This window comes from Lathamus discolor, unplaced genomic scaffold, assembly GCF_037157495.1.
Source record: "Lathamus discolor isolate bLatDis1 unplaced genomic scaffold, bLatDis1.hap1 Scaffold_104, whole genome shotgun sequence".
NCBI lineage: Eukaryota > Metazoa > Chordata > Aves > Psittaciformes > Psittacidae > Lathamus > Lathamus discolor.
Genome location: NW_027069122.1, coordinates 90,679 through 160,773, shown reverse-complemented (window position 1 = coordinate 160,773; position 70,095 = coordinate 90,679). Strand labels below are relative to the sequence as shown.

At 51.7% G+C, this 70,095-nt stretch overlaps 2 protein-coding genes and 1 pseudogene across 3 annotated transcripts; 2 read left to right on the top strand and 1 right to left on the bottom strand.

Annotated features, from left to right (window-relative positions):
* The first annotated feature begins 13,110 nt into the window (after window positions 1-13,110).
* On the top strand, window positions 13,111-14,148 carry LOC136006236 (olfactory receptor 14A16-like). The gene has a single exon (XM_065664286.1). The coding sequence runs from the start codon at window positions 13,168-13,170 to the stop codon at window positions 14,143-14,145; it is 978 nt and encodes a 325-aa protein (XP_065520358.1). The 5' UTR covers window positions 13,111-13,167; the 3' UTR covers window positions 14,146-14,148.
* Window positions 14,149-32,123: 17,975 nt separating this feature from the next.
* Window positions 32,124-41,665, bottom strand: LOC136006234 (olfactory receptor 14A16-like; annotated as a pseudogene).
* Window positions 41,666-46,046: 4,381 nt separating this feature from the next.
* Window positions 46,047-55,676, top strand: LOC136006237 (uncharacterized). Of its 2 annotated transcripts, XM_065664288.1 has the most exons (20): window positions 46,047-46,066; window positions 46,548-46,599; window positions 47,997-48,076; window positions 48,198-48,323; window positions 48,428-48,507; window positions 48,585-48,705; window positions 48,812-48,901; window positions 50,086-50,190; window positions 51,470-51,647; window positions 52,210-52,283; window positions 52,378-52,527; window positions 52,673-52,827; window positions 53,275-53,389; window positions 53,468-53,578; window positions 53,835-54,011; window positions 54,126-54,281; window positions 54,371-54,472; window positions 54,610-54,712; window positions 54,817-54,876; window positions 54,950-55,676. In XM_065664288.1, exons 2-20 carry the CDS (start codon window positions 46,581-46,583, stop codon window positions 55,096-55,098), a joined length of 2,151 nt encoding a protein of 716 aa, XP_065520360.1. In that variant the 5' UTR covers window positions 46,047-46,066; window positions 46,548-46,580; the 3' UTR covers window positions 55,099-55,676. The 2 variants fall into 2 exon arrangements, with proteins under 2 accessions (XP_065520360.1, XP_065520359.1); XM_065664287.1 differs by lacking the exon at window positions 46,047-46,066 and having other exon boundaries at window positions 46,469-46,599.
* Window positions 55,677-70,095: the final 14,419 nt, after the last annotated feature.

The following is a 70,095-nucleotide window of genomic DNA, read 5'->3' as shown; positions in this document are numbered from 1 at the left end:
TTCCCCTCACTGCACCCCTTCTCTGCTCCCCTTCTCACTCCCAATTTGCCCTTCTGCCCTCTGAGGTCAGTACGAAGCAGTGGGCAGGTGGGTTTGGGAGCCTCAGACCCACAGTGTCCGTGCACTGTGTGGTGTGTAGCCAGACGTGCGTCTCTGTTATCATCCACTCCCATTCCTTCTTCTGCTTTGTTACACTCCCATTCCTTCTTTCTCTTTGTTAATCAAGACTTCCCTTTGGTTGTTTTTTACAATGTGATTTCCAGTTCCTATCCACAAATGTCCCTCCATCTCTACGATAGCTGGAGAATAGTACAGCTGCTGAGACTGCAATTTGGCACGTCCTGGCTACGTTGAGGAGTTTCTCATAAAAATACAGGCCAAAAGAGACATACCGCATCCTACTGGGAAAGCAGGAGTGTTTGTGGCAGTAGGCCAGGAGGCCCCTCTGAACAAGTCCCTCTGGTCCCTGAAAGTGGAGGTGTGGGATGCGCTCGTCGTGCCTTCCCTGCTGCCATTGTCAGGGCTTTCTGACGTCCGGAAAGTAAGCACTGTGAAAGGCTTACCCAGGACTATGGTTTTCCTGCGTCTCTAAGGCTTTAGTGTGAGAAGTTTTCCTGGGAAAGTGGTCGCAGTCTCTGTGTTTTGAGTCTTGTGCTTGGAGCAAGCATTCAGAGCAGTCTCACTGAGGAGTAGTCATGAGCACTGTGAAGAAGCTGTTGAAGAGCGCTGACATTTCAGTCCAAAAGTTTACTCTGTGGATTTGAAGAAATCACAGCTAATGTTAGTGAAACCGGTTTTGGCAGGATGCGTGGTTTGTTACCAGTGCACCGTAGAACGGACCCTGGTGAAAACAGTTTGACCTTGTAAAATGTCAGGCAGTTGAGCTAACCCCAGTTTTAAAGGGAACTTGACTGTGCAGTGAAATTCCTGAAGCTGTCAAGTGTGAGGATCTTGGGTGCAAAGTCCTCAGGCTGTCCCTACTTTCCATCACAGGAGGTTTGTCAGGGTTAGGAGCAGATGCTATTATTATGGTTCTGTTTCCTGGCCAGCTGCTTTAAGGTTTCAGCCGTAAAGAGCTTTTGGTTGATTTTGGTGCCTCCTTCTGACCAGGCAGAAACAGGCAGCTTTCACAGTGTAGCATTTGCCCATAGTGATTTTGCCCGCAGTGCACACGCAGTGTGTTCAGTGCAAGCAGGGGAGCCCCAGAGTTTTTGCGGGGGTGTTTTACAGACCTCACTTCTCAGAGGCAGGGCTACAGATGCCTGTAACAGTGCCTGGGTTGTTTCAGCTTAAAAGCGTTCTGTGAAAACACCTTCTCAAAAGTTAGCAGTCTTTAGCTCACATACTTCTTTAGACCAAATGCTTCTGGTTTTGGAGATGTCTTGGCATGAAAGACCCAGGGTCTGCTTGGGATTTGTTTGGGTTTGTTTTTGTTTGTTTGTTTTGTGTGGGCAGTATCACCAATCACAATGGTAGAATTTAAATATCAATCCATGCTGTCAGGTTTTGAATGGTAGGATGTACAAGCACCCTTAATCATAACATTACTTAGGTCCACTTCCATAGGAACAAGACCATTTTGTTTCACTTCAGCATTCTGGAATGTGCCAGCCCCGTAGTGTTAATAAACCTACAGTGCCCTATAAGACAGGTGAGTGAAATACCGAGATTGCCTTTTAATCATGGTGCTTAAGAGGTAGACATACGTTTGTTTGTTTTAAAAATTCATATCCTTCAAAATGCACTCGCAAGTGCATTGTGTCCCTTCCCAAATGCTGCAGTAAGCATTACTGAAGGCAATTCCATAAAAGAGGGCAGTTTTGCAGGTGGCCTTTTCTCTTGCTTTTTGATTGCGCTGACTTTCCTTACTCTTCTCTACCCCCAGTGTCCCTTCTTTTCTTGCAGCTTTGTGTCTCAAAGTGCCCAGGCAGGTTTGTGACCTACACTGATGTTCAGGCTTCCTACAGATACAAACGCGATCAGTGGAATTACTTGAGGCAGTTCTGCAGACCTGGTTTTAGGGGTCCTCACAAGGTCTGCGTGTATCAGGAGGTGATGGAATACATGTGTTTTCATCAAGCAATGTGTAATACGCATGATTTTCCTGAGCTACAGCAAAGCTTTGAATTATTCTGATTTCACCATATAAGGAGTTGTCCCATACATATGTTTTCAGTGATTTGGTAAGGGATGAAGGTCTTGTATGCACATCAGATCCCTAACTCTTTCAGTGATTACTATTTGCTTAAAGAGAATCTGCAGCTACCCATGTGGTTGCGGTATTGTGGCAAGTATCCTTTAGTACTTAAGTGCTCCACAGCAGTCGAGTAGTGTCTCAAACCAGTTCTTAAGGCTCCTGTGTTATGTAGAGCTCCTCAGTAATTTAGCTGGGAAAAGAAGTCTGTCTTTCGTGGAACTGATTTTGGACTCAAATGTACTGTGTTATTTCTCCCATCTCTAAACCACCCTGCAATTCAGCTATGTTAGTTGTGTTAAATTCTTACTCTCTAAGAGAAAAGTAAGGGCGAGGCAAGGAGCAATCACCCAGTCATTACTGCCTTATCTGCCGATGCAAAGTGAAGAGGTCTTTCTTTTTTGTCACTAGAAAAGTTAAGAATAGTCTTTTCCCAAATCACACTGAGAGGCTGGATTCTCACATCATGACTGTGTCTTGCAGGTCCACCAGTCAAGTTTGGGGAGGAGGCTACAGAGTCCAGTTTGGGGCATTTTCTCAGAGTGTGTGGGAAACAAAACCCACATAGTTAATTCTGCTACGTATTCAGCGTTCCCGGTTTTCCTCTTTTTAGTCTGTTGGTCAAGCCCTACGTGATGACGATTGTCCTTCGATGATCATTCCAAGCAGGCCTTGTGAGTGGTTCTATTTCTTACACACACCTTAGCAGATTGTAAGCATTCCCGTGAAATCACAACCCCAGTCTGAAAAGTGTTCTGTGGCAAGATCGCAAGGTGCTGGCTCTTACCTGGCAGTGGCATCCATTCAGTTTTAAACAGTTTGAAAGTATAAAGATTTATCCTTGATAAGAAATGCTTTACAGTGCAAACTGTGCCTTCCAAAACCTGTGAGCACCCAACCCAGCCCAAGCTGTTGACATGAAGGAAATGCCACGACTGCAGAAAGGCTCATCTGGGCAGCTGTTGAAGTTCTTGTGGTACTTGAGCCCAGTTACAGGGCACCTTGCTTTTCAGTGCTGCACATAGTGCTGCCTGTGCAGGGCGGCAGAGGAATTAAGAGGACAAAAAGCTGGTTTTGTCACTGTGGTCAGCAGGGGCCTTTGAGTAGACAAGCACAGGTCTCAGAGCTCAAGAGTATCTGTCACTGACCTAGAAGCTCATGCAAATGAGGAACTGGTGTTTATTTTGCCATGCTTTAAAATAGAGATCGTGTAAGGCAGGCACAGGCTGTCAAAAAGAGAAAATAATGGATGAAATGATGTACTGACGCAAAAGGCAGTAATTCATTTGCAAAGAAGCTCTTACCCTCTTGTAGACTCCAGCCACAGGTGAAGATCAGAGACGAAGGAAAAGAGACATGCAACTGATGCTACGTGGAGTAAATGGTCTGCACTAATTACACAACGCGCTCGAATCGGAAATCCCAGTCGTCCAGGCATTCTAGAAGTCATCATGGAGTGGCCAGAGGGCAAAGATTTCGGAATGTCAGCAGAGGAGGAGGCGATGCGTGCTGAAGAGCCCCCACCATATAATGAACTGTCAGAAAGTGAAAAACAGTATGCCTTGTTTACTGATGGGTCCTGCCGTATTGTGGGAAAGCATCGGAGATGGAAGGCAGCCGTATGGAGTCCTCGGCGACAAGTTGCAGGAACTGCTGAAGGAGAGGGCGAATCGAGTCAGTTTGCCGAGGTGAAAGCCACCCAGCTGGCCCTGAGCATCGCTGAACGAGAAAAGTGGCCAGTACTTTATCTCTGTACTGACTCATGGAGGGTTTGGGGTGGTTTTGTGTGTTTTGGGTGTTGTTTTGGGCTGTTTCGGGTCCACTTTGGTGCTGTTTTGGGCGTCTAACCCTGTATCCCATAGGAGAAGCAGGGCAAGGTGGTTTTGGGGCGGTTTGCGGTGTTTTGAGGTCATTTTGGGGTGGTTTGGTGGAGGTTTTGGGGTGCTTTGTAGTGTTTTTTCGTTGTTTTGGGACTGTTTTGGCTCTCTGACAATGCATCCCATAATAGAAGCAGGACAAGGTGGTTTTGGGGTGTTTTGCGGTATTTTAGGGTGGTTTGGTGGTGGTTTTGAACTGTTTTGTGCTGTTTTAGGGTTGTTTTGGGGTGTTTTAGAGCTCTGAGCCTGCATCCCATAGGAGAAGCAGGACAAGGTGGTTTTGGGTTGGTTTTGGTGTGTTTTGGGGTTCTTTTGGGGTGTTTTGGGGTGTTTAGTGTGTTTTGCGGCTGTTTTGTGGCTGGTTTTGGGCTCTGACCCTCTATCCCATAGGAGAAGCAGGAAAAGGCGGTTTTGGGGAGGGTTTGGGGTGTTGCGGGGGTGTATTTGGGCTGGATTTGGTCTGTTTTCAGGCTCTGACCCTGTATCCCATACGAGAAGCAGGACAAGGTGGTATTGGGTTGGGCTTGGATTGGTTTTTGGGGTTGTTTTTGCCTCTAACCCTGTATCCTATAGGTGAAGAAGGACAAGGTGCTTTGGGGCTTTTTTTTTTTTGGCATGTTTTGGCGCTGTTTTGGTTCTCTGACCCTGTATCCCATAGCAGGAGCAGGACAAGATGGTTTTGGGGTGTTTTGTGGTTTTTTGGGGTGTTATGTGCTGTTTTGGGGCTCTGACACTGTGCCCCATATTAAAAGCAGGAGAAGGTGGTTTTAGGGTGTGGTTTTGGTCTGTTTTGGGACTGTTTTGGGGCTATGACCTGTATTCCATAGGGGAAGCAGGTCAAGGTGGTTTTGGGGTGTTTTGAGGATTTTTTTTGGGTCTTTTTTTTGTGGTGTTTTGAAACAGTTTTGGGCTCTGACCCTGTATTCTGTAGGAGAAGCTGATCAAGGTCATTTTGGGGTGGTTTAGGGTGTTTTTGGACTTGTTTTGGGTTGGTTTGGGACAGTTTTTGGGCTCTGCCCCTGTATTCCAAAGGAGAAGAAGGAGAAGGAGCTTCTATTGAGTTTTAGGGTGGTTTTGGGGTGTTTTGGTGGAGGTTTTGTACTCTGACCTTGCATCCCATAGGAGAAGCAGGACAAGGTGGTTTTGGGGTGTTGTGGGGTGTTTCGGGGCTGTTTTGGTTCTCTGACCCTGTGTCCTATAGGAGAAACAGGACAAGGTGTTTTGGGGGAGTTTTGGGTTGTTTTTGTGGTGCTTTTGGGGTTTTTTTTGGGTGTTTGGGAGCTGTTTTGGGGCTCTGTGCCAGTATCTCATAGGAGAAGCAGGAGAAGTTAGTTTTGGGGTGGTTTAGGTTGTTTTTTGGGGGGGTTTTGGGTGAGTTTGGGCTCTGAACCTGTATGCCATAGGAGAAGCAGAACACAGTGGTTTTGGGCTGGTTTTGGGGTGGTTTTGGGCTGTTTTGTCAATGTTTTAGGGCTCTGACCCTGTATGCCATTGGAGAAGCAGAAGGTGATTTTGGGGTGGTTTGGGGTTGTTTTGAGCAGTTTTGGGGTGTTTTGGGTCTGCTTTGGGGCTCTGACCCTTTATCCCATAGGAGAAGCAGGACAAGGTAGTTCTGGTGTGTTTTAGGGTGTTTTTCATGTTGATTTGGCGTGGTTTTGGGGTTTATTTTGAGCTATTTTGGGCTGGTTTGGGTCACTTTTGCAGCTCTGACCCTGTATCCTATAGGAGAAGCAGAACAAGGTAGTTTGGGGTTTTTTTTTTTTGCCGTGCTTTGGGGTGTTTGTGTGTGTTTTTGGTCTGTTTTGAGCTGGTTTGGGGCTATGAGCCTGTATCCCATAGGAGAAGCAGGACAAGTTAGTTTTGGTGTGGTTTAGGGTGTTTTTGGTGTGGTTTTCACATAGTTTTGTGGTCTGACCCTGTATCCCATAGGAGAAGCAGGACAAGGTGGTTTTGGGGTGGTTTTGGGGTGGGTTTGGGCTGTTTCAGTAATGTTTTGGGGCTCTGACTCTGTATGCCATAGCATAAGCAGGGGAATGTGATTTTGGGGTGGTCTGGGGTTGGTTTTTAGGTGTTTTGGGGCTCTTACCCTGTATCCTGTAGGAGAAGCAGGACAAGGTGGTTTTTTGAGGTGTTTCAGGATGGTTTGGGGTGGGTTTGGGTTTGTTTGGGGTTGTTTGGGGATCTTTTGGGCTGTTGTGGGGCTGTTTTGGGGCTCTGACCCTGTATTCCATAGGAGAAGGAGAACTACAGGATTTTGGTGTGTTTTGGGGTGTGTCGGGGCTTTTTTGGTCCGCTGAAAGTGTGTCCCATGGAAGAAGAAGATTAAGATGGTTTTGAGGTGGTTTGGGGTTTTTTGAGGCTCTGAAGCTGTATCCCATAGGAGAAGCAGGCCAAGGTGAATTTGGGGTGTTTTGGGGTGTTTTGAGCATTTTTTGGGGCTTTTTTTTTGTGGTGTTTTGAAACAGTTTTGGTCTCTGACCCTCTATTCCATAGGAGAAGCAGGACAAGGTGGTTTTGGGGTGTTTTAGGGAGTTTTTGGGCTGGTATTGGGTAGGTTTGGGGCTGGGTTTGGGCTCTGAACCTTTATCCCATAGGAGAAGCAAGACATGGTAGTTTTGGGGTGGTTTTGGGGTGATTTAGGGTGTTCTGGGGGTATTTATGGGGTGTTTTGGTACTCTGAACCTGTATTCCATAGGAGAAGAAGGAGAAGAGGATTTTGGGGTGGTTTTGGGGTGTTCTTGGGATGGTTTCTGGGTTTTTTGGAGGTGTTTTGGGGCTGTTTGGGGGCTCTGATCCTGCATCCCATAGGACAAGCAGGAGAATGTGGTTTTGGGGTGGTTTAGTGTGTTTTAGGGTGGTTTTGGGGTGTTTTGGGTTTGGTTTTGAGCTGTTTTGGGCTGTTTTGCAGCAGTTTTGGGGCTGTTTTGGGGCTCTGACACTGTATCCCATAGGAGAAGCAGGACAAGGTGGTTTTGCGGTGGTTTTGCATGGAGTTTGGGGTGATTTGGGGTGTTTATGGGGTGTTTTGGGCTCTGACCCTGTATCCCGTAGGAGAAGCAGGACAAGGCAGTTTTGAGGTGTTTTCGGGTGGTTTTGGGGTGTTTTTTGATTGTTTTGGAGGTGTTTTGGGGCTCTGATTCTGTATCCCATAGGAGAAGCAGGAGAATGTGTTTTTGGGGTGTTTTAGTGTGTTTTAGGGTGTTGTAGGGTGGGTTTGGGGTGTTTTGGATTTGGTTTTGAGCTGTTTCGGGCTGTTTTGCAGCATCTTGGGGCAGTTTTGGGGCTCTGACCCTGTATCCCATAGGAGAAGCAGGACAAGGTGGGTTTGCAGTGGTTTGGGGTGTTTTTCTGGTGGGTTTGGGATGTCTTGGGGGTGTTTTGGGGCTTTTTGAATGCTGTTTTTGTGCTGTTTTTTGGCTCAGACCCTTTATGCCATAGGAGAAGCCTGACAAGTTGTTCTGGGGGTGTTTTCGGGTTGGTTTTGGGATGGTATTGTGCTGTTTTGGGGCTCCGACACTGTATCCCATAGGAGAAGAAGGACAAGGTGGTTTTGAAGTGCTTTTGGGGTGGTTTTGGGGTTGTTTGAAGGTGTTTTTATGCTCTTTTGGGGTGTTTTGAGGCTCTGGCTATGCATCCCATAGGAGAAGCAGGACAAGGTGGTTTTGGGGTGTTTTTGGAGTGGTGTTGGCATGTTTTGGGGGTTTCTTGTGTCGTTTTAGGGTGTTTTTGACCTGTTTTGTGTCTGGTTCTGGGGCTCTTACCCTGTATCCCGTACGAGAAGCAAGACAAGGTGGTTTTGGTGTGGTTTTGGTGTGTTTTGGCGTGTTTGGGGGGTCTTTTGGGGCCGTTTTGGGGCTCTGACCCTGTATCCCCTATGAGAAGCAGCACAAGGTGGTTTTGGGTTGTTTTGGGATGTTTTAGTGTGGTTTTGGTGTGTTTATGGGGTGTTACGTGGCTCTGACCCTGTATCCCATAGGAGAAACATGAGAAGGTGGTTCGGGGTGGTTTTATGTGTTTTGGCTATTGTTTTGGGCTGTTTTGACTCTTTTTTGGTGCTGTTTTGGTGTCTAACCCTGTATCCCATAGGAGAAGCAGGACAAGGTTGTTTTGGAGTGGTTTGCAGTGTTTTGGGGTCATTTGGTGGAGGTTTTGAGCTGTTTTGTGCTGCTTTGGGGCTGTTTTGGGGTCTGACCCTGTATCCCATGGGAGAAGCAGGACAAGGTGGTTTTGGTTTTGGTTTGGGGTGGTTTTGGGCTGGTTTGTGGTGTTTGTTTTGTGGCTGTTTTGGGGCTTGTTTAGGGCTCTTACCCTCTATACCGTAGGAGAAGCAGAAGAAGGTGGTTTTGGGGTTTTTTTTGGTGTGTTTTGATGCTGTTTTGGGGCTCTGCCCTGTATGCCATAAGAGAAGCAGGACAAGGTAGTTTTGGGGTGTTTTTGGGGTGTTCTGTGCTGTTTTGGGGCTCTGACACTGTATCCTGTAGGAGAAGCAGGAGAAGGTGGTTTTGGTGTGGTTTTGATGTGTTTTGGGACTGTATTTGGGTTATGACCTGTATTCCATAGCAGAAGCAGGACAAGGTGGTTTGGGGGTTTTTCGGGGTGTTTTGGGGCTGGTTTGGGTTCGGTTTGGGGCCGATTTTGGACTCTGGGACTTCATTCCATAAAAGAAGCAGGACAAAGTGGTTTAGGGGTGTTTTAGGGTGTTTTTTGGGTGATTTTATGCTCCGACACTGTATCCCATAGGAGAAACAGGACAAGGTGGTTTTGGTGTGTTTTGTGGTGGTTTTGGGATGTTTTGGGGGTGTTTGAGGGCTGTCTTTGTGCTGTTTCAGCACTGTTTTGGGGCTCTGACCCTGTATGTCATAGGAGAAGCCGGACAAGCTGGTTTTGGGGTGTTTTTGTTGTTGTTTTCTCGGTGGCTTTGAGATGCTTTGGGGATGATTTTTTTTTGCTGTTTTGGGTTGTTTTGGGACTGGTTTGGGGCTGGTTTGAGGCTCTGACCCTGTATCCCATAGGAGAATAGGGACAAGGTGGTTTTGGGGTGTTTTGGGGTTGTTTTGGGGCTCTTTTTGGGGTGTTTAGGGGCTCTGACCCTGTATCCCATAGGAGAAGCAGGGCAAAGTGGGTTTGGGGTGTTTTGGGGGTTCTTGGGCCTGGTTTTGTTCTCTTTTGTGGCTCTGACCATGTATCTCATGTGAGAAGCAGGACAAGGTGTTTTCAGTGTTGTTTTGGTGTGGTTTTGGTCTGTTTTGGGTGAAAGTCACCCAACTGGCCCTGAGCATTGCTGAACGAGAAAAGTGGCCAGTATTTTATCTCTGTACTGACTCATAGAGGGCTTGGGGTGGGTTTGTGTGTTTTGGGTGTTGTTTTGGGCTGTTTTGGGTCCATTTTGGTGCTGTTTTGGGCGTCTAACCCTGTATCCCATAGGAGAAGCAGGGCAAGGTGGTTTTGGGGTGTTGTGGGGTGTTTCGGGGCTGTTTTGGTTCTCTGACCCTGTATCCTATAGGAGAAGCAGGACAAGGTGTTTTTGGGGTGTTTTGGGGCTTCTTTGGTGCACTGAAATTGTGTCCCATGGGAGAATCAGGTCAAGATGGTTTTGGGTTGGTTTTGGCATGTTTTTGGGGTGTTTTGGGTCTGTTTTGGAGCTCTGACCCTTTATTCCATAGGAGAAGCAGGACAAGGTGGATTTTTGTGGAGTTTCAGGATGTTTTTGGGTGGTTTTGGGGTGGTTTGGGGTTTGTTTTGAGCTATTTTGGGCTGTTTTGGGGCACTTTTGAGGCTCTGACCCTGCATCCCATAGAAGAAGCAGAACAAGGTCGTTTGGAGGGATTTTTGCTGTGTTTTGGGCTGTTTGGGTGTGTTTGAGGTGCTGCCCTTCGGTCTCCGGAGCTCCTTTTTTTTTCCGGGTTTGTCTTCGCCATCCTTTTCCCTAAGGAAAACTGCGCCATTCCCAGCAGCAGAGCGCCTGCAGGCGGCGTCCCAGGCTCCGCCGCTCTGGTGCGCTGCTGAGGATGAGCACGGCCTGTGCCGCCAGAGAACGGAGGCCGCGATCGCCCTCATGCAGCAGCGGTTCCAGGGCTGTGATACAAAGAGACCGGGATGAGCCCCCTCATAGCCTCCAGCATCCGCCCAGCCCGTGTGGGGGATGAGCAGGAGCACCTGTGGTAGGGACTGGGAGCACTGGGAGGGACTGGGAGCACCTGCAGCAGGTAGTGGCAGCACTGGGAGGGATTGGGAGTTGAGCACAGCTGCAAACAGGAAGACCTGCGGCAGGGTCTATTGAACCCCCAGCAGTATCTGGGGCCATAGTGGCCTATATTGGTCTGTACTGGTTCAAACTGGTGCATGCTACTCCCTACTGGGATGTGTAAATTTGTGGCCAACACCCAGCTGGGTGGGAGCATTGATCTGCTGCTTTCTGCTTGGTTTCTGACATTACCCAGGTGGAACTTTGACATCGTGTAGTGCTTCCCACAGTGCTGTTGCTGCTTCCCATGCCTCTGTGGGGCAATCTCCTCTGGTTAAGACCTCATCTATACAGTGGTACAATTTCACCTTCGGAGGAAGTGAGACCTCATGTGGGTTTGTGGTGTTCATGGGAGGGAGCTGAGACCCCTTCCAGTCTCAGGGCTACAATCCCAGGATGAGATGCCTCAGCATCTCATTCAGCAGGGGTAAAGGAGATGCCATCGTGGACTGGCCTGGCTGTGCTGTCTGATGATGGAACAAGAAACAGGCTGCCCGCACAAGTGGTTGTGTCACCATCCCTGGAGGTATATAAAAGACCTCTTAGGTATATAAAAAGACCTTTTATATACATGGAGGTATTTAAAAGACATGTAGGTGTAGCACTTAAAGACATGGCTCAGTGGTGCACTTGACAGTGTTTGGTTATTGGTTGGATTCAATGTTCTTAAGAGTCTTTTCCAATCTAAATGATTCTGTAATTCTAAGAAAAGCTGATGTTCAGACCAAACTCTGTCTCTCATCACAGAAACGGCACTGCAGGAAGGCAGTGTGTCTCCAGCTGACAGAGGGAGCATCAGTGCTTGCTTCAGGCTCTTTCCCATAGGGTTCCCCTGGAGCCCCAGGGAGGCCTGGATGAACCTCAGAGGGGCAGAGGCAGAGCCACCTTGGGCTGGGCCTCTGCTGCTGAGCTGGGCCGGGCTCCTGGGACGCAGACAGATGCTGGCAAGCAGGCAGCGCTGCAGAGAAACAGCTCTGCCCAGGAGCAGGGCTGGGGCACTGCCTGCAGGCACCCAGGGGAGACCTGGGAGCCTCAGAGAGCTTAAAGGCACTTGGCAGTGGAGGATGCTGAGAGCTCCCTGCAGGAGAAACCCTCCCAGCCCTGTGCATGGTAAGGCTCTGGGTGCAGGGCAATGCAGCTGCGGTTCCTGAAGGGATCTCCTCAAGCTGCTGCCTCGGACAGTCCATGGGATCTGTCAGGAGCACTCTCTTGGTTTCTCTGTGTAGATAAGGAGGATGTGCTGCAGAGCAGGGCTTCCCTCTGCGCCCTGCGAGGGCCAGGACAAGGCAGGTCCCTTGTCCCCGGGCTGGCTGCAGGGTGTGAATGTGGGTGTGCAGCCAGGGGTGCCCAGTGCTGCCCTTGCGAGCAGGGTCCCTGTGTGCTGGGCAGGGACTCTGCTGCCTGCCAGGGCAAGCACTCAGCCTGCCCGGGAGCTCACCACGGCGCTGGGGGAGAAGCTGGGGGAGAAGGAACAACCCCTGTCAGGAAAGGAAAAGTATTTGTGTGCACTGGAGAGGGTGCTGGGTGGGTCAGGGCTGCTCAGAGCTCCACATTGCTCTGAGCACGTTTGCAGAGGGTCCTTCTGAAAGACACTGAGGCACCGTCTGCCTTAGAAGGAAGGATCCTGAGCTCTGATGTTTTTCCCTCTTGGTGGGCAGGCTGGGCAGTGGGAGCTGGGAATTTACTTCTCTGCTTTGGAGGAGGCAGCGAGCGTCTTGTCAGGACTTGTGTGAGCTGCTCCTGAGCCCCTGCCCAGGCAGAGATGCCCCTGGGCAGAGCCCTGCTGCCGGGAGGGGTGTGCAGGGCACAGCTGAGCACACAGCCCATGGGATGGGCTCTGGGAGCCCTGAGAGGGAGCAGAGCTGGGCACAGAGCAGCAGCTGCTGGCAGGGACAGCTCCAGGCAGCAGAGACATGGGCAGGGAGTGGGGGGAAAGTGCAGCCCGGCCCTGGCGAGGGTGCGTTCAGGCAGCTCTCTTGGTGGCTGGCACTGGAGGTGGCTGCTGGCCATGCTGTGCTGGGCAAGGAGCTGACTGTCTCACTAGAACATCTCCTCTGCAGTTCCCTGTCTGCTCTGCCTGTCCTGCTGGGCTTGCGACCTGCCCCCAGACAGGCACAGGTCTCCCATAGGGTCCTTGGGAGCACAAAGCCTTCCCTTGGGGTCGGCACTCTGCCCTCAGAGTCCTTGGCTTCCTGCTCTGTTTATCACAGCTGCACCAAGGGCTGGGAGTGTGAAGTTCTGCCCTTTGAGTCAGCAGGGCTCCCTACCAGTTGTTCTTTATCTCATTCTTTCTCCTTTTCTCTATTTATCTGTGTGCGCAGTAATAGGACAAGTGCAGGGCAGCTGGGAACAAGAGTGATGGACTCTGCAGCTCTCCAGACTATGCACTAATCCACGGTCTGCTGAGCCCTTTCATCTGTCCTGTCCTAATACTGACCACATGGGCAGTTACAAAAAATAGGATTTCTACACCTAAAATAGCACTTGTCAGATGAGAAACTTCTGAGAAATTCCTAACAAAGTCACGCTGAGGCTCTGCTCTGCAGCCAGCATCTTCATAGTTGTGAGTGCAGGCACTGAACCTCTGATACATCTGACATCCCTCGTGGGTATAGGAGCTTTCACAAAGCAGCTTTGTAAAATCCCTGCAGCGGCACAGAGCTGAGTCCTTGAAGCCACAGTGCTTCTGCCAGGACACTCAGCCACCAGCACCAGGAATGGGGAAATGCATTTGAACTTGAGGGGATTGTAGAAATCTTATGGGAAATGAACTGGTTTTATCCTGAGCAGTCTCCTGTAACCTGTCACTGCCTGTTTCTCCTCTGACAGTGCCCCATGCCCAGAAGCACCAGATGTCCAACGGCAGCTCCATCACCCATTTCTTCCTCCTGCCATTCGCAGATAGGCGGGAGCTGCAGCTCTGGCACTTCTGGCTCTTCCTGGGCATCTCCCTGGCTGCGCTCCTGGGCAACGGCCTCATCATCACCAGCACAGCCTGCGACCAGCACCTCCACACCCCCATGTACTTCTTCCTCCTCAACCTCTCCCTGCTGGACCTGGGCTGCTTCTCCACCACTGTCCCCAAATCCATGGCCAATTCCCTCTGGAACACCAGGGCCATCTCCTACACAGGTTGTGCTGCACAGGTCTTTTTCTTTCTCTTATTCATTTCAGCAGAGTATTTTCTCCTCACTGCCATGTCCTATGACCGCTACGTGGCCATCTGCAAGCCCCTGCACTATGGGACCCTGCTGGGCAGCAGAGCTTGTGTGCACATGGCAGCAGCTGCCTGGGGCACTGGGTTTCTCTGTGCTCTTTTGCACACAGCCAATACATTTTCACTACCCCTCTGCCGAGGCAATGCTGTGGAGCAGTTCTTCTGTGAAATTCCCCAGATCCTCAAGCTCTCCTGCTCACATTCCTACCTCAGGGAAGTTGGGCTCCTTGTGCTAAGTGTCTGTTTGGTACTTGGCTGTTTTGTGTTCATTGTGGTGTCCTATGTGCAGATCTTCAGGGCTGTGCTGAGGATCCCCTCTGAGCAGGGACGCCACAAAGCCTTTTCCACGTGCCTCCCTCACCTCGCTGTGGTCTCCCTGCTTGTCAGCACTGGCACGTTTGCCTACCTGAAGTCCCCTTCCATCTCCTCCCCTTCCCTGGATCTGGTGGTGTCAGTGCTGTACTCACTGGTGCCTCCAGTATTGAACCCCCTCATCTACAGCCTGAGGAACCAGGCGCTCAAGGATGCTGTGAGGAAGCTGGTGACTGGATGTGTTTCAGCAGCCACACACTGCCTGCTGTCCTCTGCAAAGGGCTCCCAGTGTAGTTCATGAGAAGCCAAGTCTGTCTTTGCTGCTTTACATTTGTTTTCCTGATTCAATTTGTGATGATGTTGTCTTCATAGAAATGTCAGTTTCCATCTGTTCCTGCTTAAGTAGCCACTCGTGTTGTGTGAGCCACACACTTTGTGTCAGTGGTGGTCTCTCACTTTATTTAAGGGGAATAAATGATCCTGAAGAAACTTCTTCTCTTGATACGTCCTCACATGGCAGGAATGAAGGGGAATGAAATCAGCTTTCTGGCTGCTCCAGCTCTGAATACAGAGCCAGGCTCCTGTCCATGGTGCCTGGTGGGAGGACTAAAGGTGATGGGGGATAGTGACAGAGGAGAGGTTCAGCCAGGACAGAAGGAAACCTTGTTCCCATCGGCTCAGGCAAGTGCTGCATCAGGTCACCCAGAGAGGCTGTGCAGTCTCTGGCCTTGGGGATTTCCAGCTCGGCCTGAATCAAGCCTTGAACCACTTGCTCTGAGCCTTTTTCTGACAGGTTGGACTTGAGACCTCCTGGGGTCCCTTCCAGCCTCTGTTCTCTTCTGATCCTACAATGATGGGATTATGAAGGGCCACAAAGGTGCTCTGAGGGCTGGAGCAGGTCTCTGGGGAAGACAAGCTGAAAGAGCTGAGGGTGTTGAGCCTGGAGAAGTTTCCAGGGAGACGTTTTAGCAATCTGCCCATATCTAAACAGGGCCTACAAGAAATCGGGTGAGGGGCTTTTTACAATGGTGTGCAGTGACAGGACAAGGGGGAATAGCTTTAAGCTGAGAAAAGGGAGATTTAGGTTGGACATTTGGAGGAAGTTGTTCCCTTTGAGGGTGGTGGGACACTGGCACAGGGTACCCGGAGAAGCTGTGGCTGTCCTATCGCTGGCTGTGTTCAAGGCCGGGTTGGAAGGCACTTGGAGCAACGTGCTCTAGTGGACCACTCTAAAACACCACCATAACACCCAGAAATACCCCTGAGAGACCTAAATAAAACCTCCAAACCACCTGCACAACACCTAATGGACACCCTAAAACATCCCCAGAGCCCCCAAAACACCACTGGCATCCCCCAAGCACCTCATGTCCTTGTCCTCCCCCTGCTGTGATGCTGTGGCCTGAAACAAACCCTAAACCCTAACCCTAAACCCTGACGTAAACCCCTGTTCCTGACCCTAATCCTCACTTGTTTTTATAATGTTATAATATTATAATAGAATGTAATGAAAATTATGCTGAAATAAAATAAAAAATGAAGTGTCCTGGGTTCAGCAGTAGCAGTCATTTTTCTCCTTCTTAGTAGCTGGTGCAGTGCTGTGTTTTGACTTTCAGCCTGAGAACAGCACTGATAACACCGATGTTTTTAGTTGCTGCTCAGTAATGTTTACTCTGACCCATGCCCTGGGATTAAGAGTCCCATGCTCTACTGACTGAGCTTGCCAGGCCCCACGTTGGGCACCAAAAAGCACTGTCGTGGTTTAAGCTCAGTCAGCCATGCAGCTGCTCTCTCACATCCCCCCCTTCTTCCTCCCCAGTCCCGGAGGGATGGGGAAAAGAATGGAAAGAATGTAACTCCCACGGGTTGAGATAAGAACAGCCCAGTAACTACGGTACAACACAAACCACTACTGCTACCACCAGTAATGCTAATGATAAGGTGAGTAACAAGGGAAGAGTATACCACCCGCTGACCGATACCCAGCCCAGCACGAGCAGTGATCTAACCTTCTGGGTAACTGCCCCCAGTTTATATTGTGGGCATGACGTGCTGTGGTATGGAATACCTCTTTGGCTAGTTTGGGTCAGGTGTCCTGTCTCTGCTTCCTCCTGGCTTCCCCTCCTCCCTGGCAGAGCATGAGACTCAGAAAGTCCTTGGTCAGAGTAAACATCACTGAGCAGCAACTAAAAACATTGGTGTTGTCAGCTCTGTTCCCAGGCTGAAGGTCAAAACACAGCACTGCACCAGCTACTAAGGAGAAAAATGACTGCTGCTGCTGAACCCAGGACATAAATTCAAAAAAAACACAGATTCAGTAAAAAGAAAGAAACCTGCCTTTTTGCTCTTCCTTCTTCCTCTGTCTATTCCGTCTCTCCAAAGAAAAGATTCATTGAATCCTGGAATAACTCAGTTTGGAAAAGACCCCTGAACATTGTCTTGTCTGCCTACCCTGCTCAAGGCAGGGTTAACCGGGTGAGATCATTCAAAGGCTCTTCCTTTCCTGCTGTCATCCACCAAGCAGCTGAAAAGGCACTCCATCATATTAGACAGGGAGCTAATAAAGACAATCAACAGTGTTGGCCCAGCTGCTTGCACTGAGGGGTGTCACTGGTAAGTGGCTGCCAGGAGGAATCTACCACTGGTGACATTTGGGCTTGATCCACCAGCCCGCTTCCCACTCACTCCATCATTCGTTTCTTCAGCCCAGAGATCACCAACTGGCTATAAAGAGATTATTAATGATCCAGGTACAAAACATGCCCTTTTTTCCCCTACCCACACAGGTTTGGCAATCGCTTTCTTGTCCTACAAGCACCTAGAAGTGGCTGCAGGTGTATTTGGTCCATCACCTTCCAAGGGACTGGGCTGAATTGCCCAGCCTGGGATTACCAGGAGCCTCCTTCTTGCCCTTTGTGAGGAAAGGTTTGATGTCCGCCTTTTCCAAGGACCCCAGAAGCTCTCTGATGGCTCTGACACGTTTGAGGGCGCAATCCAGAAAGGATGATGTGAGCGTTCGCCATGGGCCTGCCCAAGGCATGTGAGAAAAATCCCGCTGGGACACTGGGGGCTGTTCCTGGGGTCACACCCAGCAATGGCAGGGCCCTGGTGTCCACATCCGAGCTGTCCTCATGCACTCCTGTCATGGTTTAAGCCCAGCCTCATACACTCAGGGCTGTTCAGGGACACGAGTCCTCCCTGTGCACACACAGAGCCCTGCACTGCAGCAGCAGTGTCTCTCTGGCCTCCTGCTGCCACTGCCAGAGGCTGGAGGCACCTCAGCCCTGCGCTGTTGCCGCCCTGCTCTGCACTCACCTGGGGGCCCAGCAGCACAAGGAATGGGCACGGGGACCTTGGCTCGAGGAAGCACATCCCAGTGCTGCATTCAGGTAGGTTCCCAAGGCACGTTGCTATCACAGGGAAGTGACCTCAAGACACTGTCTGCCCCACTGGCCTTCATGGAACCCCAAGGAACAGCTGAGGGTGTTTGCGCTCCCCTGGGCTCATCTCCCCGACCGCACACTGTGTGCATGCTTACGTCTCCCCTGTACAGTGCAAACTTCTGACGTAGGCATGAGTTGTCCCTGCCGTGGAGTTGTCCCTTGCTGGAGCTTTGGTGAGAGGCCAGTGCTGGGAATGGCGGTTCCAAGGGGCTGGTGTGTGACGATTGCCCTGGGGCACCTTGCCAGGGCAGCAAGCAAGCAAGGTCACCGACCAGGCCCTGCTCTGCTGGTGCTTCAGTTCTGCGCCAGGAGGCCTGGCTGTGCCAGGGACACTGCTTGCACCCCCCTCCTGCACAGGCACCCACTGGAGCTGTCACTGGGGTTTTCCTCGTCAGGGTACGCTGCTGAGAGTGTTCTTGACAGCACCTGTGAGAGAAGACCTGAACGTTCAGGCACTGCCGGGGGAGATCACCTTTCTTTATTGGAACTCTGCCTTGGAGCCCAGCTCTGCCACAGAAATGCCCTTTGCATGTCCTGGCCTGAGCTCACAGCACCGCCACAAAACATGCCACTGCCACTGCCACAAAATACAGGACCGTCTGTGATGTCTAAATCACCGTCTGAATTGTTATTAACATCATTTTCAAGACATTGTGAAACCGCTGTTGAAATACAATTCAGTCATTGCTTAACCACCATTGGATTCCCATTTGATTTTAATTCAGTCCCTGATTAATTACCATTGGTCCTTAAAGAGGCCCTTTCAGTTACCCCCCAAGGATGACTTCTCTGGACCATTCCCCGGTGAAGCACAGTGAGGCACAGCTCCAAGTCCATTTCCCTTCAGGTGTGCAGCAGCAGATCCAGCAAGTGCCCCCGCTCCCCACCGAGGGCCATGGCAGATGGAGGAAGCCCAGCACACCCGGGCTGGGTACAAGGAGAGCTGCAGGGAAGGTTCCCGAGAGCAGGACAGCTCCTGGCACAGGGACTATCCCAGCTCCAGGGCCAGCCTGCACTGGACGCCCTGCGCCTCCTGCCCTTGGCGGCGGAGTCACAGCGGGGCCCTTTGTGAGCCGGTCTGTGACATGCCCAGTGTGGTCACGTCCCTTGCGCTGCCCTTCCCTCCCCCTGCCCACATCCCTCCATCCCGCAGGGGGGCACAGAGACCCCGCAGCCACCCCAGGGGGAAATTGGGGTGAGGTGGGGGCTCCCCAGGAGAGCAGCTCTGCGCTGGAGCCAGCCGAGGGGTGCCTGGGGCAGCCACTGCAGAGCGGGCAGTGAGGGCTCCCCCAGGCCTGGGCAGGGTCGGGGCCAGGGACTGCCACCAGCTGGATGCTGGCACTGCTGGATCCCGCTTCCTCCTCACGCTGCAGGCAGGGGCCTGCGCTCTGCCCCTGCAGGGCTGCTGCAGGGTTACCAGAACCCGCCAGCTCTATTGCCCCCTGCCGCAATCCCTGCCGGGCTTCTGCAGGCGCGGCCAGAGCCCTCCCGGGATTTGCCACCTCCTGCAATGCCCGCTCGGCTCCCACTGGCTGTACCAGCGCTGCGGGCCCTGCAGCACCTCCAGGAGCCCGCCAGGCGTTGCGGAAGGTGGCAGGGCCTGGCGGGATCTGGCACAACCTGTGTGGGCTCGCCGGCGCTCCGCAGGACAGCACGGACCTGGTGTGCCCGCGGCACCTGGATGTGCGCTCTAGGCAGAGGCAGCAGCCCAGGTGCTGTGGTGGAGCTCGAAAGCCCTCCAGCTATTCCAGGGGCACCAGGGCCCATGGTGACCAGGAAGACCCCGGGGCACTCTGGAAGCCGCAGGTGAACACAGCAAAGGTCCTGGCGGGCTCTGGCAACGGCAGCGGAAACCCACCGGACATTCCACAGTGCTGAGCTGCCCTTGGAGCTTCCGCTAACGCCCGCGGGAGCCGCGCAGCATTCCCGGTGATGGTGGCACCGCTGGCTCTGCGGGTACCGGGGCAGGAGAAGGGCCCTGGCTGATGTTGCTCCTTGTGGTGTCGTGGTGGCTTCGGAGGTGACAGCCCGGGAGCAGGCACCTGCATCTCCTGGTGCTTGGGATGTCCCTGGTGGCTCCTCAGCTCTTGGAGCTGTTTCTGCTGACACCAGTGCTTCACCCTCCTTTATCCACCCACCCAGGTTGCAATGGCTTCCCTTGGGCAGAGCAGTGTTGAGGGAGACCATGCCAAGAGCTGTGCTGAAGCTGGAGGAAACCACATCCACTCTTTGCCTCCTCACGCACAGCTGCAGGCTCTCAGCTTGGCCAGGCAGCAGTTACCCTTCGCATGGCTTTTAGGAGACCAGAGGTGTCACCCAAGAGGACTCTGGTGCTGGCACGCTGTCCTGGGTTCAGCAGCAGCAGTCATTTTTCTCCTTCTTAGTAGCTGGTGCGGCGCTGTGTTTTGACTTTCAGCCTGGGAACAGCGCTGATAACGCCGATGTTTTCAGTTGCTGCTCAAAATGTTTGGTCTGCCCAAGGACTTTCTGAGCCTCATGCTCTGCCAGGGAGGAGGGGAAGCCGGGAGGAAGCAGAGACAGGACACTTGACCCAAATTGACCAAAGAGGTATTCCATACCACAGCCTGTCATGCCCAGGATGTAATGGGAGTTACCCAGAAGAGCTAGGGCACTGCAGGGTTGGACGAGGTATCAGTTGGTGCTCGGTTGGGCTGGGGTGGGGAGAGTTATCAGTCGGTGGGTGGTGAGGTGTTGTATTTTCTTCCCTTGTTATTTCCCTTATCATTATTATTGGCGGTAGCAGCAGTGATTTGTGTTACACCTTAGTTACCAAACTGTTCTTATCTCAGCCCGTGGGAGTTGCATTCTTTTCAATTCTCCTCTCCATCCCTCCGGGAGTCGAGGGAGGGAAAGAAGTGGGGGGAGTGAGTGGACGAGCTGTGTGGCTGGGTTTAAACCACAACACACACGCCTCACCAAAGGCAGCTTGTATAGCCTGCGCTCCCCTGGGTTGCACTTAGGCCTTTATCAAAGATAAGTGCAACACGTCCTTGTCCTCTTTCCCAAGACACCTCTGCCAATCCAATGACCTTTTCAAGGGGGATCCCAAGGAATGCTGATGTTCCCCTGTAACTGCACTGCCACTGTCCTGCCTGTTACACCACGTCCTTCATTCCTCTCCTCTTTCACAGATTTTCTCCTGTCCAGGACACAATGACCAGCTCTGAAGGCCTCTTTTCAGCAGGCTGTCCAGACAAAGGCCCTGTCCGTTATTCTCCACTTGTCTCCTCCCCTCACTCTTTGTTCATTCAGAGCCCTCTCCCTAAGCTGCTGCTTTGAGCTTCAGGCAGGAAAGGTCTTTCTATGGTCTAATCGTCTCCTTGCACAACTCTTTAATCATGTTCACAGCTACCGCTTTGTATCTACCTGTGTCTCTAAACCCTTCCTCATGAGATTATCCCTGTGTAGGAACGGGACCCCGCGAGGCGCTGCTCGTACCAGGCACGTGGTGCCCGAGTGTACTTTACTGTGTAGGACACTTTGTCATGCTTTGCTTTGCTTTGCTTTGCTCGCCCAGAGGAACAATCCTGCTGTGCCTGTGTGCAGGCAGGTCTCTAAGGCAGCCAGGCTGGGAGCTGGTGCGCAGCAGCTGCACCATCCAGCTGCCAGCTGCAGTAGAGAAGTCGGGTGTGAGGAGAAGCGACGCAAGTCCCGGGTGGACGATGAGAGCAATGTTGGGTGGGGAGGTGAGGAGCGAGGTGCTCAGTGCAGCGCTGGACCTGAAGGGCTGCTTTTCCTGCCTGTGCAGGCCTCTGGAAGAGACACTCGCGATCAGTGGCAGTGGAATAGAAATTTCTAAACTGAAAAGTGATAAAATAAACCCTTCAAATAACTTTTATCAGACGCTCTTTGTAATCTTCCTGCACTCGGAAACGTCCCCAGTTCCCTGGAAGACAATCTGGAAGACTTGACAAAATCCACAGGGTGAGACATGGCTCCTCAGGGTTTAATGAGCCCCACGGTGTATTTGGGCTGAGTTCATGAACCTCAGGTACTGAGAGGAGGCTGAAGAAACCTCCCAAGAAGTCCAAGTCAGAAACAAAGCCCCAGGTCCCTTCAGCATTAATGGGCCCCACTGAGGGCTGTTACTGACAAAGCCTCCCCAGGGACTCGTTAAAGCAAGTAAGTGGAGGCTGTGATTACAGGCAGAGAAAGGCAAAATGAAGGTGTCTGATGGTGAGAAAACCCTTGGTTGGTTTGATGAAGCAGAAAGGCCAAGCCCTGACCACAGCCCTTGGAGAAGTAGAGCCTGAAATCCTGAGAATGAAAGTTCTCCTTACAGGCCTTTAGGAAGGAGGCAATGGCCATAGCCCAGGGGACAGAGACCTTTTGTTCTTTTGGGCCTTTCAGCCTTGCCAGAATCCTCAGCCATCTCTGCTGCAGGCTGTCCTTCACTGGCCCATGCCCGCACCCCTTCCCCTTCAGGCTGTCCTTCACTGGCCCATGCCCGCACCCCCTCCCCTTCAGGCTGTCCTTCACTGGCTCATGCCCGCACCCCTTCCCCTTCAGGCTGTCCTTCACTGGCCCATGCCTGCACCCCTTCCCCTTCAGGCTGTCCTTCACTGGCCCATGCCCGCACCCCTTCCCCTTCAGGCTGTCCTTCACTGGCCCATGCCCGCACCCCCTCCCCTTCAGGCTGTCCTTCACTGGCCCATGCTTGCACCCTTTCCCCTTCAGGCTGTCCTTCACTGGCCCATGCTTGCACCCCTTCCCCTTCAGGCTGTCCTTCACTGGCCCACGCCTGCACCCCTTCCCCTTCAGGCTGTCCTTCACTGGCCCACGCCTGCACCCCTTCCCCTTCAGGCTGTTGACACCCATCTTGCTTTCCCACCTCGCTCTCACCTGGCATTTCTGTACCTTTGGTCACATCTCTGCACCCATCACTGTCTGTTCTTGAAACACAAAGTCATGGCCTGAGCCAGACTCCCTATGGGTGACCTCTTGCACCACAAGTCCACCTTTTGAGAGACATTTCTCTTTCCTAACTTGGAGTCTGAACCTTCCAAGCTGCACTTTGCAAAGGTTTGCTTCTCTTCCCACTAGCAAGAAAACCTCCGTCATCTCTGAAGCCGCATTTCAAGTAGTTGCAGGCTGCTCCTACAGTGTCAGTTCAGAAGGTGGTGTGAATATCCCTCAGCAAGGCCATCTAAAGGAGGCTTCTAGAGGAATGGGTGAGTTCATCAGCATAGAGAACTAAGTACCATGGGAGAGCAGTAGGAAAAGGGAATGGCCCGGATCGAGAACTTCTTTGCAAAATCCAAAAGGAAAGGTGATGTCCCTGGGTGCAAGGTATCCCATGCTCTGGGGACAGGGCACCTCATCTGGGACCGCTTCCTGCCTGTAGCACCCTCTCTGCTGCTCACACCCTGCTCTCTGCCCGCACTCACAAGTGTCTCACAGAACCTTTGCACTTCCCCTGCAGCAGCGACACCTCACTGCAGGAGGCTCCTGCATTCTCCAGGCTCAGGGATGGTTCCTGCATTCCGGGCAAGTTCAGGTAGTGCAGGAGAGGGAGACAGGAAGGTCGGCTCATGGGGCATGATGAGCAGTGCGCAGGCACCCCCAGCAGTGGCCATTCCCCATGTGCCACGCTGAGGCATGTTCCCATGAGGGAAACTTCTCAGAGAGCCTCTGCTTTGTCCAGAGCCTGCAGCCACACTCCAGGAACACTACTCCTCCTCCACCTACAGCCATCAACTGCTCTCCATTGCTGGGCTCCGTCCGGCTTGTAAGGATTTGTTAAAGCCCTGAACCGTCACCTTGCTTCTTGCTGACTTCTCTACCCTCTCTCACCTCCCTGCACACTGCTCATTGCCACCAGTAACTAACTGAAGAGTTACGAAGCTCTCAAGGCTTTCCTCAGGGGCTGACCATGTTTCTCCATGGACCACTGATGGATCCATTGAGTGCCAGGTGTAGGTTCCTGCCCAGGTAGAGATGCCCCTGGGCAAAGCCCTGCTGCCGGGAGGGGTGTGTAGGGCAGAGCTGAGCACACAGCCCATGGGATGGGCTCTGGGAGCCCTGAGAGGGAGCAGAGCTGGGCACAGAGCAGCAGCTGCTGGCAGGGACAGCTCCAGGCAGCAGAGACATGGGCAGGGAGTGGGGGGAAAGTGCAGCCCGGCCCTGGCGAGGGTGCGTTCAGGCAGCTGTCTTGGTGGCTGGCATTGGAGGTGACTGCTGGCCATGCTGTGCTGGGCACAGTCCTTTGCTTCTCCCCATGAGAGCTCCCTGATCTGCCCTTTGAAACCGTGCTGCCCTGCTCTCAGCACAGAACAGATGTTTGTGGGCGTTCTTAAGATCAATTTGTGTGTGAAGGCAACTTACAGGCAGTGCAAGTGTAAGCACAGGGCAAATGGGAAAGGACTCTCAGTGGCTCTGCATTAAGCTAGAAAGAGCTGAGAACTTCCGGCTATATACCCTTCCAATTTTCAGTCATAAGTGGAATAGTTTATACCCCTATAAAAAAACCTCAGGAGTGTTATGCCAGTAAATAAATAACAAAGACAAAATGATCCTAAGGCCATGCCAAGCCTCTCTTGTGCAGCCCAGACTCATCCAAGTCATGAGTACAAGTAGTGAACTTTACAATCAAGTTGGATTTTATCTGACATTCCTTCTGAACACCACAGCTGGACAAAGCCCTGCTTGAGAGCAGTGCTGACTGACATCCAACCTGGCCTTGGACACTGCCAGGGATGGGGCAGCTCAGCTTCCCAGGGCACTCAGTGCCAGCGCCTCAGCGCCATGACAGGGAAGGACTTCCTCTTAATATCCAAGCTAAATCTCCCTTTTTCGGCTTAAAATCATTCCCCCTTGGCCTGTCACTGCACACCCTTGTAAAACGCCCCTCTCCACATTTTCTGTAGGCCCTGTCTAGGTATGGGCATGTCGTGGTTTAAACCGATCCACACAGCTTGTCCACTCACTCCCCCCCCTGCCTTCTCGCCCTTCCCCTGCTCCTGGGGGGACGGAGAGGAGAATCGAAAAGAATGCAACTCCCACAGGTTGAGATAAGAACAGTTTAGTATCTAAGGTATAACACAAATCACTGCTGCTACCACCAATAATAATAATGACAAAGGAAATAAAAAGAGGAAAGAATACAACACCTCAAAACCAGCTGACCAGTAACTCGCCCCACTCCCCACAGCCGAGCACCAACCGATAACTCGTCCAACCCTGCTATCCCCACCCTTCCGGGGTAACTCTCGGTTACATCCTGGGCATGATGTGCTGTGGTATGGAATACCTCTTTGGCTAGTTTTGGGTCAGGTGTCCTGTCTCTGCTTTCTCCCAGCCTCCCCTCCTCCCTGGCAGAGCATGAGACTCACAAAGTCCTTGGCCAGACCAAACATTTGAGCAGCAACTGAAAACATTGGTGTTATCAGCTCTCTTCCCAGGCCAAAAAATGAAAACACAGCACTGCACTAGCTACTAAGAAGGAGAAAAATAACTGCTACTGCTGAACCCAGGCCATTATCCACCCCTTATTCCGTACCATTCACGTCATGCTTAGATCCCACATTTTCACTATGCCATCACTCTTACCTCAGTACACTCTTAGTGCATGGACCAGTCCCTATAAAGCTGCTGAGTCCATCTGGTCCATGATGGCAGGCTCCATCACTTGTAACAGTCTCTCAGAGCAGGAGAGGCTGTGTGCAGTGTTCACACTTGTGAATAACCTGGGCAATAGTGTCCATTGCTAAGTCCACCCCTCGGTCATGAGTCCATCTCTATGTTGCATCTCTGCCCTGATGGCCTGAAGTGTCATGGGCCCACCAGGCTCAAAATAATTCACTGTCCCCTTCAGCAGTTTCTGCAGCTTGTTGCTGGGGACTCCATACAGCTGCCTTCCATCTCCGATGCTTCCAAAGCACTGGAGGGGAGCCGCGGCGGGAGATTCAAACTGGGCATCACCAACCGTTGCCGGTCAATTGCTGAGGTGAGTAGCTCGACAGAGGATGCCCTTAACACTGGAGTGGGGGAGAGATCAGCGTCCAGGAGCCTCAACTCAGAGCAGCCAGAGCTATCGAGGGAGCTTCAAGTCCTCAACAGGACCTGCCCAGGAGCCGGCAGCTCCGCGGACGCGAGCCGCTGACTCACAGGGGGCGGAGCCAGGAGCCGCAGCACCAACCCTGAGTGGTTAAAAACCTGCCCCAGGGAGCGCGAGCAACCAGGAGCACGGCGACAGAGCGGGACGAGGCAGTTTGTGTGGCAGTTCGTGCAGGCAGGCGAGCGGGATGGTGAGCACCCGTCCTATGGCCAGGACCCGCTCTGGGAGCTCTGCTCTGGCTGCCCTGACGGTGGCCAGCATAGGCACCCAGACAGAGCAGATGAGAGGGGAGGCTGCAGTGCAGAGCTCGGAGTGTAGAGGGTGCCTGCACTGGTCTGGTGAGGGAAAGGTGCACGATGGGCAGGGCTGCACTCGGTGCTCCCTGGTGGAGGCCCTCCTGCAGCAGGGGCTGAGCTGCGGAATGCTATTAGCGGGCTGCAAGATGTCAGGGTAGCTGAGAGGAAGCAGGGCTGCTTGCTCCAGCCCCATACTGTGGGGGGGCCTCAAGCTTCCCCTCCAGCTCATGAAGGAAAGAAGGAGGCCACCAACCCAGGAAATTGGGAATTAGTGACAAAGAAAAATAACAAAAGGAGGAAAAGGACAATTAAAAGCAAGGAGCTTCCTCCTAAATCTGTTGTCCCCATGCAGAACCGCTTTGCTGTCCTGCAGGAGACTAACGAGGAAAAGCACTTGCACCACAAACAGCCAGATTATGCACGGGTTAAGATCTCTACTGGCACTACAAAGAAAAAGTGGCGGGTCGTAGTAATAGGGGAATCTACTTTGAAAGGGACGGAAGCACTCGTCTGTCGGCCTGACCCCGTCTCGAGGGAGGTGTGCTGCCTGCCAGGGGCATGGATCAGGGGTGTTACAGAGAGGCTGCCTGCTCTAGTAAGTTCCACGGACTATTACCCACTCCTGGTGATCCATGTGGGTGCTAGGGATATAGGTAGTAGTAGACTGGGGACCATAAAGAAAGACTACAGAGCCCTGGGAGAGGTGGTTAGGGGCTCCGGTGCTCAGATAGTCTTCTCGTCAATTCTCCAGGACACAGGGGAGGACCAAGAAAAAGCTAGGAGGATTGGCCAGGTTAATAAATGGTTAAAAGGGTGGTGTCATAGTCAGGGGTTTGGGTGTCTTGAACATAAGACTGAAGTTAGTAGGCCAGATCTACTGGGGGCTGGTGGAGCTGCTCTGGTAAAGAAGGGGAAGAACAGTTTTGGTAGGAGGCTTGCCAGACTGGTCAAGGAGGCTTTAAACTAGATGTGTTTGGGGAGAGGGGCATCATTCCATCCCAACACACCCACTCAGTTGCCAGCACCTATAATAAATGCTCGGAACAATGTAGATATATTCCAGCTACTCCAGCCAACAACTCAGCTTCAATTGGAGCTCGTCTCAGGTGCCTCTATACAAACGCCCGTAGCATGGGGAACAAACAAGAGGAATTAGAGATGTGTGCACATCTACGGGGGTATGATATAATAGGCATCACAGAAACATGGTGGGATGGCTCCTATGACTGGAGTGTTGGAATGGAAGGTTACAGGCTCTTTAGAAAGGACAGGCCTGGCAGGTGGGGAGGGGGAGTTGCCCTTTATGTTAGGGATAGGCTGGAGAGTATGGAACTCTGTCTGGGGGCAGGTGAGCAGTTTACAGAGAGTTTGTGGGTCAGGGTTAAATGGAAAACAGCCGTGGGAGACATTACTGTGGGGATCTGTTACAGGCCGCCTGATCAAGGAGAACCTGTGGATGAAGCACTCTACAGACAGATAGGAAAAGCCTCACGCTTGCAGGCCCTTGTTCTCATGGGGGACTTCAACCACCCTGACATCTGTTGGAATGATGGCACTGCACGGCACAAGCAATCCAGGAGGTTCCTCGATTGTGTGGAAGACAACTTTCTTCTGCAAGTAATAGAGGAGCCGACAAGGAGAGGTGCCATGATTGACCTTGTGCTCACCAACAGGGAAGGTCTTGTTGAGAATGTGGTACTCCAGGGCAGCCTTGGATGCAGCGATCACGAGATGGTCGAATTTGAGATCCTCAGGAGAGTGAGAAGAGCGTGTAGCAAGCTCACTGCCCTGGACTTCAAAAGAGCAGACTTTGGCCTCTTCAGGAGCCTGCTTAGTGAGGTTCCGTGGGATATAGCCCTGGAGGGCAGGGGGGCCCAAGACTGTTGGTTGATATTCAAGGATCACCTGCTGCAAGCTCAGGAGTGCTGCATCCCAACTACAAGGAAGTGCAGCAGAAGGGCCAGGAGACCTCCTTGGATGGATAAGGAGCTGCTGAGGAAAATTCAAAGGAAAAAATAGGCTTATAAAAAATGGAAGCAAGGACTGGCAGCCTGGGTAGAGTACAGGGATGTTGTCCGGGAAGCTAGGGACCAGGTTAGGAAGGCTAAGGCCCGGTTAGAATTAAACCTAGCCAGGGATGTTAAGGATAATAGGAAGGGATTCTACAGGTATGTAGCAAACAAAAAACAGACTAGGGACAACACAGGCCCCCTGAGGAAGCTTTCGGGAGAACTGGCTACACAGGATTTGGAGAAGGCTGAGGTTCTGAATGACTTCTTTGCCTCAGTCTTCACTGGCAAAGCCTCTGACTGCACCACCCAGTTCTTAGAAGGTAGACGCAGGGACTGTGAGAACGAAGACCTTGGGCCCACTGTAGGAGAGGATCTGGTTCGAGACCATCTTCAAAATCTGAACGCGCAAAAGTCCGTGGGACCTGATGGAATCCATCCGCGGGTCCTGAAGGAGCTGGCGAATGAAGTTGCTCAGCCACTGGCCATCGTATTTGAAAAATCATGGCAGTCAGGTGAAGTTCCCGATGACTGGAAAAAGGGAAATATAACCCCCATTTTCAAGAAGGGGAAAATGGAAGACCCAGGGAATTACAGACCAGTCAGTCTCACCTCTGTGCCTGGTAAAATCTTGGAGCACATTCTCCTGGATGGCATGCTAAGGCACATGAAAAACAACAAGGTGCTTGGTGACAGCCAGCATGGCTTCACTAAGTGGGAATCCTGCCTGACCAATTTGGTGGTCTTCTATGATGGGGCTACAGAATTGATGGATAAGGGTAAAGCAGTTGATGTCATCTACCTGGACTTGTGCAAAGCGTTTGACACTGTCCCACACGACATCCTTCTCTCTAAATTGGAGAGATATCAATTTGATGGCTGGACCACTCGGTGGATAAAGAACTGACTGGACGGCCGCACACAAAGACTTGTGGTCAATGGCTCGATGCCCGGCTGGAGACTGGTAAGGAGTCTGGTAACGAGATCCCTCAGGGATCGGTGTTGGGACCGGTCTTGTTTAACATCTTCATCGCTGACATGGACAGTGGGATTGAGTGTGCCCTCAGCAAGCTTGCCGATGACACCAAGCTGTGTGGTCCGGTTGATACGCTGGAGGGAAGGGATGCCATCCAGAGGGACCTTGACACGCTTGTGAGGTGGGCTGATGCCAACCTTACGAAGTTCAACCATGACAAGTGCAAGGTCCTACACCTGGGTCGGAGCAATCCCAGGCACAGCTACAGACTGGGCAAAGAAGAGATTCAGAGCGGCCCTGCAGAGAAGGACTTGGGGGTGCTGGTCGATGAGAAAATGAACATGAGCCGGCTTCAGTGTGCGCTCGCAGCCTAGAAAGCCAAACGTATCCTGGGCTGCATGAAAAGGAGTGTGACCAACAGGTCGAAGGAGGTGATCCTGCCCCTCTACTCTGCTCTTGTGAGACCTCACCTGGAGTATTGTGTGCAGTTCTGGTGTCCTCAACACAAAAAGGACATGGAACTGCTGGAACAAGTCCAGAGGAGGGCCACGAGGATGATCATGGGACTGGAGCACCTCCCATATGAAGACAGGCTGAGGAAGTTGGGGCTGTTCAGCCTGGAGAAGAGAAGGCTGCATGGGGACCTCATAGCAGCCTTCCAGTACCTGAAAGGGGCCTATAGGGATGCTGGGGTGGGACTCTTCGTCAGGGACTGTAGTGACAGGACAAGGGGTAACGGGTTCAAACTTAAACAGGGGAAGTTTAAATTGGATGTAAGGAGGAAATTCTTTCCTGTTAGGGTGGTGAGACACTGGAATCGGTTGCCCAGGGAGGTTGAGTGCTCCATCCCTGGCGGTGTTCAGGGCCAGGTTGGATGAAGCCTTGCGTGGGATGATTTAGTGTGAGGTGTCCCTGTCCATGGCAGGGGGGTTGGAACTAGATGATCTTGAGGTCCTTTCCAACCCTAACTATTCTATGAAATTCTATGAAATTCTATACTGGCTCATACTGTCCCACATACCCTGCCACTCCTGACTGTCCAGCCTTGGGGAAGATCTCTTGTTCCTCCCATATTGTGGTCTAACCCCAGACAAGAAGCAAACCTGACTCTGCTTAACTTTTGAGATCAGACAAAATGGTCGTGGGTAGAACACACTCTGTGTGTGTGCTGACATGCTGATCCCCATTACGATGAGCAGGCAGGTCCCAAGGGTACCCACAGGCCATTCAAACCCTTCAGAACTCTCCAATGATGCTGCTGTACTTGTCCCTGGGGCTGGTGCAGCTGCTGTGCTTGCCGGCTCTCCCACCACCAGCTTCTCTTTTCCTGGGTGCAGCTCTTCCTCCTCTGCCTTGCTGGGAAATGCTGCCTGGGCTCCTGCATCCTCCTGGGGCTCAGCGGGCGGCTTCCGGGGGATGCTCTCGGCCGCCACAGTGCTGGGCTCGGCCGCAGGGCTCAGCTCCTCCGCGGGGCTCGGCTGCTCCGCTGCCTTCTCCCGCTGCTCAGCAGCCGCCTTCCTCCCGGCCTCGGGCACCACTCCCGCCGCCGCCTGGTCCCGGGGCCGCTCCCCCTCGGCTCCCCGCAGCCTCACGAAGATGGAGGCAAGGACAAGGGCCAGGACGGTGAAGAGCAGCGGGACAGCCAGATACAACTCCACGGCCACATCCATCTCTCCCTGCTGCCAGAGTCCACCCATATTCCAAGTCTTTGCAATAAAGCACAGTGAAACAAGAACCTTAGCCCAGGCCCCATACTTAATAAACACTATCACAGCAAATACCAGCTCTAAGTAATGTACTACATTCTGAAACTGTGAGATCAAGAGAAACAACTTTGAGAACCAATAAATCAGCATTGTGACGACCATTAATCCAATCATGTCTGTCGTTATCTCAACCCTTCGTGCCCCACTTTGGGCGCCAAAAAGAACTGTCGTGGTTTAAACCGATCCACACAGCTTGTCCACTCACTCCCCCCCTTCTTGCCCTTCCCCTGCTCCTGGGGGGAAGGAGAGGAGAATCGAAACGAATGCAACTCCCACAGGTTGAGATAAGAACAGTTTAGTAACTAGGACACAAAGTCCTTGGCCAGACCAAACATTTGAGCAGCAACTGAAAATATTGGTGTTATCAGCTCTCTTCCCAGGCCAAAAAATGAAAACACAGCACTGCACTAGCTACTAAGAAGGAGAAAAATAACTGCTACTGCTGAACCCAGGACAGGGCAACTTGCTCAGATGTATCCTTGAAGCCTTCTCTTCTTCAGGCTTAATACCTGCAGCTCTCTCAGCCTCCTCATCATTGGAGACGTGCTCCAGCACTTAGAGCATCTTTCTGACTCTTCATAAGCCCATCATTGTAGGATCATGAAACAACAGAGGTTGGAATGGACCTCACAAGGTCTCGAGTCCAACCCATCAGGAACAGGGTCAGAACATGTGGTTCAGGGCTTGACACAGCCTGAGTTGGAAAACCCCAAAGCCAGAGACTGCACAGCCTCTCTGGGTGACCTGATGCAGCACTTGCCTGAGCCGATGGGAACAAGGTTTCCTTCTGTCCTGGCTAAACCTCTCCTCTGTCACTATCCCCCATCGCCTTTAGTCCTCCCACCAGGCACCATGGACAGGAGCCTGGCTCTGTATTCTCCAAGTCCTCCTTGCCGGCACGGGCAGTCACTCCCTGACAGACTTCCCTTCCCAAGATCCCAGGTTCCCATCAGCCTTCCCTTCTCCGGCCTGGACAAGCCCAGCTCCCCCAGCTGCTCCCTACAGGCACTGTGCTCCAGTCCCTCCCTTCCTGTTCTGAGGGCCCGTTGCTAAACCCACTCCTGCTTGCCAACAGTGTTCCTGAACTGGGGATCTGAAACCTGGATGGAGTATCCTAGAGCATCCCTTTCCTTGATCTCCTGCCGTGCTCCTGGCCATAGAGCCTGCGATGCTGCTGTCCTCCCTTGCTGCCAGGGCACACGCTGCCTCCTGGCCAGCTCCTGCCCACCCAGACCGTTCCCACGGGCTGCTCCCAGCCAGGCAGCCCCAGCCTGTGCCATTGCAGGGGAGTCCCCTGCAGGGACCCCTGTGTCCCCTGCTCTCCTGCCCAGGACACCCTGAGAGGTCTGCAGTCCCCCTCTGCCATCCCATCTCCCCACACCAGCACAACAGCCCCGGCCCTTGCGCTCCCCAAGAGCTCTTCCTGCTCCAGGCACAGAGCAGCCATCCCAGAGCTGGAGCAGCCAGAAAGCCGATTTCATTCCCCTTCATTCCTGCCATGTGAGGACGTATCAAGAGAAGAAGTTTCTTCAGGATCATTTATTTCCCTTAAATAAAGTTAGAGACCACCACTGACACAAAGTGTGTGGCTCACACAACACGAGTGGCTACTTAAGCAGGAACAGATGGAAACTGACATTTCTATGAAGACAACATCATCACAAATTGAACCAGGAAAACAAATGTAAAGCAGCAAAGACAGACTTGGCTTCTCATGAACTGCACTGGAAGCCCTTTGCAGAGGACAGCAGGCAGTGTGTGGCTGCTGAAACACATCCAGTCACCAGCTTCCTCACAGCATCCTTGAGCGCCTGGTTCCTCAGGCTGTAGATGAGGGGGTTCAATACTGGAGGCACCAGTGAGTACAGCACTGACACCACCAGATCCAGGGAAGGGGAGGAGATGGAAGGGGACCTCAGGTAGGCAAACGTGCCAGTGCTGACAAGCAGGGAGACCACAGCGAGGTGAGGGAGGCACGTGGAAAAGGCTTTGTGGCATCCCTGCTCAGAGGGGATCCTCAGCACAGCCCTGAAGATCTGCACATAGGACACCACAATGAACACAAAACAGCCAAGTGCCAATGTCGTGGTTTAAACCCAACCACAAACCTCTTTTACTCACTCCCCCCCTTCTTGCCCTCCCCCTGCTTCTGGAGGGACGGAGAGGAGAACCAAAAAGAATGCAACTCCCACGGGTTGAGATAAGAACAGTTCAGTAACTAAGGTATAACACAAATCACTGCTGCTACCACCAATAATAATAGTGCTAAAGGAAATAACAAGAGGAAAGAATACAACACCTCAACACCAGCCGACCAATAACTCACCCCACTCCCCCCAGCCAAGCACCGACCGATACCTCCTCCAACCCTGCAGTCCCTCTCCCCCTTCCGGGTCACTCCAAGTTACATCCTGGGCATGACGTGCTGTGGTATGGAATACCTCTTTGGTCAGTTGGGGTCAGGTGTCCTGTCTCTGCTTCCTCCCAGCCTCCCCTCCTCCCTGGCAGAGCATGAGGCTCACAAAGTCCTTGGCCAGACCAAACATTCGAGCAGCAACTGAAAACATCAGCGTTATCAGCACTGTTCCCAGGCCAAAAGATCAAAACACAGCACTGTACTAGCTCCTAAGAAGGAGAAAACTGACTGCTGCTGCTCAAACCAGGACAGCCAAACAGACACTTAGCACAAGGAGCCAACCTCCCTGAGGTAGGAATGTGAGCAGGAGAGCTTGAGGATATGGGGGATTTCACAGAAGAACTGCTCCACAGCATTGCCTCGGCAGAGGGGTAGTGAAAATGTATTGGCTGTGTGCAAAAGAGCACAGAGAAACCCAGTGCCCCAGGCAGCTGCTGCCATGTGCACACAAGCTCTGCTGCCCAGCAGGGTCCCATAGTGCGGGGGCTTGCAGATGGCCACGTAGTGGTCATAGGACATGGCAGTGAGGAGAAAATACTCTGCTGAAATGAATAAGAGAAAGAAAAAGACCTGTGCAGCACAACCTGTGTAGGAGATGGCCCTGGTGTTCCAGAGGGAATTGGCCATGGATTTGGGGACAGTGGTGGAGATGCAGCCCAGGTCCAGCAGGGAGAGGTTGAGGATGAAGAAGTACATCTGCTGCTTCTGGGCATGGAACCTGTTCCATGGAAAAGGAGAGGGAGAAATTATGGCAAACTTTGGAGCAAATCCACGGCATTCCTCATAGAAATCCGCCCAATTGAAATGCATTTCCTTTCTCTGGTTTGTGCTGGCTGGGAGTTATGTGAGGAGCAGGACCTCTGCCCATGTGCTGCCATGGAGTCAGCTTTGCTCTGAAGCAGGCTTTGTCCAGCCCTGATGTTCACAAGGGATATCAGATGAAATTCAACTTGGTTGTAAAGTTCAGTACTCGCACATATGACTTGGATGAGTCTGGGCTGCACAAGAGAGGCTCGGCATGGCCTTAGGATCATTTTGTCTGTTATTTATTTATTAGCATAACACTCCTGAGGTTTTTTTATAGGGGTATAAACTATTCTACTTATGACTGAAAATCGGAAGAATATACAGCCGTAAGTTCTCAGCTCTTTCTAGCTTAATGCAGAGCCACTGAGAGTCCTTTCCCATTTGCACTGCCTGTAAGTTGCCTTCACACACAAATTGATCATAAGAACAACCAACTATCCTGTGCTGAGAGCAGGGCAGCACGGTTTCAAAGGGCAGATCAGGGAGCTCTCATGGGGAGAAGCAAAGGACTGTGCCCAGCACAGCATGGCCAGCAGCCACCTCCAGTGCCAGCCACCAAGAGAGCTGCCTGAACGCACCCTCGCCAGGGCCGGGCTGCACTTTCCCCCCACTCCCTGCCCATGTCTCTGCTGCCTGGAGCTGTCCCTGCCAGCAGCTGCTGCTCTGTGCCCAGCTCTGCTCCCTCTCAGGGCTCCCAGAGCCCATCCCATGGGCTGTGTGCTCAGCTGTGCCCTGCACACCCCTCCCGGCAGCAGGGCTCTGCCCAGGGGCATCTCTGCCTGGGCAGGGGCTCAGGAGCAGCTCACACAAGTCCTGACAAGACGCTCGCTGCCTCCTCCAAAGCAGAGAAGTAAATTCCCAGCTCCCACTGCCCAGCCTGCCCACCAAGAGGGAAAAACATCAGAGCTCAGGATCCTTCCTTCTAAGGCAGACGGTGCCTCAGTGTCTTTCAGAAGGACCCTCTGCAAACGTGCTCAGAGCAATGTGGAGCTCTGAGCAGCCCTGACCCACCCAGCACCCTCTCCAGTGCACACAAATACTTTTCCTTTCCTGACAGGGGTTGTTCCTTCTCCCCCAGCTTCTCCCCCAGCGCCGTGGTGAGCTCCCGGGCAGGCTGAGTGCTTGCCCTGGCAGGCAGCAGAGTCCCTGCCCAGCACACAGGGACCCTGCTCGCAAGGGCAGCACTGGGCACCCCTGGCTGCACACCCACATTCACACCCTGCAGCCAGCCCGGGGACAAGGGACCTGCCTTGTCCTGGCCCTCGCAGGGCGCAGAGGGAAGCCCTGCTCTGCAGCACATCCTCCTTATCTACACAGAGAAACCAAGAGAGTGCTCCTGACAGATCCCATGGACTGTCCGAGGCAGCAGCTTGAGGAGATCCCTTCAGGAACCGCAGCTGCATTGCCCTGCACCCAGAGCCTTACCATGCACAGGGCTGGGAGGGTTTCTCCTGCAGGGAGCTCTCAGCATCCTCCACTGCCAAGTGCCTTTAAGCTCTCTGAGGCTCCCAGGTCTCCCCTGGGTGCCTGCAGGCAGTGCCCCAGCCCTGCTCCTGGGCAGAGCTGTTTCTCTGCAGCGCTGCCTGCTTGCCAGCATCTGTCTGCGTCCCAGGAGCCCGGCCCAGCTCAGCAGCAGAGGCCCAGCCCAAGGTGGCTCTGCCTCTGCCCCTCTGAGGTTCATCCAGGCCTCCCTGGGGCTCCAGGGGAACCCTATGGGAAAGAGCCTGAAGCAAGCACTGATGCTCCCTCTGTCAGCTGGAGACACACTGCCTTCCTGCAGTGCCGTTTCTGTGATGAGAGACAGAGTTTGGTCTGAACATCAGCTTTTCTTAGAATTACAGAATCATTTAGATTGGAAAAGACTCTTAAGAACATTGAATCCAACCAATAACCAAACACTGTCAAGTGCACCACTGAGCCATGTCTTTAAGTGCTACACCTACATGTCTTTTAAATACCTCCATGTATATAAAAGGTCTTTTTATATACCTAAGAGGTCTTTTATATACCTCCAGGGATGGTGACACAACCACTTGTGCGGGCAGCCTGTTTCTTGTTCCATCATCAGACAGCACAGCCAGGCCAGTCCACGATGGCATCTCCTTTACCCCTGCTGAATGAGATGCTGAGGCATCTCATCCTGGGATTGTAGCCCTGAGACTGGAAGGGGTCTCAGCTCCCTCCCATGAACACCACAAACCCACACGAGGTCTCACTTCCTCCGAAGGTGAAATTGTACCACTGTGTAGATGAGGTCTTCATCAGAGGAGATTGCCCCACAGAGGCAGGGGAAGCAGCAACAGCACTGTGGGAAGCACTACACGATGTCAAAGTTCCACCTGGGCAATGTCAGAAACCAAGCAGAAAGCAGCAGATCAACGCTCCCACCCAGCTGGGTGTTGGCCACAAATTTACACATCCCAGTAGGGAGCAGCATGCACCAGTTTGAACCAGTACAGACCAATATAGGCCACTACGGCCCCAGATACTGCTGGGGGTTCAATAGACCCTACCGCAGGTCTTCCTGTTTGCAGCTGTGCTCAACTCCCAATCCCTCCCAGTGCTGCCACTACCTGCTGCAGGTGCTCCCAGTCCCTCCCAGTGCTCCCAGTCCCTACCACAGGTGCTCCTGCTCATCCCCCACACAGGCTGGGGGGATGCCGGAGGCTATGGGGGGGCTCATCCCGGTCTCTTTGGATCACAGCCCTGGAACCGCTGCTGCATGAGGTTGGTCCCTGCCTCTGTTCCCTGGCGGCACAGGCCGTGCTCATCCTCAGCAGCGCAACAGAGCGGCGGAGCCTGGGACGCCGCCTGCAGGCGCTCTGCTGCTGGGAATGGCGCAGTTTTCCTTAGGGAAAAGGATGGCGAAGACAAACCTGGACCAAGAAGCTCCGGAGACCGAAGGGCAGTGCCTCCACCGCCCCATTCCCTGCTCTCCATCTCCATCTATAGCATCCAGGCAGCACGGACACCCCAAACCCACCTTGCCCTGCTTCTCCTATGGGATACAGGGTCAGAGCCCCAAAAGAGAACAAAACCAGGCCCAAAAACCCCCAAAACACCCCACACCCACTTTGCCCTGCTTCTCCTATGGGATACAGGGTCAGAGCCCCTAAACACCCCAAAAAGAGCCCCAAAACAACCCCAAAACACCCCAAAACCACCTTGTCCCTATTCTCCTATGGGATACAGGGTCAGAGCCTCAAACCAGCCCCAAACCAGTCCCAAAACAGCCCAAAACAGCAAAAACAAAACATCCCCAAAGCATCTCAAAGCCACCCACAAACCACAACAAAAACACCCCCAAGCCAGCTTGTCCGGCTCCTCCTATGACATACAGGGTCAGAGCACCAAAACAGCGCCGAAACAGCACAAAGACAGCCCTCAAACACCCCCAAAACACCCCAAAACCACCACAAAACACACCAAAACCACCTTGTCCTACTTCTCCTATGGGATACAGTGTCAGAGCACAAAATCACCCAAAAAACACCCTAAAACACCCCTAAACCACCTTGTCCTCCTTCTCCTACGGAATACAGAGTCCAAAATGGGCCCCAAACCAACCCCAAACCAGCCCCAAAACACCCCAAAACCACCCCAAAACGACCTTGTCCTGCTTCTCCTATGGCATACAGGGTCAGAGCCCCAAAACAGCATCAAAACACACCAAAAAATCCCCCCAAAACCACCTTGACCAAAAAAATCAAATCCTCAAAACACCCCAAAAACACATTGACCTGCTTCTCCTATGGAATACAGGTCATAGCCCCAAAACAGTCCCAAAACAGACCAAAACCACACCCTAAAACCACCTTCTCCTGCTTTTAATATGGGATACAGGGCAGAGCCCCAAAACAGCATCAAAACACACCAACCCCCCCCCCCCCAAACCACCTTCTTCTGCTTCTCCTATGGTATAGAGGGTAAGAGCCCTAAACAAGCCCCAAAACAGCCACAAAACAAACTAAACACCCCAAACCAAAACCAAAACCACCTTGTCCTGCTTCTCCTATGGGATACAGGGTCAGACCCCAAAACAGCCCCAAAGCAGCACAATACAGCTCAAAACCTCCACCAAACGACCCCAAAACACTGCAAACCACTCCAAAACAACCTTGTCCTGCTTCTCCTATGGGATACAGGGTTAGACACCAAAACAGCACCAAAAAAGAGTCAAAACAGCCCAAAACAATACCCAAGACACCCAAAACCACCCCAAACCTCCTTCTCATGCTTCTCCTATGGGGTACAGGGTCAGAGCCACGTAACACCCCATAAACACACCAAAACCACACTAAAACATCCCGAAACAACCCAAAACCACCTTGTGCTGCTTCTCATAGGGGATACAGGGTCAGAGCCCCAAAACGGCCCCAAAAGACCCCCCAAACACGCTAAAACACACCAAAACTACCCCAAAACCACCCCAAACCCACCTTGTCTTGCTTCTCGTATGGGATACAGGGTCAGAGCCCCAAGACAGCCCCAAAACTGCTGCAAAACAGCCCAAAACAGCTCAAAACCAAAACCACACCACCCCAAAACCACCTTAAAAAACACTAAAACACCCCAAAACCACATTCTCCTGCTTCTCCTATGGGATACAGGATCAGAGTCCCCAAACAGCCCCAAAACACCTCCAAAACACCCAGAAACCATCCCAAGAACACCCCAAAACCACCACAAAATTATCTTCTCCTTCTTCTCCTATTGCATAAAAAGTCAGAGCCCCAAACCAGCCCCAAACCAGCCCAATACCAGTCCCAAAACTCCCTAAAACTCCCCAAAACCACCTTGTCCTGCTTCTTTTTGGAATACAGGGTCAGAGACCAAAACTGTTCTGAAACACCCCAAAAACACTGAAAAAAATCCCCAAAACTCCCTAAACCACACTAAAAAAGCCTTGTCCTACTTCACCTATAGGATAAAGGTTCAGAGCCAGAAAATGCACCAAAACACCCCAAAACATCCCAAAACCACCCCAAAAACATCTTCTCCTGCTTCTCCTATGGGATACAGCTTCAGAGCGCCAAAACAGCCCCCCAACACACTAAAAAACTCCAAAACACCCCAAAATCACCTTGTCCTGCCTTTCCTATGGGATACAGTGTCAGAGCCCCAAAACATTGACAAAACAGCCCTAAACCACCCCCAAAACACCGCAAAACCACCTTGTCCTGCTTCTCCTCTGGGAAAGAGGTTTAAAGCCCCAAAACAGCAACGAAACACCCGAAAACACCCCAAAAACCACCTTGTCCTGCTTTTCCTATGGATTACAGGGTCAGAGAACCAAAACAGCCGCAAAACAAACCAAAATCACCCCAAACACCCCAAAACCACCCCAAAATCACCTTGTCCTGCTTATCCTATGGGATACAGGGTCAGACCCCCAAAAAAGCCCCCAAAACACCCCAAAACCAGCTTGTGCTTCTTGTCCTATGGGAAAGAGGGTCAGAGAACCAAAACAGCCCCGAAACACACCAAAACCACCTTGTCCTGCTTCTCCTATGGTTTACAGGGTCAGAGAACCAAAACAGCCGCAAAACAAACCAAAACCACCCCGAAAACACCCCAAGATAACCTTGTCCTAGGGTCAGAGGCCTAATAGAGCCCCAAAACACTCCAAAACACAGCAAAATCAACTTGTCCTGCTTCTTCTCTGGGATATAGGGTCAGACCCCCAGAACAGCCCCAAAACAGCCCCAAAACAGCCCAAAACACTTCAAAAAACCCCAAAACCACCTTGTCCTTCTTATCCTATGGGATACAGGGTCACAGCCCCAAAACACCCCCAAACCAACCCAAACACACCCCCCAAAACCCCCAAACCACCTTGTCCTGCTTCTCCTATGGAATACAAGGTCAGAGACCAAAACTGTTTCAAAACACCACAAAAAAAAAAAAAAAGAAGCCCACAAAAATGCTCAAAACACCCCAAAACACCCCAAATTCACCTTGGCCTGCTTCTCCTATGGGATACAGCTTCAGAGCCTCAAAAAACCCCAAACCACCTCAAAACCATCTTAATCTTCTTCTTCCATGGGACACACTTTCAGCACACCAAAAAAGCCCCGACACACCCCAAAACATACCAAAATCCCCTAGTCCTCCTTCTCCTACGGAATACAGGGTCAGAGCCCCAAAAGAGCCCCCAAAGAGCCCAAAAGATCCCCTAAACAACCCCAAACAAACCCAAAACCATCCTAAAACACCACAAAAAAACACCTTGTCCTGCTTCTCCTATGGGATACAGGGTCAGAGCCCCAAAAGAGCCCAAAACACCTAAAAACCAACCCCAGACCACCCCAAAATCACATTCCCCTGCTTATGCTATGGCATACAGAGTCAGAGCCCCAAAACATTACTGAAACAGCCCAAACCCACCCCAAACCCACCCAAAAACCACCTTTTCCTGCTTCTCCTATGGGATACAGGGTCAGACCACAAAACCATGACAAAACCACACCAAAACCACCCTAAAACACACCAAAACTACCTTGTCCTGCTTCTCCTATGGGATACAGGCTCAGAGCCCCAAACCAGCTCAAAACAGACCAAAAACACACCCAAAAACCCCAAAACACAGCAAAAAACCCTCCAAACTACCTTGTTCTGCTTCCCCTATGGGATGCAGGGTCAGAGCCTCAAAAGTGCCCCAAAACAGCCCAAAATAGCTCAAAACAAACCCCAAAACACCCCAAAACAAACCAAAAACATCCTAAACCATAGCAAAACCACCTTGTCCTGCTTCTCCTATAGGATAAAGGGTCAGAGCCCCAAAACAGCCCAAAAGAGCTGAAAACAAACCCCAAACCACCCCATAACATCCTGAAACACCACAAAAATCCACCTTGTCCTGCTTCTCCTATGGGATAAAGGGTCAGAGCTCCAAAACAGACCCAAAACACCCCAAAACTGCTCAAAATCAACTCTAAACCACCCCACAATCACCTTGTCCCGCTTCTCCTATAGCATACAGGGTCAGAGCCCCAAAACATTGACGAAACAGCCCCCAAAACCACCCCAAAACCACCCCAAAACCACCTTGCCCTGCTTATCCTATGGGATACAGGATCAGGACACAAAACCACGCCAAAAACACCCCAAAACCAACCTAAAACGTCCCAAAACTACCTTCTTCTGCTTCTCCTACAGTATACAGGATAAGAGTACCAAAACAGCCCCAAAACGCCACCAGAAAACTGAAAATCCACGCAAAAAACAACCCAAAACACACCAAAATGACCTTGTCATCCTTCTCCTATGGGATACAGGGCCAGAGCCGCAAAACACCCCATAAACTCCCCAAAAACACACTAAACCACCCCAAAATCACCTTGTCCTGCTTCTCCTATGGGATACAGCGCCAGAGCCCCAAAACACCCTAAACACCCAAAAAACTACATAAAAAAAATCAAACACCCCAAAAACATGCCAAAACCAACCCAAAACCATCTTGACCTGATTCTCCTATGGGACACAATTTCAGTGCACCAAAGAAGCCCCAAAACACCCCAAAAACACCTTGTCCTGCTTCTCCTATAGGATACAGGGTCAGAGAACCAAAACAGCCCCGAAACACCCCACAACACCCCAAAACCACCTTGTCCTGCTTCTCCTATGGGATACAGGGTTAGACGCCCAAAACAGCACCAAAATGGACCCAAAACAGCCCAAAACAACACCCAAAACACACAAACCCACCCCAAGCCCTCTATGAGTCAGTACAGAGATAAAGTACTGGCCACTTTTCTCGTTCAGCGATGCTCAGGGCCAGCTGGTGGCTTTCACCTCGGCAAACTGACTCGATTCGCCCTCTCCTTCAGCAGTTCCTGCAACCTGTCGCCGAGGACTCCATACGGCTGCCTTCCATCTCCGATGCTTTCCCACAATACGGCAGGACCCATCAGTAAACAAGGCATACTGTTTTTCACTTTCTGACAGTTTGTTATATGGTGGGGGCTCTTCAGCACGCGTCGCCTCCTCCTCTGCTGACATTCCGAAATCTTTGCCCTCTGGCCACTCCATGATGACTTCCAGAATGCCTGGACGACTGGGATTTCCTATTCGAGCGTGTTGTGTAATTAGTGCAGACCATTTACTCCACGTAGCATCAGTTGCATGCCTCTTTTCCTTCGTCTCTGATCTTCACCTGTGGCTGGAGTCTAAAAGAGGGTAAGAGCTTCTGTGCAAATGATTTTCTGCCTTTTGCGTCATGCAGATTTTTAATTCTTTATCGCTTCATCCATTATTTTCTCTTTTTGACAGCCTGTGCCTGCCTTACACGATCTCTATTTTAAAGCATGGCAAAATAAACACCAGTTCCTCATTTGCATGAGCTTCTAGGTCAGTGACAGATACACTTGAGCTCTGAGACCTGTGCTTGTCTACTCAAAAGCCCCTGCTGACCACAGTGACAAAACCAGCTTTTTGTCCCCTTAATTCCTCTGCCGCCCTGCACAGGCAGCACTATGTGCAGCACCGAAAAGCAAGGTGCCCTGTAACTGGGCTCAAGTACCACAAGAAATTCAACAGCTGCCCAGATGAGCCTTTCTGCCGTCGTGGCATTTCCTTCATGTCAACAGCTTGGGCTGGGTTGGGTGCTCACAGGTTTTGGAAGGCACAGTTTGCGCTGTAAAGCATTTCTTATCAGTGATGATTCAAGAGCAAGAAAGAGCTCAGCTTGACCCAATCACACTCCAAGTGTCCATGGATGGCTCTCCAGAAAAAAATTATGATAAATCTTTATACTTTCAAACTGTTTAAAACTGAATGGATGCCACTGCCAGGTAAGAGCCAGCACCTTGCGATCTTGCCACAGAACACTTTTCAGACTGGGGTTGTGATTTCACGGGAATGCTTACAATCTGCTAAGGTGTGTGTAAGAAATAGAACCACTCACAAGGCCTGCTTGGAATGATCATCGAAGGACAATTGTCATCACGTAGGGCTTGACCAACAGACTAAAAAGAGGAAAACCGGGAACGCTGAATACGTAGCAGAATTAACTACGTGGGTTTTGTTTCCCACACACTCTGAGAAAATGCCCCAAACTGGACTCTGTAGCCTCCTCCCCAAACTTGACTGGTGGACCTGCAAGACACAGTCATGATGTGAGAATCCAGCCTCTCAGTGTGATTTGGGAAAAGACTATTCTTAACTTTTCTAGTGACAAAAAAGAAAGACCTCTTCACTTTGCATTGGCAGATAAGGCAGTAATGACTGGGCGATTGCTCCTTGCCTCGCCCTTACTTTTCTCTTAGAGAGTAAGAATTTAACACAACTAACATAGCTGAATTGCAGGGTGGTTTAGAGATGGGAGAAATAACACAGTACATTTGAGTCCAAAATCAGTTCCACGAAAGACAGACTTCTTTTCCTAGCTAAATTACTGAGGAGCTCTACATAACACAGGAGCCTTAAGAACTGGTTTGAGACACTACTCGACTGCTGTGGAGCACTTAAGTACTAAAGGATACTTGCCACAATACCGCAACCACATGGGTAGCTGCAGATTCTCTTTAAGCAAATAGTAATCACTGAAAGAGTTGGGGATCTGATGTGCATACAAGACCTTCATCCCCTACCAAATCACTGAAAACATATGTATGGGACAACTCCTTATATGGTGAAATCAGAATAATTCAAAGCTTTGCTGTAGCTCAGGAAAATCATGCGTATTACACATTGCTTGATGAAAACACATGTATTCCATCACCTCCTGATACACGCAGACCTTGTGAGGACCCCTAAAACCAGGTCTGCAGAACTGCCTCAAGTAATTCCACTGATCGCGTTTGTATCTGTAGGAAGCCTGAACATCAGTGTAGGTCACAAACCTGCCTGGGCACTTTGAGACACAAAGCTGCAAGAAAAGAAGGGACACGGGGGTAGAGAAGGGTAAGGAAAGTCAGCGCAATCAAAAAGCAAGAGAAAAGGCCACCTGCAAAACTGCCCTCTTTTATGGAATTGCCTTCAGTAATGCTTACTGCAGCATTTGGGAAGGGACACAATGCACTTGCGAGTGCATTTTGAAGGATATGAATTTTTAAAACAAACAAACGTATGTCTACTTCTTAAGCACCATGACTAAAAGGCAATCTCGGTATTTCACTCACCTGTCTTATAGGGCACTGTAGGTTTATTAACACTACGGGGCTGGCACATTCCAGAATGCTGAAGTGAAACAAAATGGTCTTGTTCCTATGGAAGTGGACCTAAGTAATGTTATGATTAAGGGTGCTTGTACATCCTACCATTCAAAACCTGACAGCATGGATTGATATTTAAATTCTACCATTGTGATTGGTGATACTGCCCACACAAAACAAACAAACAAAAACAAACCCAAACAAATCCCAAGCAGACCCTGGGTCTTTCATGCCAAGACATCTCCAAAACCAGACGCATTTGGTCTAAAGAAGTATGTGAGCTAAAGACTGCTAACTTTTGAGAAGGTGTTTTCACAGAACGCTTTTAAGCTGAAACAACCCAGGCACTGTTACAGGCATCTGTAGCCCTGCCTCTGAGAAGTGAGGTCTGTAAAACACCCCCGCAAAAACTCTGGGGCTCCCCTGCTTGCACTGAACACACTGCGTGTGCACTGCGGGCAAAATCACTATGGGCAAATGCTACACTGTGAAAGCTGCCTGTTTCTGCCTGGTCAGAAGGAGGCACCAAAATCAACCAAAAGCTCTTTACGGCTGAAACCTTAAAGCAGCTGGCCAGGAAACAGAACCATAATAATAGCATCTGCTCCTAACCCTGACAAACCTCCTGTGATGGAAAGTAGGGACAGCCTGAGGACTTTGCACCCCAGATCCTCACACTTGACAGCTTCAGGAATTTCACTGCACAGTCAAGTTCCTTCCAGAAGCAGGGGGAGGGCAAGAAGTGGGGAGAGTGAGTGGATGAGGTTTGTGGTTGGGTTTAAACCACGACAACTGGGATTAGCTCAACTGCCTGACATTTTACAAGGTCAAACTGTTTTCACCAGGGTCCGTTCTACGGTGCACTGGTAACAAACCACGCATCCTGCCAAAACCGGTTTCACTAACATTAGCTGTGATTTCTTCAAATCCACAGAGTAAACTTTTGGACTGAAATGTCAGCGCTCTTCAACAGCTTCTTCACAGTGCTCATGACTACTCCTCAGTGAGACTGCTGTGAATGCTTGCTCCAAGCACAAGACTCAAAACAGAGACTGCGACCACTTTCCCAGGAAAACTTCTCACACTAAAGCCTTAGAGACGCAGGAAAACCATAGTCCTGGGTTAGCCTTTCACAGTGCTTACTTTCCGGACGTCAGAAAGCCCTGACAATGGCAGCAGGGAAGGCACGACGAGCGCATCCCACACCTCCACTTTCAGGGACCAGAGGGACTTGTTCAGAGGGGCCTCCTGGCCTACTGCCACAAACACTCCTGCTTTCCCAGTAGGATGCGGTATGTCTCTTTTGGCCTGTATTTTTATGAGAAACTCCTCAACGTAGCCAGGACATGCCAAATTGCAGTCTCAGCAGCTGTACTATTCTCCAGCTATCGTAGAGATGGAGGGACATTTGTGGATAGGAACTGGAAATCACATTGTAAAAAACAACCAAAGGGAAGTCTTGATTAACAAAGAGAAAGAAGGAATGGGAGTGTAACAAAGCAGAAGAAGGAATGGGAGTGGATGATAACAGAGACGCACGTCTGGCTACACACCACACAGTGCACGGACACTGTGGGTCTGAGGCTCCCAAACCCACCTGCCCACTGCTTCGTACTGACCTCAGAGGGCAGAAGGGCAAATTGGGAGTGAGAAGGGGAGCAGAGAAGGGGTGCAGTGAGGGGAACACACAACACAACTTTTGCTCCTAGTTTTTCCTCTTCAGGAAGCTGGCCTCTCCAAAACCTGCTGTGAAGAATCTCAGAGGGTGGAACAGGTCTTCTTACACCATTTAGTCTCTTTCCTCTGTAACAAAAAACTTGGGAGGATATGAAGTCCTAGCTCTGCCTCTGTTCCACTCCCCATCTCCTGCTCAAAACACAGAGACTGCGATCACTTTCCAAGGAAAACTTCTCACACTAAAGCCTTAGAGATGCAGGAAAACCATAGTCCTGGGTGCCCTGGGTTTACCAGGAGCCGTTTTGCTCCTTCTTAGTAACTGGTGCAAGCTCTGTGTTTTGACTTCCAGCATGGGCAGAGAGCTGATAACACCGACTGTTTTTAAATGTTGCTATGTAATGTTTATTCTGGCCAAGGACTCTGTGAGTCTCATGCTCTGCTGGGGACAAGGGGAGGCCGGGAGGAAGCAGAGACAGGACACCTGACCCAAACTAGCCAAAGAGGTATTCCATACCACAGCACGTCATGCCCAGGGAGGTAACTGGGAGTTACCCGGAAGGGCACACTCTCTCTTCGGGGCGCTCGAACTCGTTCGGCGGTGGTATCGTATTCTCTTGTTATTTTCTCTTATCAATATTATCATTGGCGGTAGCAGCAGGGATTTGTGTTATACCTTAGTTACTGGGTTGTTCTTATCTCAACCCGTGGGAGTTACATTCTCCTGATTCACCTCCCCATCCCTCCGGGAGAGGGGAGGGTCGGGGGGGGGGTGGGGTGGTGAGTGGACGACCTGTGTGGATTGGTTTAAACCACGACACATGGGTTGACTGATTGCTGTGAGGAACTGGACTGGGACTCTTGACTATTCAATTGGATAAGATTAAAGAAGCTGTTTGTAATAGATTGATTTGTGTTTGGACCCTACGAGGGTTTCAGCGGTTCAGTGCCGCTCTTCATAATGGGGTTTCAGCATTACAGATGGGAAACTAAGAGGAGATGAGGCTTATGGGATCTATGTGCACCCTGTGAAGCTCAAAGGGGGGAATCGTAAGCTGTAAATCAAAACCACGCTTCATTGCTAGCTGTAGATTGGGACCTCTTCTGTTGAGAGCAAGATGAGGCTGGTTCTTCAAGGTGATGAACATTTCAGAACCAACTGAAGAAAAGTCCCTCTCCAGCATCCTTGTAACCCCCTCTTCACACACTGGAAGCTGCTCGGAGGTCTCTTCTCCAGCCCCAACGTTCTCAGCCTGACTCTCAGCAGCTTCCTTCAAGGGGCTTCCATCACCTGCAGCAGCTCTGCTTGTGCAACACCCTCTATGGCCACCACAGACATACGGGGCCTGATGCCCACCCTGCAGCTCTGCCACTCCCCCAGACCCACAGCTTCCGTGTCTTCACGTGAGGGTCTTTGTTCACCTCAGTCCCAAGCATCTGCATCACTCCCAACATTCCCACTCCCCCGAATAGCCCTGGTACCCTTAAAGCATTCCATAACCTGTCTGGTACCCAGAAACCCACCCTGCCCCAGCCATTTCCATCCATCCCAGTAGCCCTAAGCCACTCCAAAACTACATGGTACCTCAAAACCCAACCAACCCCAGGCATCTCCAACACTTCCAATCCCTGTGGTAGCCCTAAACCACCCCAAAACTGCATGGTACCCCAAAACACAATCAACCACAGGCATCTCCATCCCTCCCAACACTGCTGGTACCCCTAAGTGACCCCAAACCCCATCTTTATTGAGCCCCACAAGGAAGGGTCCCCACACGCAGCATGTTGGGGTGCAGGGATGCTGCTTTGGGTGACAGCCCCAGTTCATGGCCCTGCAGCAGGTTTCCCCACAGCTTCAGTCTAGAACCCAGCCGGGTCACCATGGCAACGGGTCAAAACAGGGCCCTTTGTGACCTCATTTGTCTCACCCTACTTGAGCGCTTTGGTCAGGGGAGCAGACAGTGACAGGAAAGAGCAGGAGGAAGGAGCCGTTCGGTTGCTTCTGAGCTCAAGCCCTGTTGCGTTTGTTCCAAGCTTTCCCCTTCGCTACCCTGATCCCTTTCCTGCATCCCGCGGGATAATGGAGGGAGCCCCCAGATCCCCCCGGCAGGCTTGGGAGAGGGATGAGGCTCCTGAGGGGAGCATCTCTTCACTGGAGTCCTGTGAGGAATCCCTGGTCGTGCCATTGAGGACTGGTGAGCGTTGGTCTGGGAGCAGGACAAGGGGAGATGGGTTCAGACTGGAACAGGGGAAGTTCCACTTGGATAGAAGGAAGCTGTGCCCTATGGAGGGGGTGAGGCGCTGGCACAGGGTGGATGCTCCATCCACGGACAGGTTGGACGCACCCTTGGTGATATTGGATCATAGAGGCATAGAATGGGTTGGGTTGGAAAACCCAATGGATGATCTCTGGGTCCTTTCCAACCCAACCCATTCTATGATTCCATAACTTTATGACCAGCACCACATTCCTTGGATGCTGGCGGGGGTCAGATCTTCCTCTGCTCTCCAAACCTCCCCTCTTCCTCCATTAGATGACAGCTGGTTACCCGTGTACACACTGGAGCAGGATGAAGTGGAGCGCATTGAGGCATTTGTCAACATCCCAGCCATGGTGAGCAAGGCCATTGAGACGCTGATGGGTGCTGTTGGGTGCTGCCTTCACCGCTAGCGCTCCGGTACCCCTGTCCCCTCTCATATGCCCTGTTTGTGCCTCCATCCCCACTGTTTTCCAGTCTGAGCATGAAAAGGTTGGATTCCTTGAGAGCGTTTGCTTCCTGCTGAGCACCGCCAGGTTCTGCTGCTTGCAGCAGGGCCTGGATGTCTTCTGCCATAAGAACCACCTCGCAGAGACCATTCAGGTGAAGGGACCCCCATGGGGATGCTATGAGGCAAAGGCCTCCAGCACCCGGTGAGGGCAGCATTGGTGGACTTCCAGGTCCCTTATCCCCGTTGTGCTCTACAGACACTGCTCCAAGAGCAGCCCACGGACCAGCTGCGCACGGAGGTGCGGCATCTTGCCATGGATGCGATAGCGGAACTGAGGTACCTACTGCACATCCCTCCTGGGGACCCCACTGCTCCCAGCACCAGCATCCAACTGGAGCCTTCTTCCTTTGCAGCTCAGTGGAGTCAGGGCTTGCGGAACAAGGGAGACGCCTCTTAGAGACCTGCTGCAAAAGCGTCTTCTTCCTGCCTCCGAAAGAGGAGTTTTGGGGCCTGGATACCTACTACTACGTCCGGGTAAGGTGCTCCAGGAGCCAGCAGCTTCCTTTAGAGCGCTGGGGCTGCAGGATGCCCATGGTTGAAGCTCTCTTGGTACCCAAAGGGCTCTGTTCTGTCCCTGCAGGCACTGGAGTCCATGGATAACATGCTCTGGAGTCTGGTGCTCAACTCTCCTGACCCCAGGGGCGGTGAGGAGCTGCAGAGCATCCTGCAGGTCTGGCCTGTGCGCAGTGGGGTTCATGGGGGCTGCTCCTCACCCATGGGGCCCCCCCAGAGCCATGGGGCCCCCCTCCTCTGGGTAACCTAAGGCCCTCCTGGAGCATGGGGGCTGCAGGGGGTAGCGGCTGCTGCCTGTAGAGCTCAGGGCAGGGACCCCACATCAAGAGGCTGAGCCCGCCTGGAATGGGGTCTTTGCTGCCTCCTGGTATCATGGGCTGGGACCAGGCTGCTGGGGCCCATGGACTGGTTCCCTTGCCCTGAACTGGTGCATAAAGAGGTCTTTGGAGGACGAACTTGTCTGTTATAGATATAAGTATATATATGTATGTATATGTGTGTGTGTATGTATGTATATGTATGTGTATACATGTGTGTATGTGTATGTGTATATTTGTATCTACTTATATATTTAGATATATTTATATCTATTTATATCTAAGTAGATGTATTTATACCTATATCTATATAATTTCTATTTATATCTATTTCTATATAGATATCTATAATACTGAAAGATTAATAATAGCAATATTGACTAATATTAGTATTAATATTTAAATCTATATTAGTATTACTATATTAATAGTGATATTAATATATGTTTATAGGTAGACATTTATATTGTTTAATATTTATATTAGTATTTTCATTTTTACTTATCAATATCTGTATCTAACCCTAGATTTATTTATATGTGTTAATATTCGTATTTATATTTATGTTAATACTTATATTTATGTTTATATATATGTTTATATATCTATAATTATGTTTCAATGATATTTAGACCTACCCTATACCTATTTAGCTCCACGACTCTATTCCTATTCACATGTGTTTACACGTACCCTGCAGTCCTAGGAGCACAGAGTGGGTTGGGTTGGAAAGTACCCAAAGCCCCTGCAGCCCCAGGGCAGGGGCAGCGCTGAGGCACTGATTTTCCCGGCCAGCTCCAGCCCAGCCCAGCCCTAGAAGCGGGGCCGTGCCTTGGTCCCTGCGGCCGGGGCATCCCCCACAGTGAGGGGACCAAGCCCTCACCCCCTGCACCCCTTCCCGTGCCACTGCCTCCATCCCTGCCCACCCCGCGGTGATGCTCAGCGGGAGCTGCAGTGGAAGCAGGGAGGGTCCAGCCCCTGCCGCAGCTCCGGGGCTCACCCGCGGCTTCTCCCCCCTGCCCAGCTCCTGCTGCACTTCAGCTGCTGCCCCAGCCCCGTCGTGAGGGAGAGGGCCCTGGGCAGGATCGTGGCCCTGACCCAGCTGCTGGAGCACCACCACACGCTGAGGGTAAGGACCCGGCAGGACCGCGGAGGGAGGCAGCGACTCCTGCATGGGGAGACGGGGACCTGCAGAGCACCCTGCGTCTGCCTGCGTCTGCCTGCTCCTGCTCCTGCCTCTGCTCCTGCTTCTCCTCCTTTTCCTGCCTCTGCCCCTGCCTCTGCCCCTGCCCCTGCCCCTGCCCCTGCCTCTGCCTCTGCCCCTGCCCCTGCCTCTTGCCTCTGCCCCTGCCCCTGCCTCTGCCTCTGCCCCTGCCCCTGCCTCTGTCTCTGCCCCTGCCTCTGCCCCTGCCCCTGCCCCTGCCTCTGCCCCTGCCCCTGCCTCTGCCTCTGCCCCTGCCTCTGCCTCTGCCCCTGCCTCTGCCCCTGCTCCTTCTCCTTTTCCTGCTCCTCCTCCTTCTCCTTTTCCTGCTCCTGCCCCTGCTCCTGCTCCTTCTCCTTCTCCTGGGTCTGCTCCTGCTACTCCTCCCGCTCCTACTCCGGCTCCCGCCCCTGCCCCTGCTCCCGCCCCTGCCCCTGTCCCTGCTCCTGCTCCTGCTCCTGCTCCTGTTCCTGCTCCTCCTCCTCCTTCTTCTCCTGCTCCTCCTCCTGCTTCTGCTCTTCCTCTTGCTCTTGCCCCTACCCCTGCTCCTGCTCCTGCTCCTCCTCTTCCTCTTCCTCTTGCTCTTGCCCCTGCCTCTGCTCCTGCTCCCGCTCCTGCTTTTTCTCCTGCTCCTCCTCCTGCCCCTGATCCTGCTCCTGCCCCTGCTCTTGCCCCTGCTCCTGCTTTTTCTCCTCCTCCTTCTCCTGCTCCTGTTCCTCATCCTGCTTCTGCTCCTGCTCCTTCTCCTCCTCCTGCTCCTGCTCCTGCTCCTCCTCCTGCTTCTGCTCCTGCTCCTTCTCCTGCTTCTGCTCCTGCTCCTTTCTTCTTCCCCTTCTTCTTTTCCTTTCTTCTTCTTTCTTCTTTCTTTCTCCTTCAGGCTCTTCTGCTCCTTCTTCTTTCGCCTTCCTTCTTCTTCTTTCGCCTTCTCCTTCTCTTCTCTCTCTTCACATTTCTTCTTCATTCTTCTTTTGTTGTCCTTCAGGTTCTTCTTCTGGTCCTTGTCCTTCTCCTTCTCTTCTTCCTCCTCCTTCTTGTCCTCCATCTCCTTCTCCTTCTCTTCTTTCTCCTTCACCTTCTCCTTTTCCTCGTCCTACTTCTCTTCCTGCTCCTCCTCTTTCCCCTTCTCCTCCTCTTTTTCTTTCTCCTTTCTTTCCTCCTTGTTCTTTGGGTTCTTCACCTTTTGTTCCTGTTCTTTCTCCCTCCCCAGAACCTGCGCCCGACCTGTAGGAGCCCCTTCAGCCCCATCCCCCCAGAGGAGCTCCCGGCCCCGCTCCTGGGCCAGCTCCTGGGCTACCTCCTCCTCTTCTGCTTTGCCAAGGACGGGACAAGCTCCCTGGCCCTGGATGCTCTTTGCGGCCTCCATCAGTACCTCCTGCGGCAGGAAGGTACCGGAAGCCGTGATGGGCTGCCCCCAACTGCTCCTGTTGACTCTCCTGTATCCCTTTGGCTCCCCTGTGTCAAATTGACTCTCCTGTATCACACTGACTCTCTTGTGTCCCATTGACTCTCCGGTATCCCATCGATGCTCCTGTATCCCATTGACTTTATTGTGTCCCATTGACTCTCCTGTATCCCATTGACTCTCCCGTGTCCCACTGACTCTCCCATATCCCATTGACTCTCCCATGTCCCATTGACTCTCCCATGTCCCATTGACTTTCCTGTGTCCCATTGACTCTCCCATATCCCATTGATGCTCCCGTATCCCATCGACTCCTATGTCCCATTGATTCTCCAGTATCCCACTGACTCTCCCGTATCCCATTGACTCTCCTGTGTCCCATTGACTCTCCAGTATCCCATTGATGCTTCCGTATCCCATTGACTCTCCAGTATCCCATTGACTCTTCCGTATCCCATTGACTCTCCTGTATCCCATTGACTCCCCTGTATCCCATTGACTCCCTTGTATCCCATTGACTCTCCTGTGTCTCCCTTGCTCTTCAGAAAGGCCAAAGCCAGAGCATAAACTGGGAGAGCTCAGATGGGATGAAGAAACCAGCCCCCAAGACCTCACCATGGTAATGGAGCTCCCCCCATTGCTGGACCCTACGGTGGGATGCTTCCCCAAGCAGGGACAACGCAGCTCCCATGCTCCCAACCTTCCTCCCATAGAGGTTTGCAGGCTCTCTTTATCCACGGGAGAGGACAGACATCGTCTGCGTGGTCATCGAGGCCATGAAGGACTCGAGCATCTTTGACAGGAGAGTGGCAGAGGACATCCTGGAGCTGGTCATGAGCGACCTCGACTTCTGGCTGGCGGAGGTGGGTGCCCCATGGCTGCGTTCCCATCCCCTTTGGTGCTTCCTCCTCCATCCCAAACCTAGGAGGGGTCTTAGGTACCCAAAGCAGCAGAGAGGGATGGGGAACGTGGTCCCAGCACCATCCTCGCCCATGCTCCCGCTTCCAGATGCCAAGCGTCGTGAAGAGCATCCGTGAATGCCTGCGGAATAGCAGCAGGGAAGCGACGGGGTGCAGGATGGACGCGCTCCTCGTCCTGATGGCTATCAAGCGCCCGAGGGCATTGACGATCAGCATGGTCCTCAACGTGCCCTTGAGAGACAGGTATCAGCCTTGAGGGCTTGGTCCCTATGGCCACCAGACCCAAGGACCCACAGCAACAGACAATCTTAAGGCCCTTTCTATGATGCTGGGGAGCGGGTCCCCGCATCCCACCCCATGGCATTGGGGCTGGAACTGGATGATCTTAACGTCCTGTCCATGATGCTGAGGATCGGGTCCCTCCATCCTGACCCATGGCATTGGGGCTGGTACTGGATGATCTCAAGGCCCTTCCCAGGATGCTGTGACATCCCTAAGGAGTGGGTCCCTCCATCTCAACGTGTGGCATTGGAGTTTTAATTGGATGATCTTAAGGCCCTTTCCATGATGCTCTGACATCCCTGAGGAGCGGGTCCCTGCATCCGACCCCATGGGGAGCACCACCGCTAACCCCTATAGGGCATCCCATGAGATGCATGGACCATGCTGACTCAGCGCCCTGCCTTCCAGCACTGACGTGGGCATGTGGGAGATGGTCCTGACCGTATCCAAGACTTCGGAGGCCCTACGGGAGCTGCTGAGGATGCTCCAGGACACCCGGGACACTTCCATCCACAGCTTGGTTGTGAGTCCCAAAGGGCCCTGCTGGCCTCCCATGAGCCCTGCAGGCTCGGTGGGGTCTCAATGCCTGTGTTTGCCTTAGACCATGGCCTCCGGTGCTGGTGGTGCTGAGGGCGCTGAGGAACCGCAGAGCCTGTCGACAGTGTCCGTGCTGCTGGAATGCCTCTCGAAGCTGTCAGAGAATCCTGACTTGGTGAGTGGGGCATGGGCATGGGTCAGGACATGGGCATGGGGCAGGGCATGGCCATGGAGAGCCCTCTTGGCTATGGGGTAGGACATGGGCATGGGGGAGGGCATGGCCATGGGGGGCCCTCTTGGCCACGGGTCACGGGGAGCCCTCTTGACCATGGGGCAGGGCATGGCCATACGGACCCATCTTGGCCATGACCTTGGTGACCACAGCCTTAGGTCAAGGCTTCCCCACAGGGAGACCCAATCTCTTCCTGCAGGCAAGGAAACTGCAGCGGCTCCTGCCCCACATCATGGGCAGTATCCGGGATGCCAGTGAGGAGCTCAGGATAAAGGCCCTGATGATCCTATGGAACGTGATGGGTCACCTACCAAGGGCAGAGGCCAGCTCCATTGCCGTGGGGCTGGTGCGGGACCTCCGGCCACTCTTTGATGGAGTAAGAGCTGCGTGGGCCCCATGCAGTGATTTGGAGCTCACATGGGGATGGCTCCAGGGCTTTGCATCCCATCAGGATCTGACCCACATCCCTCCTTTTCCTCCTTGTCTCCAGGGATGCAGCCAGCTCCGGGAGCTCTCCATCCGCCTGTTCCGATTCCTCCTGGAGCTGGTGCTTGGCTGCGATAGGTGGAGGGTGCGGAGCAAAACCTGGGATCTGCTGCTCCCGCTCTTCTTCCGCATGAGCGACCAAAGCCACAGCGTGGCCGAGGTATGGACCCGCAACCGCCAGCCCCGTATCCCACATTCCTGAGGGTGGGATCATCCCCAAGGTGCCATCTCCCATCCCATCCTGTGCAGGCTTCCCGGGAAGCTCTCCTTGCTGCGGCAACGCTTCTGGGGTGGGAAGAGCTCCAGCGCCTATTGGAGAGAAGGCAGATGTGGAGGGTTGCAGAGTGCTTGGTATGGGCCATGCATCCCTCCCTATTCCCACTGGAACCCCTTGGACCGCTCTGCCCATCACACATTGGGATGGGAAAGGGAGCGCTGGGAGCGCTCCAGCCAATGGGGGGTTCCGTAGCATCCCATTCCCTCTGCAGGTGGAGCGGAGCAGGAAGAGGATTCAGGGATACCTGTACCAGAGCCTGCAGTACCTGGAGGATGCTCAGGTCCCCCTGCAAGAGGCAGCCATCAGGTTCATTGGTGAGCCCCTGCGGTCCCCATCCCGGTCCCCACTGCTGCATCCCTGATGGATGCTGATGGATCCCGATGGATGCTGATGAATCCCAATGGATCCCTGTGCCCAGGACTGGCTGCACGGCCCCTAAAAGGGAAAAGCCCAAGGAAGCTGGGGGAGATCTGCAGAGGTGAGGAGGGAGCAGGGGCTGGGGGGATGCTGGAGGCTATGGGGGAGCTCATCCCGGTCTCTTTGGATCACAGCCCTGGAACCGCTGCTGCATGAGGGCGATCCCGGCCTTCGTTCCCTGGCGGCACAGACTGTGCTCATCCTCAGGAGTGCACCGGAGCGGCGGAGCCTGGGACGCTGCCTGCAGGCACTCTGCTGCTGGGAATGGCGCAGTTTTCCTTAGGGAAAAGGATGGCAGAGACAAACCCGGACCAAGGAGCTCCGGAGACCGAAGGGCAGCTCCTCCACCGCCCCGTTCCCTGCTCTCCATCTCCATCAATAGCATCCAGGCAGTACGGCAACCAAACCTGATTCCCTGTTATCCCGCAATGAAGATGCAGTGATTCCTTCCAGGCTTCCCTGCTTCCATGGATCAGCAAAGGGGGTGCCACTGTGGAAGGAAACGGTGCTTCCAAAGGAATTTGGTCCATTCTTACGCTAAAAGTCACGCATCAGCATCGCAATCCCCCCCTCGCTTCCATTGAGCGCACCCGGGTACCCCGGTGCGGTCCCTCTTGATCCGCCTCTTGGTACTACCCACTGGATAAAGCCACGCCTCCCAAGCAGGCACAACCAATCAGAGCCTGCTCCATCCGGATTTGCCACCCCCTCCTGTGGGCGGGCTCATCGGGCATGAAACAGAGGGGTCACTCCCCCCAGTACCCAAAATGGGGTACCCAATGCCTCAAAATAGGAGACACCCCCCTAAAATGGGATTCCAGCACCCCAAAATGGCTTGGACCCCCCCAGCCCCTCAAAATGGTCGCGACCCCGCTTTTCTACGCCTCCCTTGTGGAACAAACCACTATGGGGAGGTGGGGGTGGGCAGCAGTTTTATTCCCATCAACATCAAAACGGGAGGGGAGGGCATTAAATAAGAGCATGGGGATGTATAAATTAATATACACAATTGGGGGGGGGATGATTTGGGCGGGGCAATGCGGGGGTCACAGGGAGGCCCCTCCCCCAGCCGTGGAGAAAATGGGTAGATAAAGGCACGATTTGGGGTTGGAAAGGCACCATTTATACAAATATAGTGATTTATAAAGGGGGGGGAGGGGAAGGGGGGGGGGTTAAACCCACTGGTTTCCACTAAGAAAATATTTAGGGAGGGGGGAGAAAGTGCTGGAAGAACCTAATTATTAATTAACATACGATTATTCAGGATTTGGGACCTAAATGAGGGGCTGGGGGGGGCTCCTGCACCCCCTTATTGCCTTGAATGGTATTGAACCGTTCCCCCCCACCCCCGCCTGGGGATATGGGGGGGAAAGGGGATGTATGAGGGCGCAGGGGAGCCCTATAGGGAAGCCTCAGCGCCATAGAGAAAGCTTGAACCCCATATTGAAAGCTCAGCCCTATAGAGAAGGCTCAGCCCCATAGGGAAAGCCTGAACCCCATAGGGAAGGCCCAGCCCCACAGGAAAGGCTTGAGCCCAATAGGGAAGGTCTGAACTCCATAGGGAATGCTCAGTCCCATAGGGAAGCCGCCAGGCCCATAGAGATGGATATTCTCAGTCCCCTATGGAGGTCTGTGGCCCCATAGAGATTCTCTCAGCCCCATATGGATGCCCTATGCCCTATAGGGAAGGTCCTCAGTGCCATATGGACACACATACGGTGCCATAGAGTTGCATTTGGTCCCATACAGAGGCCCCTGGTCATATATGGAAGCCAATGGCCCCATATGGAAGCTCATGGCCCAATGTAGATGCACGTGGTCCTGTCTGGAGGCCCCATATCGCATGTGGAAGCTCATAGTCCCATATGGAGGCCCTTGGTCCGATATGGATGCTGCTGGTCCCTTGTTGTATATGGATGCTGCTCGTAGGCCCATATAGAGCCCCTCAGCCCCATATAGAGGCCCTCAGCCCTAGCTGGATGCTGGCGGTCCCGTATGGAAGCCCCATGTCCTATATGGATGCTCCTAACTCCGTAAGGATGCTCCGAACCACACATGGATACCCTTGGTCCCATATAGACCCCCTCAGCCCCATATTGTGGCCCATAGGAGGACACAGCATCCCCTATATGAGTCCCATGAGGCATCTCCTGTGGCTCCATCCGCTCCAGGCACTGGGGATGCTGAGTGTCCCTTATGGAATCCCAGTGTCTCCCTACAGAATCACAGCGCTCCCTATGAAATCCCAGTGTCAAAGGGGGGGTCCCCAGTGTCCTACTGGGGGGGTGGGGGTGGGGGGTGGGGTTGTGTCACAGCTCCTCTTCGTCCACAGTACCGGAGAAGATCCAAGATCCTTAATGTCTCTTATGGAACTGCAGCATCCCCATATGGAATCCCAGCATTCCCTATGGAATCACGGTGTTCCCTGTGTAATTCCAGCATTCCAATGAAGGTCACAGCTCCTCTTTGTCCATGGTGCCAGAGAAGACGCAAGATCTTTAGTGTCCCTCATGAAACCGTGGTGTCTCCCTATGGAATCCCAGTGTTCCCTAAGGAATGCCAGCATCCCAATGGTGGTCACAGATCCTGCTTATCCATGGTGCCGGAAAATACGCAAGTTCCTCAGCGTCCCTTGTGGAACCGCAGCGTCTCCCTGTGGAATCCCTATGTCTCTCCCTATGGAATCCCAACATTCCAATGGGGGTCACAGCTCCTCCTTGTGCATGGCGCTGGAGAAGATGTGAGATCCTCAGTGTCCCTTATGGAACCGTAGCAACTCCCTAAGGAATCCCAGGAATCCCTATGGAATGGCGGCGTTCCCTATGGAATCACGCTGTTCCCTATGGAATGCCATTGTCCGGGGCGGGGGGGGAGGAGCAGGAACGGACACAGGGGGCGGGGGACAGCTCCTCCTTGTTCACGGTACCAGAGAAGATGCGGGTGAAGCGTCAGAGCTGGTGCGAGGCCGAGTGCGATTCCTGCTGCAGGTGCCGGTTCTTGTGGCGCAGGTTGGCCACGTCCGCCTGCAGAACCACCTTGTCCTGCTTCTCCTACGAGATACAGGGTCAGAGCCCCAAAGCAGCCCCAAAAGAGACCAAAACCACACCAAAACCACACTGAAAACACCTTGTCCTGCTTCTCTTACAAGATACAGGGTCAGAGCCACAAAAGAGACCAAAAACAGGCCCAAAACACCCCCAAAAACACCCCAAACCCAACTTGCCCTGCTTCTCCTATGAGATACAGGGTCAGAGCCTCTATACACCCCAAAAGAGCCCCAAAACAACCCAACAACCCACCCCCTCCCCCAAAACACCCCAAAACTACCCCAAAACCACCTTGTCCTGGTTCTCCTATGGGATACAGGGTCAGAGCCCCAGAACATACCAAAACAGCATGAATGCATCCTCAAAAAAAACACCCCAAAACCATCCCAAAACCACCTTGTCCTGCTTCTCCTATGGGATACAGGCTAAGAGCCCCAAAACATCTCAAAACAGACCAAAAACACACCCAAACACCCCAAAACATGCCATAAAACCCCCCCAAACTACCTTGTCCTGCTTACATGTGATACAGGGTCAGAGCCACAAAATTGCCCCAAAATAGCCCAAAATAGCTCAAAACCACCCCAAAACAACCCAAAACTGCTCAAAACATCCTAAACCTCAGGAAAACAACCTTGTCCTGCTTCTCCTATGTGATACACGGTCAGAGCCCCAAAGCAGCCCCAAAACACCCCAAAACTGCTCAAAACCAACCTCAAACCACCCCAAAATCACCTTCTTCTGCTTCTCCTATGGCATACAGGGTCAGAGCCCCAAAACATTGGCAAAACAGCCCAAAATCACCCAAAAACCATCCCAAAACCAACCTAAACCTCCCCAAACCTAACTTCTCCTGCTGCTCCTATGAGATACAGGCTCAGAGCCCCAAAACAGCCGCCAAACACCCAAAAAACACACCAAAAAGCACCACAAAACCACCCCAAAACACCCCAAAACCACCTTGTCCTTTTTCTCCCATGGGATACAGGGCCAGAGCCACAAAAAAGACCCCAAACCCCTCCAAAACAACCCCAAAACACTGCAAAAACACCCTAAAACACCCCAAAACCACCTTGTCCTGCTTCTCCTATGTGATACAGGGTCAGAGCCACAAAACTGCCCCAAAACAGCCCAAAATAGCTCAAAATAAAACCCAAACAATGCCAAATCCACATGAAAAACACCCTAAAACACACCAAAACTACCTTGTCCTGCTACTCCTATGGGATAGAGGGTCAGAGCCCAAAACCAGCCACAAAACAGCCACAAAACACACTAAACACCCCAAAACACCCCAAAAGAACCCCAAAACCATACCAAAAACAACCCAAACCCACCTTCTTCTACAGGATGCAGGCTCAGAGCTCTAAAACACCCCAAAACACCACAAAAGAGTTCAAAACCACCCTAAAATACCGCAAAACACCCCAAAAACACATTGTCCTGCTTCTGTTATGGGATGCAGGGTCAGAGAGCCAAAACAGTCCCAAAACAACGAAAAAAAACACCACAAAACACCCCAAAACATCCACCAAACCACCCCAAAATGACCTCAAAACACCGCAAAACACCCCAAATCCACCTTGCCCTGCTTCTCCTATGGGATACAGGGTTAGACGCCCAAAACAGCACCAAAGTGGACCCAAAACAGCCCAAAACAAACCCCAAAACACACAAAACCACCCCAAACCCTCCATGAGTCAGTACAGAGATAAAGTACTGGCCACTTTTCTCGTTCAGCGATGCTCAGGGCCAGCTGGTGGCTTTCACCTCGGCAAACTGACTCGATTCGCCCTCTCCTTCAGCAGTTCCTGCAACCTGTCGCCGAGGACTCCATACGGCTGCCTTCCATCTCCGATGCTTTCCCACAATACGGCAGGACCCATCAGTAAACAAGGCATACTGTTTTTCACTTTCTGACAGTTTGTTATATGGTGGGGGCTCTTCAGCACGCATCGCCTCCTCCTCTGCTGACATTCCGAAATCTTTGCCCTCTGGCCACTCCATGATGACTTCCAGAATGCCTGGACGACTGGGATTTCCTATTCGAGCGCGCTGTGTAATTAGTGCAGCCCATTTACTCCATGTAGCATCAGTTGCATGTCTCTTTTCCTTCGTCTCTGATCTTCACCTGTAGCTGGAGTCTAAAAGAGGGTAAGAGCTTCTGTGCAAATGATTTTCTGCCTTTTGCGTCATGCAGATTTTTAATTCTTTATCGCTTCATCCATTATTTTCTCTTTTTGACAGCCTGTGCCTGCCTTACACGATCTCTATTTTAAAGCATGGCAAAATAAACAGCAGTTCCTCATTTGCATGAGCTTCTAGGTCAGTGACAGATACTCTTGAGCTCTGAGACCTGTGCTTGTCTACTCAAAAGCCCCTGCTGACCACAGTGACAAAACCAGCTTTTTGTCCCCTTAATTCCTCTGCCGCCCTGCACAGGCAGCACTATGTGCAGCACCGAAAAGCAAGGTGCCCTGTAACTGGGCTCAAGTACCACAAGAAATTCAACAGCTGCCCAGATGAGCCTTTCTGCCGTCGTGGCATTTCCTTCATGTCAACAGCTTGGGCTGGGTTGGGTGCTCACAGGTTTTGGAAGGCACAGTTTGCGCTGTAAAGCATTTCTTATCAGTGATGATTCAAGAGCAAGAAAGAGCTCAGCTTGACCCAATCACACTCCAAGTGTCCATGGATGGCTCTCCAGAAAAAAATTATGATAAATCTTTATACTTTCAAACTGTTTAAAACTGAATGGATGCCACTGCCAGGTAAGAGCCAGCACCTTGCGATCTTGCCACAGAACACTTTTCAGACTGGGGTTGTGATTTCACGGGAATGCTTACAATCTGCTAAGGTGTGTGTAAGAAATAGAACCACTCACAAGGCCTGCTTGGAATGATCATCGAAGGACAATTGTCATCACGTAGGGCTTGACCAACAGACTAAAAAGAGGAAAACCGGGAACGCTGAATACGTAGCAGAATTAACTACGTGGGTTTTGTTTCCCACACACTCTGAGAAAATGCCCCAAACTGGACTCTGTAGCCTCCTCCCCAAACTTGACTGGTGGACCTGCAAGACACAGTCATGATGTGAGAATCCAGCCTCTCAGTGTGATTTGGGAAAAGACTATTCTTAACTTTTCTAGTGACAAAAAAGAAAGACCTCTTCACTTTGCATTGGCAGATAAGGCAGTAATGACTGGGCGATTGCTCCTTGCCTCGCCCTTACTTTTCTCTTAGAGAGTAAGAATTTAACACAACTAACATAGCTGAATTGCAGGGTGGTTTAGAGATGGGAGAAATAACACAGTACATTTGAGTCCAAAATCAGTTCCACGAAAGACAGACTTCTTTTCCTAGCTAAATTACTGAGGAGCTCTACATAACACAGGAGCCTTAAGAACTGGTTTGAGACACTACTCGACTGCTGTGGAGCACTTAAGTACTAAAGGATACTTGCCACAATACCGCAACCACATGGGTAGCTGCAGATTCTCTTTAAGCAAATAGTAATCACTGAAAGAGTTGGGGATCTGATGTGCATACAAGACCTTCATCCCCTACCAAATCACTGAAAACATATGTATGGGACAACTCCTTATATGGTGAAATCAGAATAATTCAAAGCTTTGCTGTAGCTCAGGAAAATCATGCGTATTACACATTGCTTGATGAAAACACATGTATTCCATCACCTCCTGATACACGCAGACCTTGTGAGGACCCCTAAAACCAGGTCTGCAGAACTGCCTCAAGTAATTCCACTGATCGCGTTTGTATCTGTAGGAAGCCTGAACATCAGTGTAGGTCACAAACCTGCCTGGGCACTTTGAGACACAAAGCTGCAAGAAAAGAAGGGACACGGGGGTAGAGAAGGGTAAGGAAAGTCAGCGCAATCAAAAAGCAAGAGAAAAGGCCACCTGCAAAACTGCCCTCTTTTATGGAATTGCCTTCAGTAATGCTTACTGCAGCATTTGGGAAGGGACACAATGCACTTGCGAGTGCATTTTGAAGGATATGAATTTTTAAAACAAACAAACGTATGTCTACCTCTTAAGCACCATGACTAAAAGGCAATCTCGGTATTTCACTCACCTGTCTTATAGGGCACTGTAGGTTTATTAACACTACGGGGCTGGCACATTCCAGAATGCTGAAGTGAAACAAAATGGTCTTGTTCCTATGGAAGTGGACCTAAGTAATGTTATGATTAAGGGTGCTTGTACATCCTACCATTCAAAACCTGACAGCATGGATTGATATTTAAATTCTACCATTGTGATTGGTGATACTGCCCACACAAAACAAACAAACAAAAACAAACCCAAACAAATCCCAAGCAGACCCTGGGTCTTTCATGCCAAGACATCTCCAAAACCAGACGCATTTGGTCTAAAGAAGTATGTGAGCTAAAGACTGCTAACTTTTGAGAAGGTGTTTTCACAGAACGCTTTTAAGCTGAAACAACCCAGGCACTGTTACAGGCATCTGTAGCCCTGCCTCTGAGAAGTGAGGTCTGTAAAACACCCCCGCAAAAACTCTGGGGCTCCCCTGCTTGCACTGAACACACTGCGTGTGCACTGCGGGCAAAATCACTATGGGCAAATGCTACACTGTGAAAGCTGCCTGTTTCTGCCTGGTCAGAAGGAGGCACCAAAATCAACCAAAAGCTCTTTACGGCTGAAACCTTAAAGCAGCTGGCCAGGAAACAGAACCATAATAATAGCATCTGCTCCTAACCCTGACAAACCTCCTGTGATGGAAAGTAGGGACAGCCTGAGGACTTTGCACCCCAGATCCTCACACTTGACAGCTTCAGGAATTTCACTGCACAGTCAAGTTCCCTTTAAAACTGGGGTTAGCTCAACTGCCTGACATTTTACAAGGTCAAACTGTTTTCACCAGGGTCCGTTCTACGGTGCACTGGTAACAAACCACGCATCCTGCCAAAACCGGTTTCACTAACATTAGCTGTGATTTCTTCAAATCCACAGAGTAAACTTTTGGACTGAAATGTCAGCGCTCTTCAACAGCTTCTTCACAGTGCTCATGACTACTCCTCAGTGAGACTGCTCTGAATGCTTGCTCCAAGCACAAGACTCAAAACACAGAGACTGCGACCACTTTCCCAGGAAAACTTCTCACACTAAAGCCTTAGAGACGCAGGAAAACCATAGTCCTGGGTAAGCCTTTCACAGTGCTTACTTTCCGGACGTCAGAAAGCCCTGACAATGGCAGCAGGGAAGGCACGACGAGCGCATCCCACACCTCCACTTTCAGGGACCAGAGGGACTTGTTCAGAGGGGCCTCCTGGCCTACTGCCACAAACACTCCTGCTTTCCCAGTAGGATGCGGTATGTCTCTTTTGGCCTGTATTTTTATGAGAAACTCCTCAACGTAGCCAGGACGTGCCAAATTGCAGTCTCAGCAGCTGTACTATTCTCCAGCTATCGTAGAGATGGAGGGACATTTGTGGATAGGAACTGGAAATCACATTGTAAAAAACAACCAAAGGGAAGTCTTGATTAACAAAGAGAAAGAAGGAATGGGAGTGTAACAAAGCAGAAGAAGGAATGGGAGTGGATGATAACAGAGACGCACGTCTGGCTACACACCACACAGTGCACGGACACTGTGGGTCTGAGGCTCCCAAACCCACCTGCCCACTGCTTCGTACTGACCTCAGAGGGCAGAAGGGCAAATTGGGAGTGAGAAGGGGAGCAGAGAAGGGGTGCAGTGAGGGGAACACACAACACAACTTTTGCTCCTAGTTTTTCCTCTTCAGGAAGCTGGCCTCTCCAAAACCTGCTGTGAAGAATCTCAGAGGGTGGAACAGGTCTTCTTACACCATTTAGTCTCTTTCCTCTGTAACAAAAAACTTGGGAGGATATGAAGTCCTAGCTCTGCCTCTGTTCCACTCCCCATCTCCTGCTCCTTCCCTTCTGAATGCCCCTTGGACAGAGGCTTCCTCATGTTTTCTCCCCCTTAGTAAACTACATGGGAAAAGAAAGAAAAAGCAGAGAGCTGTTGCCAAACACTAGCTTCAGGTTTGCTTCCAGCAGAGCCTCCAGCTTCCTGACAGAAACAACGGCATAAAGGGTGCCTAATACTTACTTTCTAAAAGGGAGAAGTTGAGGGGAAAAAAACAAACTGCCTTTACAATTCTGTGTCATAAAGCACTTAGATTTTCCAGAGGAAACATCGATGCAACATCTTTCCTTCCTGAGCAGCTATTTCCATGCAGAAGGGCTCTGTTGAGATCAACGGATTCATTTCACTCTCACAATTCAGGATTTAAAAGCACTGGGAAAGAGAGACAAGCAAAGCAAGCCACTCAGCAGGTATCCCAGGGAAGCTGTGCTTACAGCTGCCTGCTCCCACACCTCTCAGTCTCCTCTCTACTGCCACTGCCTAAACACCAGAAATAAAACCCCAAGAGCTTCTCCTTCTGGTCTTTTCTGTTACTTGGTGCATGTTGAGAACAAGTAAGAACCAGGCAGCAACGCTTTAGGACTACTCTTGCTCCATGGTGGATAAACGAATTCATGATCCAAACTTGGGTAGTTAGAAGCTGTGCCCTTAGTGATGTCATCTATAAGCTACGTTGATCCTTTACCAAAAAGATCCTCTGAATGATGAAAACAACTGCATTTACTGTGAGGGTGGGGAGGCCCTGGCGGTGTTCAAGGCCAGGTTGGACGAAGCCTTGGGTGGCACGGGCTACTGAGTGGTGTCCCAGCCTGTTGGAAGTGGATGATCTTAAGGTCCTTTCCAACCAAAACCATTCTATGATTCTATGAAAAGAAAATGGCAGGTTCCCAACGGGGAAAAATCAGGCATGAGAGAGAAACACTGCTGGCTTTGCATATTGGGGATGAGGCTTTGCAGTATTAATGTTTTGTAATACTAAGACTTTGAATATTGGGGCTGGGGCTAAGTTGCTAAGGGAACGAAACAAAGGGTTTGAAATACCATGACTTAAACAGGCACGCTCTGTGCTTAAAGACAACGTCATCTTTGGGCAACAGACATGCTCTGTGGTGCAAAAGAACGCTATTCTTGTACAGCCTATGAAGCTAAACCGCTGCAAACTGCTGGTTTAATATTCACAATATTAAAGCTTTAAGATCAATATTAAGGCCTTGCAATACTAAGATTTTTCAATACTGGCCATGGGGCTAAGTTACTAAGGGAACAAGACAAAGGGTTTGAGACACCATAACTTAGAAAGACACACTCTGTGGTTAAAGACAGGATCGTCTTTTGGATGAAAGACAAACTCTGTGGTTAAAAACAATGTCTTTGTACAGCCTGGGAAACTAAGCAGGTGCAGGCTGGTTACACAGGAAGTTGGGGTACCACATCTCTGCCAGAAAGTTACCAAATCAAACCATAAAAGGAGATAAATAAATAAGAGGAAGGGGCGTACGAAATCGAGTAAGGGACCTTCAAGCTCCTCCAGCTCCAACCCCTGCCACGGGCAGGGACACCTTCCACTGGAGCAGCTTGCTCCAAGCGCCTGTGTCCAACCCGGCCTTGAACACTGTCAGGGATGGGGCAGCCACAGATTCTCTGGCCACCCGGTGCCAGCGCCTCACAGGGAAGAGCTTCTGCCTCATATGAAATGAAATTAAATCCTGTTTCCACTTGTTACCTTTGTGTGTCTTGAAATTGTTTCTGGAGCTGAAAAAACACTTGAGCTTTCAGGCAAACAACAGCCTCATCATGCGATTCATGGCAGTGCAGGGAACGGCACAGCCCAGCACAGCCCAGCAGAGAAACATAGAATAGTTTGGATAGGGGGGGACCTTAAGATCATCCAGTTCCAACCCCCTGCCATGGGCAGGGACACCTCACCCTAAACCATGTCACCCAAGGCTCTGTCCAGCCTGGCCTTGAACACTGCCAGGGATGGAGCATTCACAACTTCCCCAAGCAACCCATTCCAGTGCCTCAACACCCTTACAGTAAAGAACTTCCTCCTTATATCTAACCTGAACTTCCCCTGATTAAGTTTGAACCCATCACCCCTTGTCCTGTCACTACAGTCCCTAACGAAGAGTCTATCCCCAGCATCCTTATAGGCCCCCTGTAGATACCGGAACGCTGCTATGAGGTCTCCACACAGTTTCTCTTCTCCAGGCTGAACACCCCCAACTTTCTTACCCTGTCTTCACAGAGGAGGTGCTCCAGCCCCTGATCATCCTCACAACCCTCCTCTGCACTTGCTCCAACAGCTTCATGTCCTTTTCATCTTGAGGACACCAACACGTGCTGTAGCACAGCATAAGACAGCACAGCACCTCATGGAATGTGATGGCATAGCAAAGCATGCCATAGTACAGCACAGCACAGAACAGCATAGCACAGACCAGCAAAGTATAGCATAGAATCGCATGGGATGGCATAGCACAACATAGCACAGCAGAGCAGAGCAGAGCATAGCACAGACCAGAAGAGCATAGACTAGCTCATTGGAAGGGACCTACAACCACCACCTAGTCCAACTGCCTGACTAATTCAGGGCTGACCAAAAGCCAAAGCATTGTCCAAATGCCTCTTCAACACCGACAGCCCTGGGGCATCCACCACCTCTCTAGGAAGCCTGTGCCACCCCCTGAACACCCTCTCTGTGAAGAAATGCTTCCTCCTATGAAGTGTGAGCCTCCCCTGACTCCCAGGTCTCCTGTCCCTGGATCCCAGGGAGAAGAGATCAGCACCTCCCTGGGCTTTTAGATCCTGACAACAGTTTTGCTTCTCTTCGTTTACCAGCATGTGTATAAACTCAAACCAGTGTTCATAGACAAAGTACGCATTCATTTAGCCTTGTGAATTCCCTGGCATGCCTGGATTCCATTTCTAAGTAGCATCTTGCCATAAGGTGACACAGAGGTCTCCAAAAAAAAAACCTGAAAAGAAGGAAAAGCTCTGGAGTCAAAGGGAACACACAGTTAGAACTGACCGAAGTAAGTGAAAGGCAGAGCAAAAGCATCCCCTTCCTGTCTGCTCCGACTGTACCTGGTTTGGGTTATGGGGAGCCACAGGGAGGGTGGAAGCCTCTCATCTCTCTTTACAAGTGTTCTCTCTCTCTCTGTAAAAGCACTGCAGGCTCAGGTGCTTCTGGTGTCAGAGCCACACTTGGTGTGATTCTTAAAGCCAATCCGCATCTGGTTTGAAGTGGGTGGGGGTGGATTTTAGTTTTCTTTCTAATACACATATTTCTGTATGTGTTTTAGAGCAGAACCTGGAGCTTGGTGTGGTGGGCATAAATCCCTGGAAAGCTTGCCAATTATTGCTGCACAGCTGTCCTGGGTTCAGCTCTAACAGTTCTCTTCCTCCTTCTTAACAGCCAACCTCAAAGGAGTTCAGATTTTTTTATAAAGGGTGCACAAAAGCTTTGATTATTTCTTCATTGTCTCACCTTTTGGTGTTTAGGTTTTGTTGTTTTGTTTTCTTGGGTTTTTTTTTTGTTTGTTTGTTTGTTTTGGTTTCTTTTGTCCCAATTCTTGTGCAGTATTATCTTAGGGTTGTATGAAACCTTCATGGAGATCCTACTGCCCTGACAGCAGAGTATCCCCAGATGCGCTGGGGAATCCCAAATGTGGTTGTACACAGGGTTCTCACACCCTTCAAACAGTCACGTACCACACACTTGGACTAAGCACTAGCACCCTCACTACCAACTACTAGTCCTAGTCAAAGTCTGCCAGGCGCTCATGCTGCTTCTGCTGCGGTCCTGCTCTTGTCTAGTGATGCAGACGTCCCTGGACCAGTCCTGCAGGAGATACTGATTAATGCTGTGCGGGACTGTGGGAGGGTTTCAAAGTCATGCTGGAGGGGCTGGGACTCTGCCACTGTTTCTGCTGTGCTGCAAAACCCCTTCTCCTTCACAGACAGCTCTAAGATACCCGAAAGAAAAGTCCTAGATCCAGGGCTGGCGTGAAGCTTCCAGTACAAATCCACTGCCTCGTCACGTTACAGTGCACATGGAAACATATAGACACACATATACAAATAAAAGAGATGTGGCACTGCAGCCACTCCAACCCCTACAACAGGCACCGCAACTACTACCTCAGCAAGAGGTGGCACAGCTATTTCAATGCCAGCAACAGGCACTGAGGCTACTCCAACGCCTGTGACAGGCACTGCCCAAAGGTGACTGACGAGCTTTTGGTAGCGCTGTCTTGGAGACAGAGGAAATGCAGCAGCTCTCCGCCTTGCCTGGTCTCTCACAGGATCCTTCTGTGGTGGGGTTGATGAAGGTAGAACAGCAAGTGCCCATCACCACCACAGCAGTGCACCGGCGGCAATATGGCACCAACCGATACTCCCTGATTGCCATCCAGGAGCTGATCCATTGATTGGAGAGCCCAGGAGTGCTCAGCAGGACCCACTCACCCTTTAAAAGCCCCACAGGGCCCGTGCACAACCCACATTACAGTCTGATTGTAAGCTCTATCAAGTGACCCAAGGAAGAACAATTTTAAATGGGGCCCTGAGCAACAACAAGCCTCAGAACAAATTCAACAGGAGATAGTTCATGCCCTTGGGCCAGTCCGGACTGGGCAAGATGGGAAATGTGCTCTGCACCCCAGCCACGCAGAATGGGCCTACCTGGAGCCTCTGGCAGAAAGCTCCAGGGGAGACTCGAGGTCGACCCCTCGGCTCTTGGAGTCGAGGACACACAGGATCCAAGGCTGGTTGTAGCCCACCTGAACAAGAGATACTGGCAGCCTCTGAAGGGGATCGAGCTGCTTCAGAAGTGACTGGCACTGAAGCACAGCTCCTCCTGGCACCCCGCTTGCCCGTGCTGGGCTGGATGCTCAAAGGGAAGGCCTACACGTCATACAACTGATGCTACAGGGATTAAGGAAGGGGGTTGCACAGATGACACAACGAGCTCAGATATAAATCCCAGTTGTCCAGGAATCCTGGAAGTGACCGTGGACTGGCCAGAAGGCACCGATTTTGGAATGTCACCAGAGAACAGATGCTGAAGAAGCCCCACCATATAATGAATGAGAAAAATCTCCAGTGCTTTATCTCTACTTCCTCACGCATGGTGGCAAGTGCCCTGTGGGGGTGGTTGCAGTAATGGAAGCAGAGCAACTGGCAGCGCAGAGGGAAACCCATCTGGGCTGCTGCACTGTGGCAAGATATCGCTGCCCAGATGAAGAACCTGGTGGTGAAGGTACACCATGGAGATGCTCATGTACCCAAGAGTCGGGCCACTGAGGAACATCAGATGATGGCTGAAGTACAAATACAGGGAGGCCTGGCACATTCGCTGTATCACACTCCCACCAACCCACCAAGGCAAGCGCCGTGTGCTTACCGTGGTGGAAGCAACCACCGGGTGGCCGGAAACATACGCTGTGCCCCACAACACTGCCCGGAACACTATCCTGGGCCTTGAGAAGCAAATCTCGTAGCAACACGGCACCCCAGGGGGAACTGAGTCAGACAATGGGACTCATTTCCAGAACAACCTTAGACACACCTGGGCCATGAGCATGGCATTGAGCGGCTATATCACATCCCCCACCATGAACCAGCCTCTGGGAAAGTCCAGTGGTACAATGGGCTGCTGAACACCACACTGAGAGCAACGGGTGGTGGGACTTTCAAACACTGGGATACACTTAGCAAAGGCCACCTGGTTGGTCAACACCAGAGGAGCTGCCAACAGGCCTGACCCAGCCCAGTCACAACTTTTACATACCATAGAGGGAGATAAAGTTCCCGTGGTGGCATAAAGGGTGTGCTGGGGCAACCAGTCCTGGTTATCGCTGCTTCGAGCAAAAGAAAACCCGCTTGTGGGATTGCTTTTGCTCCAAGAGCTGGGGGCATTTGGTGGGTACTGCAGGAGGATGGGGAAGTCCGGTGTGTACCTGAAGGAGATCTGATTTGGGGTGAAAAGAGCCAGTGAATTGAACTTTATGATGCTGTCTAATACTGAATTCCGTGATCGCCTCCATGGCGGCTGAACACCCATCACTGCGCGGGACACCTTGTGGCCTCTGTCCCCACCGCTCTGGGTTTGAGGATCTGAACCTGACACCCTTGATCACCACACTGATGAAGAATGGACTTTGATCCGAATGGACAGGTGCCGCGGTGATGGAATCGGAACTGGCTTCAGCATCCAACAACCCAACACCACACCCCATCCATCTTTCCTGCCTGGAGACACTGCTATGGCAGATGGAGCCCCAAGCCATGGCCTGA

What these genes read in the sequence shown, in the direction of transcription:
- LOC136006236 (XM_065664286.1), top strand. Translation starts at nt 13,168, where the DNA reads ATGTCCAACGGCAGCTCCATCACCCATTTCTTCCTCCTGCCATTCGCA.
- LOC136006237 (XM_065664288.1), top strand. An exon ending in GATGCGATAGCGGAACTGAG is followed by an intron (nt 48,508 to 48,584) that starts GTACCTACTGCA and finishes CTTCCTTTGCAG; the next exon opens with CTCAGTGGAGTCAGGGCTTG. An exon ending in TGTCAGAGAATCCTGACTTG is followed by an intron (nt 53,579 to 53,834) that starts GTGAGTGGGGCA and finishes CTCTTCCTGCAG; the next exon opens with GCAAGGAAACTGCAGCGGCT.